This window comes from Oncorhynchus gorbuscha, linkage group LG09 (assembly GCF_021184085.1).
Source record: "Oncorhynchus gorbuscha isolate QuinsamMale2020 ecotype Even-year linkage group LG09, OgorEven_v1.0, whole genome shotgun sequence".
NCBI lineage: Eukaryota > Metazoa > Chordata > Actinopteri > Salmoniformes > Salmonidae > Oncorhynchus > Oncorhynchus gorbuscha.
The window spans coordinates 96870053-96942141 of NC_060181.1; the positions used below are offsets into that span (position 1 = coordinate 96870053).

A 72089-nucleotide genomic window follows, 5' to 3' on the forward strand; every position below is an offset into this window, starting at 1 on the left:
AATATGAATGACAGTAACCTAAACCTGTCACTGTTACATTGAACTGGGTGAATATGAATGACAGTAGCCTAAACCTGTCACTGTTACATTGAACTGGGTGAATATGAATGACAGTAACCTAAACCTATCACTGTTACATTGAACTGGGTGAATATGAATGACAGTAACCTAAACCTGTCACTGTTACATTGAACTGGGTGAATATGAATGACAGTATCCTAAACCTGTCACTGTTACATTGAACTGGTTGAATGACAGTAACCTAAACCTATCACTGTTACATTGATCTGGGTGAATATGAATGACAGTATCCTAAACCTGTCACTGTTACATTGAACTGGGTGAATATGAATGACAGTAGCCTAAACCTATCACTTAAATAGTCTAAGAGAATTAGCTTAAATGGTCTAAGAGAAGTAGCTTAAAACAGTCTAAGAGAAGTAGCTTAAATGGTCTAAGAGAAGTAGCTTAAATGGTCTAAGAGAAGTAGCTTAAATGGTCTAAGAGAAGTAGCTTAAAACAGTCTAAGAGAAGTAGCTTAAATGGTCTAAGAGAAGTAGCTTAAATGGTCTAAGAGAAGTAGCTTAAATGGTCTAAGAGAAGTAGCTTAAATGGTCTAAGAGAAGTACCTTAAATGGTCTAAGAGAAGTAGCTTAAATGGTCTAAGAGAAGTATCTTAAGAAGAAGAAAAAGCATTAAAAAGTTTTAAAATGGGTCATCTGCGATCAAAGGTCACAACTAATAATATGGGTATGTAAAAAGGTGTTCACACTTCGCCTTACTTCGTCCAGGGCTAAGGGAGATTTTAGCCCGGGGCTAAGCGCCATCTTAGTCCTGGGCTAAGGGAGATTTTAGCCCGGGGCTAAGCGCCATCTTAGTCCTGGGCTAAGGGAGATTTTAGCCCGGGGCTAAGCGCCATCTTAGTCCTGGGCTAAGGGATTTTAGCCCGGGGCTAGATCTTAGTCCTGGGCTAAGGGAGATTTTAGCCCGGGGCTAAGCGCCATCTTAGTCCTGGGCTAAGGGAGATTTTAGCCCGGGCTAAGCGCCATCTTAGTCCTGGGCTAAGGGAGATTTTAGCCCGGGGCTAAGCGCCATCTTAGTCCTGGGCTAAGGGAGATTTTAGCCCGGGGCTAAGCGCCATCTTAGTCCTGGGCTAAGGGAGATTTTAGCCCGGGGCTAAGCGCCATCTTAGTCCTGGGCTAAGGGAGATTTTAGCCCGGGGCTAAGCGCCATCTTAGTCCTGGGCTTAGGGAGATTTTAGCCCGGGGCTAAGAGCCGTCTTAATCCAGGGCTAAGGGAGATTTTAGCCCGGGGCTAAGAGCCATCTTAGTCCTTGGCTAAGGGAGATTTTCGCCCGGGGCTAAGAGCCTTCTTAGTCCTGGGCTAAGGGAGATTTTAGATTAGATTATATTTCCATGTGCAATAACTCAATCGCCCTTCTGAAAAAAACACAATGTTTGGAAACTTTGGCAAAGAGTAAAGTCTACAAAACTTAGTCCACTCTTTCATAGAAACAGATTTTAGTTTTGGGAATAGAAAACTTTATTGAGATCAAATGTTGCAGAATGTCGGCCAAATTCCATCTCGTTCCATCTTCTCCTTACCGCCAGCTGCTGGGCTTCCTCTCATCACCATGTTTAGTAGTGAGTGGAAATGCCAAGCAGATGCTTCACATTTACACATCTGGTGAAATATCTGTCTCATTGTTCTATCTGTCCTATCTGTCTTCTCACTTAGCCAACTAAAGCTGCAAACGTTATAGCTGGAAAGGCAGAAAATGGTACATTTTCCTCAGTTTTCATAGCTCTTCTGTTGACATTTTATTTATCTACGATATCGAGGATTTCTCCTGAATCAGAAAAGTTGACGTCTCGTTCGTTCACAGCATTCTCTGTACAGGGGCAAGATTACATTTTAAAAAGTAAAACATTGTTTCTGATGTCGGACAGGCAGACAAGCAAAGTTTATACAAACCATCCCTGTTGGAAATGCTAGAAGCAGGAGGAAATCATGTGTTTCCCTACCTCCCTCCCTCCCTCCCTCCCAAGGAGCTCTCCAGGCCCACTGCGAAGCCTTGAACTTCAGTCTGCTCCGCAAATCCGGACCCCCGTGGCAGCCCGACCTCCTGATTGCCACATGGCTGGGAAGGGGCTGGCCTTAGAGGACTAAGGCTCCTGGCGACGCAGCGGAAGGTCGAGCACTCGGTCTCTCGATACAGGCCTATGCTACGGCCATAGCAGGGGTTTTCCTTTCTAACCCTCCCCACAGAGAGAGACTGTCCTACTTAATGCGAAGCCCTTACGGCGGAGGAGGTGTGTGCAAAGCTTAGGGTTCCCCACCCTATCCTCTATCTACCCCCCCCCACTGCGCTCGGCGGCGGCGGCACGGCGGCGGCGGTGGCGTCGTTAGATTATGACCCTTATTTCTCGGTTCAGAAAACGACTGTTTGTCGCTGCTCACTCGAGAAAATGAAATGGGGGACACCTTCCCAGCCATGTCAGCATGTCAACTCTCCCTCCGGTGTCTTGACCTGGCTTGTGAAGGCAAACTGCCGTTAGCAATTATTCTATGAACCCTCTTTTTCCCCTGGCCCTACGAATGGACAATGGACAATCGCGCACTCTGACACACTGGAGGCGATTTAAAAATGCATCCCATAATTTGTATATTTTTTAACCACAGATCCTCCAGTGTTCCTATGGAAACAGTTTTGTTGTACATCAGTAATCTGTGATGTAAAGTGTCATATTAGAATACATTTACATTTAAGTCATTTAGCAGACGCTCTTATCCAGAGCGACTTACAAATTGGTGCATTCACCTTATGACATCCAGTGGAACAGCCACTTTACAATAGTGCATCTTTATCCTATCCTAGGTATTCCTTAAAGAGGTGGGTTTCAGGTGTCTCCGGAAGGTGGTGATTGACTCCGCTGTCCTGGCGTTGTGAGGGAGTTTGTTCCACCATTGGAGGGCCAGAGCAGCGAACAGTTTTGACTGGGCTGAGCGGGAACTGTACTTCCTCAGTGGTGGGGAGGCGAGCAGGCCAGAGGTGGATGAACGCAGTGCCCTTGTTTGGGTGTAGGGCCTGATCAGAGCCTGGAGGTACTGAGGTGCCGTTCCCCTCACAGCTCCGTAGGCAAGCACCATGGTCTTGTAGCGGAATACATTTCAACTCTATATCTGACATGGTACAAGTGTCTTCTTTTTGTTAGTCCTATAACCATGTGTGTGAGGTGAAGACTTTTGTTTCAAGGTAGATGTGTGACCCTGATTTAGCCCACTGCAGTAAAGTTAATGACCCATTCTGACACTGACTGTAACTAAGTCTCAGTGAGCTCACTGGCTGTAGGTGCTGATGTGTAGACTGTGCAATCATTAGCATACATAGTCATTTTAGTGCCAAATCTTTAATAAAAATAGAGAAGAGTACAGGACCTGTACCTATGTAACGTTAGAACCAGCAGGTAGCCTAGTGGTTAGAGCGTTGGACTAGTAACCAGCAGGTAGCCTAGTGGTTAGAGCGTTGGACTAGTAACCTGCAGGTAGCCTAGTGGTTAGAGCGTTGGACTAGTAACCAGCAGGTAGACTAGTGGTTAGAGGCAGGTAGCCTAATGGTTAGAGCGTTGGACTAGTAACCAGCAGGTAGCCTAGTGGTTAGAGCGTTGGACTAGTAACCAGCAGGTAGCCTAGTGGTTAGAGCGTTGGACTAGTAACCTGCAGGTAGCCTAGTGGTTAGAGCGTTGGACTAGTAACCAGCAGGTAGCCTAGTGGTTAGAGCAGGTGGTTACGTTGGACTAGTAACCAGCAGGTAGCCTAGTGGTTAGAGCGTTGGACTTGGAGTAACCAGCAGGTAGACTAGTGGTTAGAGCGTTGGACTAGTAACCAGCAGGTAGCCTAGTGGTTAGAGCGTTGTGGTTAGAGCGTTGGACTAGTAACCAGCAGGTAGCCTAGTGGTTAGAGCGTTGGACTAGTAACCAGCAGGTAGACTAGTGGTTAGAGCATTGGACTAGTAACCAGCAGGTAGCCTAGTGGTTAGAGCGTTGGACTAGTAACCAGCAGGTAGCCTAGTGGTTAGAGCGTTGGACTAGTAACCAGCAGGTAGCCTAGTGGTTAGAGCGTTGGACTAGTAACCAGCAGGTAGCCTAGTGGTTAGAGCGTTGGACTAGTAACCAGCAGGTAGACTAGTGGTTAGAGGCAGGTAGCCTAATGGTTAGAGCGTTGGACTAGTAACCAGCAGGTAGCCTAGTGGTTAGAGCGTTGGACTAGTAACCAGCAGGTAGCCTAGTGGTTAGAGCGTTGGGTAGACTAGTAACCTGCAGGTAGCCTAGTGGTTAGAGCGTTGGACTAGTAACCAGCAGGTAGCCTAGTGGTTAGAGGCAGGTAGACTAGTGGTTAGAGCGTTGGACTAGTAACCAGCAGGTAGCCTAGTGGTTAGAGGCAGGTAGACTAGTGGTTAGAGCGTTGGACTAGTAACCAGCAGGTAGCCTAGTGGTTAGAGGTAGACAGTGGTTGGACTAGTAACCAGGTTAGAGCGTTGGACTAGTAACCAGCAGGTAGCCTAGTGGTTAGAGGCAGGTAGACTAGTGGTTAGAGCGTTGGACTAGTAACCAGCAGGTAGCCTAGTGGTTAGAGCGTTGGACTAGTAACCAGCAGGTAGACTAGTGGTTAGAGCGTTGGACTAGTAACCAGCAGGTAGCCTAGTGGTTAGAGTTGGACTTGGGTAGCCTACTAGTAACCAGCAGGTAGCCTAGTGGTTAGAGCGTTGGACTAGTAACCAGCAGGTAGACTAGTGGTTAGAGTGTTGGACTAGTAACCAGCAGGTAGCCTAGTGGTTAGAGCGTTGGACTAGTAACCAGCAGGTAGACTAGTGGTTAGAGCGTTGGACTAGTAACCAGCAGGTAGACTAGTGGTTAGAGGCAGGTAGCCTAATGGTTAGAGCGTTGGACTAGTAACCAGCAGGTAGCCTAGTGGTTAGAGCGTTGGACTAGTAACCAGCAGGTAGCCTAGTGGTTAGAGCGTTGGACTAGTAACCAGCAGGTAGACTAGTGGTTAGAGGCAGGTAGCCTAATGGTTAGAGCGTTGGACTAGTAACCAGCAGGTAGCCTAGTGGTTAGAGCGTTGGACTAGTAACCAGCAGGTAGCCTAGTGGTTAGAGCGTTGGACTAGTAACCAGCAGGTAGACTAGTGGTTAGAGGCAGGTAGCCTAATGGTTAGAGCGTTGGACTAGTAACCAGCAGGTAGACTAGTGGTTAGAGCATTGGACTAGTAACCAGCAGGTAGACTAGTGGTTAGAGCATTGGACTAGTAACCAGCAGGTAGCCTAGTGGTTAGTGTTGGACTAGTAACCAGCAGGTAGCCTAGTGGTTAGAGTGTTGGACTAGTAACCAGCAGGTAGCCTAGTGGTTAGAGCATTGGACTAGTAACCAGCAGGTAGCCTAGTGGTTAGAGCATTGGACTAGTAACCAGCAGGTAGACTAGTGGTTAGAGCATTGGACTAGTAACCAGCAGGTAGACTAGTGGTTAGAGCATTGGACTAGTAACCAGCAGGTAGACTAGTGGTTAGAGCATTGGACTAGTAACCAGCAGGTAGACTAGTGGTTAGAGCATTGGACTAGTAACCAGCAGGTAGCCTAGTGGTTAGAGCATTGGACTAGTAACCAGCAGGTAGCCTAGTGGTTAGAGCGTTGGACTAGTAACCAGCAGGTAGCCTAGTGGTTAGAGTGTTGGACTAGTAACCAGCAGGTAGCCTAGTGGTTAGAGCATTGGACTAGTAACCAGCAGGTAGCCTAGTGGTTAGAGCATTGGACTAGTAACCAGCAGGTAGCCTAGTGGTTAGAGTGTTGGACTAGTAACCAGCAGGTAGCCTAGTGGTTAGAGCATTGGACTAGTAACCAGCAGGTAGCCTAGTGGTTAGTGTTGGACTAGTAACCAGCAGGTAGCCTAGTGGTTAGAGTGTTGGACTAGTAACCAGCAGGTAGCCTAGTGGTTAGAGCATTGGACTAGTAACCAGCAGGTAGCCTAGTGGTTAGAGCATTGGACTAGTAACCAGCAGGTAGCCTAGTGGTTAGAGCGTTGGACTAGTAACCAGCAGGTAGCCTAGTGGTTAGAGTGTTGGACTAGTAACCAGCAGGTAGCCTAGTGGTTAGAGCATTGGACTAGTAACCAGCAGGTAGACTAGTGGTTAGAGCATTGGACTAGTAACCAGCAGGTAGACTAGTGGTTAGAGTGTTGGACTAGTAACCAGCAGGTAGCCTAGTGGTTAGAGCATTGGACTAGTAACCAGCAGGTAGCCTAGTGGTTAGAGTGTTGGACTAGTAACCAGCAGGTAGCCTAGTGGTTAGAGTGTTGGACTAGTAACCAGCAGGTAGCCTAGTGGTTAGAGCATTGGACTAGTAACCAGCAGGTAGCTAGTGGTTAGAGCGTTGGACTAGTAACCAGCAGGTAGCCTAGTGGTTAGAGCATTGGACTAGTAACCAGCAGGTAGCCTAGTGGTTAGAGCATTGGACTAGTAACCAGCAGGTAGCCTAGTGGTTAGAGTGTTGGACTAGTAACCAGCAGGTAGCCTAGTGGTTAGAGCATTGGACTAGTAACCAGCAGGTAGCCTAGTGGTTAGAGCGTTGGACTAGTAACCAGCAGGTAGCCTAGTGGTTAGAGTGTTGGACTAGTAACCAGCAGGTAGCCTAGTGGTTAGAGCATTGGACTAGTAACCAGCAGGTAGCCTAGTGGTTAGAGCGTTGGACTAGTAACCAGCAGGTAGCCTAGTGGTTAGAGTGTTGGACTAGTAACCAGCAGGTAGCCTAGTGGTTAGAGCATTGGACTAGTAACCAGCAGGTAGACTAGTGGTTAGAGCATTGGACTAGTAACCAGCAGGTAGCCTAGTGGTTAGAGCGTTGGACTAGTAACCAGCAGGTAGCCTAGTGGTTAGAGCGTTGGACTAGTAACCAGCAGGTAGACTAGTGGTTAGAGCGTTGGACTAGTAACCAGCAGGTAGACTAGTGGTTAGAGCATTGGACTAGTAACCAGCAGGTAGCCTAGTGGTTAGAGCGTTGGACTAGTAACCAGCAGGTAGCCTAGTGGTTAGAGCGTTGGACTAGTAACCAGCAGGTAGCCTAGTGGTTAGAGTGTTGGACTAGTAACCAGCAGGTAGACTAGTGGTTAGAGCGTTGGACTAGTAACCAGCAGGTAGCCTAGTGGTTAGAGCGTTGGACTAGTAACCAGCAGGTAGACTAGTGGTTAGAGCGTTGGACTAGTAACCAGCAGGTAGACTAGTGGTTAGAGCATTGGACTAGTAACCAGCAGGTAGCCTAGTGGTTAGAGCGTTGGACTAGTAACCTGCAGGTAGCCTAGTGGTTAGAGCGTTGGACTAGTAACCAGCAGGTAGACTAGTGGTTAGAGGCAGGTAGCCTAATGGTTAGAGCGTTGGACTAGTAACCAGCAGGTAGCCTAGTGGTTAGAGCGTTGGACTAGTAACCAGCAGGTAGCCTAGTGGTTAGAGCGTTGGACTAGTAACCTGCAGGTAGCCTAGTGGTTAGAGCGTTGGACTAGTAACCAGCAGGTAGCCTAGTGGTTAGAGGCAGGTAGACTAGTGGTTAGAGCGTTGGACTAGTAACCAGCAGGTAGCCTAGTGGTTAGAGGCAGGTAGACTAGTGGTTAGAGCGTTGGACTAGTAACCAGCAGGTAGCCTAGTGGTTAGAGGCAGGTAGACTAGTGGTTAGAGCGTTGGACTAGTAACCAGCAGGTAGCCTAGTGGTTAGAGGCAGGTAGACTAGTGGTTAGAGCGTTGGACTAGTAACCAGCAGGTAGCCTAGTGGTTAGAGCGTTGGACTAGTAACCAGCAGGTAGACTAGTGGTTAGAGCGTTGGACTAGTAAACAGCAGGTAGCCTAGTGGTTAGAGTGTTGGACTAGTAACCAGCAGGTAGCCTAGTGGTTAGAGCGTTGGACTAGTAACCAGCAGGTAGACTAGTGGTTAGAGTGTTGGACTAGTAACCAGCAGGTAGCCTAGTGGTTAGAGCGTTGGACTAGTAACCAGCAGGTAGACTAGTGGTTAGAGCGTTGGACTAGTAACCAGCAGGTAGACTAGTGGTTAGAGGCAGGTAGCCTAATGGTTAGAGCGTTGGACTAGTAACCAGCAGGTAGCCTAGTGGTTAGAGCGTTGGACTAGTAACCAGCAGGTAGCCTAGTGGTTAGAGCGTTGGACTAGTAACCAGCAGTTAGACTAGTGGTTAGAGCATTGGACTAGTAACCAGCAGGTAGACTAGTGGTTAGAGCGTTGGACTAGTAACCAGCAGGTAGCCTAGTGGTTAGAGCGTTGGACTAGTAACCAGCAGGTAGCCTAGTGGTTAGAGTGTTGGACTAGTAACCAGCAGGTAGACTAGTGGTTAGAGCGTTGGACTAGTAACCAGCAGGTAGCCTAGTGGTTAGAGCGTTGGACTAGTAACCAGCAGGTAGACTAGTGGTTAGAGCGTTGGACTAGTAACCAGCAGGTAGACTAGTGGTTAGAGCATTGGACTAGTAACCAGCAGGTAGCCTAGTGGTTAGAGCGTTGGACTAGTAACCTGCAGGTAGCCTAGTGGTTAGAGCGTTGGACTAGTAACCTGCAGGTAGCCTAGTGGTTAGAGCGTTGGACTAGTAACCTGCAGGTAGCCTAGTGGTTAGAGCGTTGGACTAGTAACCAGCAGGTAGACTAGTGGTTAGAGGCAGGTAGCCTAATGGTTAGAGCGTTGGACTAGTAACCAGCAGGTAGCCTAGTGGTTAGAGCGTTGGACTAGTAACCAGCAGGTAGCCTAGTGGTTAGAGCGTTGGACTAGTAACCTGCAGGTAGCCTAGTGGTTAGAGCGTTGGACTAGTAACCAGCAGGTAGCCTAGTGGTTAGAGGCAGGTAGACTAGTGGTTAGAGCGTTGGACTAGTAACCAGCAGGTAGTCTAGTGGTTAGAGGCAGGTAGACTAGTGGTTAGAGCGTTGGACTAGTAACCAGCAGGTAGCCTAGTGGTTAGAGGCAGGTAGACTAGTGGTTAGAGCGTTGGACTAGTAACCAGCAGGTAGCCTAGTGGTTAGAGGCAGGTAGACTAGTGGTTAGAGCGTTGGACTAGTAACCAGCAGGTAGCCTAGTGGTTAGAGCGTTGGACTAGTAACCAGCAGGTAGACTAGTGGTTAGAGCGTTGGACTAGTAAACAGCAGGTAGCCTAGTGGTTAGAGTGTTGGACTAGTAACCAGCAGGTAGCCTAGTGGTTAGAGCGTTGGACTAGTAACCAGCAGGTAGACTAGTGGTTAGAGTAAGTAACCAGCAGGTAGACTAGTGGTTAGAGTGTTGGACTAGTAACCAGCAGGTAGCCTAGTGGTTAGAGCGTTGGACTAGTAACCAGCAGGTAGACTAGTGGTTAGAGCGTTGGACTAGTAACCAGCAGGTAGACTAGTGGTTAGAGAGGCAGGTAGCCTAATGGTTAGAGCGTTGGACTAGTAACCAGCAGGTAGCCTAGTGGTTAGAGCGTTGGACTAGTAACCAGCAGGTAGCTTAGTGGTTAGAGCGTTGGACTAGTAACCAGCAGGTAGACTAGTGGTTAGAGGCAGGTAGCCTAATGGTTAGAGCGTTGGACTAGTAACCAGCAGGTAGCCTAGTGGTTAGAGCGTTGGACTAGTAACCAGCAGGTAGCCTAGTGGTTAGAGCGTTGGACTAGTAACCAGCAGGTAGACTAGTGGTTAGAGGCAGGTAGCCTAATGGTTAGAGCGTTGGACTAGTAACCAGCAGGTAGACTAGTGGTTAGAGCATTGGACTAGTAACCAGCAGGTAGACTAGTGGTTAGAGCATTGGACTAGTAACCAGCAGGTAGCCTAGTGGTTAGTGTTGGACTAGTAACCAGCAGGTAGCCTAGTGGTTAGAGTGTTGGACTAGTAACCAGCAGGTAGCCTAGTGGTTAGAGCATTGGACTAGTAACCAGCAGGTAGCCTAGTGGTTAGAGCATTGGACTAGTAACCAGCAGGTAGACTAGTGGTTAGAGCATTGGACTAGTAACCAGCAGGTAGACTAGTGGTTAGAGCATTGGACTAGTAACCAGCAGGTAGACCAGTGGTTAGAGCATTGGACTAGTAACCAGCAGGTAGACTAGTGGTTAGAGCATTGGACTAGTAACCAGCAGGTAGACTAGTGGTTAGAGCATTGGACTAGTAACCAGCAGGTAGCCTAGTGGTTAGAGCATTGGACTAGTAACCAGCAGGTAGCCTAGTGGTTAGAGCGTTGGACTAGTAACCAGCAGGTAGCCTAGTGGTTAGAGTGTTGGACTAGTAACCAGCAGGTAGCCTAGTGGTTAGAGCATTGGACTAGTAACCAGCAGGTAGCCTAGTGGTTAGTGTTGGACTAGTAACCAGCAGGTAGCCTAGTGGTTAGAGTGTTGGACTAGTAACCAGCAGGTAGCCTAGTGGTTAGAGCATTGGACTAGTAACCAGCAGGTAGCCTAGTGGTTAGTGTTGGACTAGTAACCAGCAGGTAGCCTAGTGGTTAGAGTGTTGGACTAGTAACCAGCAGGTAGCCTAGTGGTTAGAGCGTTGGACTAGTAACCAGCAGGTAGACTAATGGTTAGAGCGTTGGACTAGTAACCAGCAGGTAGACTAGTGGTTAGAGCATTGGACTAGTAACCAGCAGGTAGCCTAGTGGTTAGAGCGTTGGACTAGTAACCAGCAGGTAGCCTAGTGGTTAGAGTGTTGGACTAGTAACCAGCAGGTAGCCTAGTGGTTAGAGCATTGGACTAGTAACCAGCAGGTAGACTAGTGGTTAGAGCGTTGGACTAGTAACCTGCAGGTAGCCTAGTGGTTAGTGTGTTGGACTAGTAACCAGCAGGTAGCCTAGTGGTTAGAGCATTGGACTAGTAACCAGCAGGTAGACTAGTGGTTAGAGCATTGGACTAGTAACCAGCAGGTAGCCTAGTGGTTAGAGCGTTGGACTAGTAACCAGCAGGTAGCTAGTGGTTAGAGCCTAGTAACCAGCAGGTAGACTAGTGGTTAGAGCGTTGGACTAGTAACCAGCAGGTAGCCTAGTGGTTAGAGCGTTGGACTAGTAACCAGCAGGTAGACTAGTGGTTAGAGCGTTGGACTAGTAACCAGCAGGTAGACTAGTGGTTAGAGCATTGGACTAGTAACCAGCAGGTAGCCTAGTGGTTAGAGCGTTGGACTAGTAACCAGCAGGTAGCCTAGTGGTTAGAGCGTTGGACTAGTAACCAGCAGGTAGACTAGTGGTTAGAGCATTGGACTAGTAACCAGCAGGTAGCCTAGTGGTTAGAGCGTTGGACTAGTAACCAGCAGGTAGCCTAGTGGTTAGAGCGTTGGACTAGTAACCAGCAGGTAGCCTAGTGGTTAGAGCGTTGGACTAGTAACCAGCAGGTAGCCTAGTGGTTAGAGCATTGGACTAGTAACCAGCAGGTAGCCTAGTGGTTAGAGCGTTGGACTAGTAACCAGCAGGTAGCCTAGTGGTTAGAGTGTTGGACTAGTAACCAGCAGGTAGCCTAGTGGTTAGAGCGTTGGACTAGTAACCAGCAGGTAGCCTAGTGGTTAGTGTTGGACCAGTAATCTAATGGTTGTCGGGTTGAATCCCCGAGCTGACAAGGTACAAATCTGTCGTTCTGCCCCTGAACAAGGCAGCTAACCCACTGTTCCTAGGCCTTCATCGAAAATAAGAATTTGTTCTTAAACTGACTTGCCTAGTTCAATAAAGGTTAAATTTAAAAAATATGCCTTCCTCTGTGTTCATAAAAACAATTGCCCAGCACTGGGTACAAACTGGTCTGAACTCAGAGCTGGAGCACAATGCTTCGACCACTGCACTGCCACAGTTACAAAAAGAGAAGCTTCCATTGACCAATGGAAGATCGTTGGGTTCTGAGTTCTATTGAATAAGTAACTCTACAACTGTGTGATGTAAGAACCAGAACAAGTGAGTTTCCTCAATAACAATGTATAATCAATAACATCATAGCCTGCACTGAAATCTAAACGTTAACAGCTCCAACTATGTCGATATGGTCCTAAAAAACTATGTTTTATACATTGGATAAAAGTAGAGACTCAAAAGCTAGACCATGTTTTTATCATAGACTGCAGAGGATGAGGAACAATTGGAAAGAAATTCTGCTTTGAAGTTTGATCAACTTGTAACCCCACTTTTTTGCGAAAATGTCCCTTGAATGTTTTGGCCGTGTACTGGAAAGCTCTTCTTTGTCTGTACCCATTCAGTATCTTTCACCTCTTAAGCCTTGAAATCAACAATACAACTATCATCTTATAATCTATTGATTTTAACCAATCATCAGTCATCTGAGTCAGTGCTGAGTGCCTTTCTCTTTATGCATCCTGAAAGTTAGTAGTTCACTTTTTCTCTGAAAGGGCAGCAAACGATTGGGCGGCTGTTAGAGCCCCCTCTGAATTTAGCCTACTGTTCTCACTGTTAGAGCCCCCTCATAATGTAGCCTACTGTTCTCACTGTTAGAGCCCCCTCATAATGTAGCCTACTGTTCTCACTGTTAGAGCCCCCTCTGAATTTAGCCTACTGTTCTCACTGTTAGAGCCCCCTCATAATTTAGCCTACTGTTCTCACTGTTAGAGCCCCCTCATAATGTAGCCTACTGTTCTCACTGTTAGAGCCCCCTCATAATGTAGCCTACTGTTCTCACTGTTAGAGCCCCCTCATAATGTAGCATACTGTTCTCACTGTTAGAGCCCCCTCAGAATTTAGCCTACTGTTCTCACTGTTAGAGCCCCCTCATAATGTAGCCTACTGTTCTCACTGTTAGAGCCCCCTCTGAATTTAGCCTACTGTTCTCACTGTTAGAGCCCCCTCAGAATTTAGCCTACTGTTCTCACTGTTAGAGCCCCCTCATAATGTAGCCTACTGTTCTCACTGTTAGAGCCCCCTCATAAAGTAGCCTACTGTTCTCACTGTTAGAGCCCCCTCTGAATTTAGCCTACTGTTCTCACTGTTAGAGCCCCCTCATAATTTAGCCTACTGTTCTCACTGTTAGAGCCCCCTCATAATGTAGCCTACTGTTCTCACTGTTAGAGCCCCCTCATAATGTAGCCTACTGTTCTCACTGTTAGAGCCCCCTCATAATGTAGCCTACTGTTCTCACTGTTAGAGCCCCCTCATAATTTAGCCTACTGTTCTCACTGTTAGAGCCCCCTCATAATATAGCCTACTGTTCTCACTGTTAGAGCCCCCTCATAATGTAGCCTACTGTTCTCACTGTTAGAGCCCCCTCATAATGTAGCCTACTGTTCTCACTGTTAGAGCCCCCTCATAATGTAGCCTACTGTTCTCACTGTTAGAGCCCCCTCTGAATTTAGCCTACTGTTCTCACTGTTAGAGCCCCCTCAGAATTTAGCCTACTGTTCTCACTGTTAGAGCCCCCTCATAATTTAGCCTACTGTTCTCACTGTTAGAGCCCCCTCATAATGTAGCCTACTGTTCTCACTGTTAGAGCCCCCTCATAATGTAGCCTACTGTTCTCACTTGGTGGTGCACATGTAGCCTACAGCCTGTTTTTAAGAGAAATGTAATCATCAAAAATTGTAAGAGCTTTCATTGTCTGCCTATATGCCCCATTTAAGTTACCCTTCGATTCTGACTTGGTGTACAGGGAGAATACAGTAAGAGTAGCCCATGTTCTGAATCTTGTCACTGCACATTTCAAAAGTGCTGAACGAAAAGTTACATTTGTCCTAGTTCACTCATTATGCCATAGTTTGTACATCTCAATTGTCATTGGAAACCACATTTTGTTTAAGCAAGTCAGCCAAGCCAGCTTTGTTTTTTTTTAAGGCAGTAAATGAGGCTGAATGAACTCTTTTCACTGCCAGACGAGGCTCGGCTGATAGCCAGGTGTAGCGGTGGTAAGGATTCACTGCATGGTGCTGAAAACGAGGCTCCGCTGATAACCAGGTGTAGCGGTGGTAAGGATTCACTCCATGGTGCTGAAAATAAACATTTGTTGTTGGAACAGCTTTCTGTAGGCCCTAACCGTATAATGCTATTAATGTACTGTTTAGTGTTGTCTAGTGGCTTTGCTGGCATCTAAAGAAAAGAAAATGTTGAGTTTGCACCACCAAGATTTACCACTGGGAATATCTAAGGCTGTGTGTGGTACAAATGCCCCCCACTATTCCCTTAGGGGTCAAAAGTAGTCCACTATTTAGGGAATAGGGTGCAATTTGGGACTCATAGTAAGACTGATGTTGGACTGATAAACTCTCAAATGAGTGGCTGGTTTGCTGGTCTGTGAACTCTCAACACTTATCTCTCTGTCTCTCTCTCTCTCTCTCTCTCTCTCTCTCTCTCTCTCTCTCTCTCTCTCTCTCTCTCTCTCTCTCTCTCTCTCTCTCTCTCTCCTCTCTGTCCCCTCTGTCTCTCTCTCTCTCTCTCTCTCTCTCTCTCTCTCTCTCTCTCTCTCTCTCTCTCTCTCTCTCTCTCTCTCTCCCTCTCTCTCTCTCTCTCTCTCTCTCTCTCTCTCTCTCTCTCTCTCTCTCTCTCTCTCTCTCTCTCTCTCTCTCTCTCTCTCTCTCTACCACAACCTCTCTGATCTGACTGTTTGTACTGGTAGGTTTCATGCTTGATTGTTGATTGTTTTCCAATCTGATATTTCTGAGACCCTTATTAAAATGATGCGATGCCTTCTTACCGGGGCCAGTGAACCGTTAAATGAGATTGTTTCCTTCACTGCCCACTGATGGTTGTAATGATGTTTCTGGAGACTTTAGACTGAAGGATCAGGGCGGCATAGATATCCAATAACTTAGTGATTAAGTTGTGTTTGCTGAAAGCACAACCTTTCAGAAACTGTTCATACTTATTCTCTTTACGCTGCCAAAACTGTAAAAGCTAATCGCCACCAAAACAACTTGAACACATCCCGACTGCCACTGGTCATTCTGCTTGAAAAAGCATTTTGATACTACTTATACTTCTCATAGTACAACCATAGCTCTACACCTACCAGCCTATATGAGTGACAGAACACTGAGCCAATCACAGAGCGACAAGAGAAGATTACCATCCCTTACGCTCTGTATCATCCGCTGGCTGCCCCTCCACCACAGAAAGCACTGAGCTAGACTAAAACACCTGTATCATCTGGCTGCCCCTCCACCACAGAAAGCACTGAGCTAGACTAAAACACCTGTATCATCTGGCTGCCCCTCCACCACAGAAAGCACTGAGCTAGACTAAAACACCTGTATCATCTGTCTGCCCCTCCACCACAGAAAGCACTGAGCTAGACTAAAACACCTGTATCATCTGGCTGCCCCTCCACCACAGAAAGCATTGAGCTAGACTAAAACACCTGTATCATCTGGCTGCCCCTCCACCACAGAAAGCATTGAGCTAGACTAAAACACCTGTATCATCTGGCTGCCCCTCCACCACAGAAAGCATTGAGCTAGACTAAAACACCTGTATCATCTGGCTGCCCCTCCACCACAGAAAGCATTGAGCTAGACTAAAACACCTGTATCATCTGGCTGCCCTCCACCAGGCAAAAGCATTGAGCTAGACTTGTACACCTGTATCATCTGGCTGCCCTCCACCACATTTGATTATTTTTATTTAAAACACCTGTATCATCTGGCTGCCCCTCCACCACAGAAAGCATTGAGCTAGACTAAAATACCTGCATTTTGGAGCTACCTTACTCAGGCAAAAGAGAGACCATATTTGTATACATCTTAATGAACTCAATACATTTGATTATTTTAATTTAAAAAAAATGTACATTGTTTTCAAACTATGTGACACGTATTAATGCCAACATAACATGCAAAATATATATTTTTAATATAATATACACATATATTTATATAAATATATTTTTTAATATATATATACATATATTTATATATATAAATATATTTTTTAATATATATATACATATATTTATATATATAAATATTTAAATATATATATACATATATTTATATATATAAATATATGTTTTAATATATATATACATATATTTATATATATAAATATTTTTTTAAATATATATATATATACACATATATTTATATATATATATTTTTTTTAGCCAGAAATAGCAGGTTGGATATCCCACTGCTTCATCATACTAGTATACTACGTAGAGTGACTCAGACAAGGGATTTCCAGATTAAAATTCCCATGTAAAGAACTTACATCTGTTCTGCGTAAAATGGTTCTTATCATTTACAAATTAAATCACCGTACATCCTAGGTCTACAGATTATGTAATTCCACAGTTCGACTTGGGGAGGGGGGGGGGAAGGAGCAAGGAAAATAGCCATAATTGAAAATAGAATAATTCCTTTATTACAGGAACCATTCTCCTCCTGTTGAGTTCCACTGACAAGACACTTACATGAAGATCGGACCATTATCAATTTCTCCCCTCTTAAAATGGTGGCTAATGTAATGAAGCGTTTAACTTAAAGGGATTCAGATGTAGCTGGTGTAGATCTTACCGTGACCGGGAGCAGTCCATCAGTCAGAGAGCTGAACCGGGAGCAGTCCTTCAGTTAGAGAGCTGAACCGGGAGCAGTCCTTCAGTCAGAGAGCTGAACCGGGAGCAGTCCTTCAGTCAGAGAGCTGAACCGGGAGCAGTCCTCCAGTCAGAGAGCTGACCCGGGAGCAGTCCATCAGTCAGAGAGCTGACCCGGGAGCAGTCCATCAGTCAGAGAGCTAACCCGGGAGCAGTCCATCAGAGAGCTGACCCGGGGGCAGTCCTTCAGTCAGAGAGCTGACCCGGGAGCAGTCCTTCAGTCAGAGAGCTGAAACGGGAGCAGTCCATCAGTCAGAGAGCTTACCCGGGAGCAGTCCTTCAGTCAGAGAGCTGACCCGGGAGCAGTCCTTCAGTCAGAGAGCTGACCCGGGAGCAGTCCATCAGAGAGCTGACCCGGGAGCAGTCCTTCAGTCAGAGAGCTGACCCGGGAGCAGTCCTTCAGAGAGCTGAACCGGGAGCAGTCCTTCAGTCAGAGAGCTGAACCGGGAGCAGTCCTCCAGTCAGAGAGCTGACCCGGGAGCAGTCCATCAGTCAGAGAGCTGACCCGGGAGCAGTCCATCAGAGAGCTGACCCGGGAGCAGTCCATCAGTCAGAGAGCTGACCCGGGAGCAGTCCTTCAGTTAGAGAGCTGAACCGGGAGCAGTCCTTCAGTCAGAGAGCTGAACCGGGAGCAGTCCTTCAGTCAGAGAGCTGAACCGGGAGCAGTCCTTCAGTCAGAGAGCTGAACCGGGAGCAGTCCTTCAGTCAGAGAGCTGAACCGGGAGCAGTCCTCCAGTCAGAGAGCTGACCCGGGAGCAGTCCTTCAGTCAGAGAGCTGAACCGGGAGCAGTCCATCAGTCAGAGAGCTTACCCGGGAGCAGTCCTTCAGTCAGAGAGCGGACCCGGGAGCAGTCCTTCAGTCAGAGAGCTGACCCGGGAGCAGTCCATCAGAGAGCTGACCCGGGAGCAGTCCTTCAGTCAGAGAGCTGACCTGGGAGCAGTCCTTCAGAGAGCTGAACCGGGAGCAGTCCTTCAGTCAGAGAGCTGAACCGGGAGCAGTCCTCCAGTCAGAGAGCTGACCCGGGAGCAGTCCATCAGAGAGCTGACCCAGGGGCAGTCCTTCAGTCAGAGAGCTGACCCGGGAGCAGTCCTTCAGTCAGAGAGCTGAACCGGGAGCAGTCCATCAGTCAGAGAGCTGACCCGGGAGCAGTCCTTCAGTCAAAGAGCTGAACCGGGAGCAGTCCTTCAGTTAGAGAGCTGAACCGGGAGCAGTCCTTCAGTCAGAGAGCTGAACCGGGAGCAGTCCTTCAGTCAGAGAGCTGAACCGGGAGCAGTCCTTCAGTCAGAGAGCTGAACCGGGAGCAGTCCTTCAGTCAGAGAGCTGAACCGGGAGCAGTCCTTCAGTCAGAGAGCTGAACCGGGAGCAGTCCTCCAGTCAGAGAGCTGACCCGGGAGCAGTCCTTCAGTCAGAGAGCTGAACCGGGAGCAGTCCATCAGTCAGAGAGCTTACCCGGGAGCAGTCCTTCAGTCAGAGAGCGGACCCGGGAGCAGTCCTTCAGTCAGAGAGCTGACCCGGGAGCAGTCCATCAGAGAGCTGACCCGGGAGCAGTCCTTCAGTCAGAGAGCTGACCTGGGAGCAGTCCTTCAGAGAGCTGAACCGGGAGCAGTCCTACAGTCAGAGAGCTGAACCGGGAGCAGTCCTCCAGTCAGAGAGCTGACCCGGGAGCAGTCCATCAGAGAGCTGACCCAGGGGCAGTCCTTCAGTCAGAGAGCTGACCCGGGAGCAGTCCTTCAGTCAGAGAGCTGAACCGGGAGCAGTCCATCAGTCAGAGAGCTGACCCGGGAGCAGTCCTTCAGTCAAAGAGCTGAACCGGGAGCAGTCCTTCAGTCAGAGAGCTGACCCGGGAGCAGTCCTTCAGTCAGAGAGCTGACCCGGGGGGAGTCCTTCAGTCAGAGAGCTGACCCGGGAGCAGTCCATCAGTCAGAGAGCTGACCCGGGAGCAGTCCATCAGTCAGAGAGCTGACCCGGGAGCAGTCCATCAGAGAGCTGACCCAGGGGCAGTCCTTCAGTCAGAGAGCTGACCCGGGAGCAGTCCTTCAGTCAGAGAGCTGAACCGGGAGCAGTCCATCAGTCAGAGAGCTGAACCGGGAGCAGTCCTTCAGTCAGAGAGCTGAACCGGGGGCAGTCCTTCAGTCAGAGAGCTGACCCGGGAGCAGTCCTTCAGAGAGCTGAACCGGGAGCAGTCCACCAGTCAGAGAGCTGACCCGGGAGCAGTCCATCAGTCAGAGAGCTGACCCGGGAGCAGTCCATCAGTCAGAGAGCTGACCCGGGAGCAGTCCTTCAGTCAGAGAGCTGAACCGGGAGCAGTCCATCAGTCAGAGAGCTTACCCGGGAGCAGTCCTTCAGTCAGAGAGCTGACCCGGGAGCAGTCCTTCAGTCAGAGAGCTGACCCGGGAGCAGTACATCAGAGAGCTGACCCGGGAGCAGTCCTTCAGTCAGAGAGCTGACCCGGGAGCAGTCCTTCAGAGAGCTGAACCGGGAGCAGTCCTTCAGTCAGAGAGCTGAACCGGGAGCAGTCCTCCAGTCAGAGAGCTGACCCGGGAGCAGTCCATCAGAGAGCTGACCCGGGGGCAGTCCTTCAGTCAGAGAGCTGACCCAGGAGCAGTCCTTCAGTCAGAGAGCTGAACCGGGAGCAGTCCATCAGTCAGAGAGCTGACCCGGGAGCAGTCCTTCAGTCAGAGAGCTGACCCGGGGGGAGTCCTTCAGTCAGAGAGCTGACCCGGGAGCAGTCCATCAGTCAGAGAGCTGACCCGGGAGCAGTCCATCAGTCAGAGAGCTGACCCGGGAGCAGTCCATCAGAGAGCTGACCCGGGGGCAGTCCTTCAGTCAGAGAGCTGACCCGGGAGCAGTCCTTCAGTCAGAGAGCTGAACCGGGAGCAGTCCATCAGTCAGAGAGCTGAACCGGGAGCAGTCCTTCAGTCAGAGAGCTGAACCGGGAGCAGTCCTTCAGTCAGAGAGCTGAACCGGGGGCAGTCCTTCAGTCAGAGAGCTGACCCGGGAGCAGTCCTTCAGAGAGCTGAACCGGGAGCAGTCCACCAGTCAGAGAGCTGACCCGGGAGCAGTCCATCAGTCAGACAGCTGACCCGGGAGCAGTCCATCAGTCAGAGAGCTGAACCGGGAGCAGTCCTTCAGTCAGAGAGCTGAACCGGGAGCAGTCCTTCAGTCAGAGAGCAGAACCGGGAGCAGTCTGTCAAAGAGCTGAACCGGGAGCAGTCTGTCAGAGAGCTGAGCCGTAACTGGGAGCGTGTGTGTGTATGTGTGTGTGGGCGCCACAGGACTGAACACACATTTTAGCAGCAGTACAAGAGATAAGTCACATCAGACATCCAGCGCCTGGCTGACTGGTCTCTGACTGACTGGTCTCTGACTGACTGGTCTCTGACTGACTGGTCTCTGACTGACTGGTCTCTGACTGACTGGTCTCTGAATGACTGGTCTCTGACTGACTCGTCTCTGAATGACTGGTCTCTGAATGACTGGTCTCTGAATGACTGGTCTCTGACTGACTGGTCTCTGACTGACTGGTCTCTGAATGACTGGTCTCTGAATGACTTCCAACCAACTGAGTTTGTCACAAAGGAGAAGAAAAACCATAAACAAAACAAATGCTCTTTTACTTTGTTATGGAACATTAAAAACACAGAAATATAACCTAACAGCAGAGACAGATCATGTTACCTGCAACACAAATAAACCAGTGTTAGTTTGATGAAAGTGTAGGATCTCTGGTGTGCTGTGTGGAGCAACACTGCCCCCTAGCTGCTAAACTCAGTGAAGCCACTGTCTCAATGAGGATCTCTGGTGTGCTGTGTGGAGCAACACTGCTCCCTAGCTGCTAAACTCAGTGAAGCCACTGTCTCAATGAGGGTCTCTGGTGTGCTGTATGGAGCAACACTGCCCCCTAGCTGCTAAACTCAGTGAAGCCACTGTCTCAATGAGGATCTCTGGTGTGCTAAGCCACTGTCTCAATGAGGATCTCTGGTGTGCTGTGTGGAGCAACACTGCCCCCTAGCGGCTAAACTCAGTAAGGCCACTGTCTAAATGAGGATCTCTGGTGTGCTGTGTGGAGCAACACTGCCCCCTGGCAGCTAAACTCAGATACTGTACATTATTTAGACGTTACACTTTCATTCTGCCATGACACCACAGGTGAGCCAGGACACTAGCACTGTGCCATAATGCCATGACACCACAGGTGAGCCAGGACACTAGCACTGTGCCCCAGAGTGCCATAATGCCATGACACTACAGGTGAGCCAGGACACTAGCACTGTGCCCCAGAGTGCCATAATGCCATGACACCACAGGTGAACCAGGACACTAGCACTGTGCCCCAGAGTGCCATAATGCCATGACACCACAGGTGAGCCAGGACACTAGCACTGTGCCATAATGCCATGACACCACAGGTGAGCCAGGACACTAGCACTGTTCCCCAGAGTGCCATAATGCCATGACCTCACAGGTAAGCCAGGACACTAGCACTGTGCCACAGAGTGCCATAATGCCATGACACCACAGGTGAGCCAGGACACTAGCACTGTGCCATAATGCCATGACACCACAGGTGAGCCAGGACACTAGCACTGTTCCCCAGAGTGCCATAATGCCATGACACTACAGGTGAGCCAGGACACTAGCACTGTGCCATAATGCCATGACACCACAGGTGAGCCAGGACACTAGCACTGTGCCATAATGCCATGACACCACAGGTGAACCAGGACACTAGCACTGTGCCCCAGAGTGCCATAATGCCATGACACCACAGGTGAGCCAGGACACTAGCACTGTGCCATAATGCCATGACACCACAGGTGAGCCAGGACACTAGCACTGTTCCCCAGAGTGCCATAATGCCATGACCTCACAGGTAAGCCAGGACACTAGCACTGTGCCCCAGAGTGCCATAATGCCATGACACCATTTACAAGCCCTTAACCAACAATGCAGTTAAAGAAATAGAGTAAAGAAAATATTTACTAAATAAACAAGTCATTTCTAAAATAAAAGTAAAATAACAATAACGAGGCTATATACAGGGGTACCGGTACCTGAGTCAATGTGGAGGCTATATACAGGGGGTACCGGTACCTGAGTCAATGTGCTGGGATACAGGTTAGTCGAGGTAGTTTGTACATGTAGGTAGGAGTAAAGTGACTATGCATAGATAATAAACAGAGAGTAGCAGCAGTGTAAAAACAAAGGGTTGGGGGTCAATGTAAATAGTCTGGGTAGCCATTTGATTAGATGTTCAGGAGTCTTATGGCTTGGGGATAAAAGCTGTTTAGAAGCCTCTTGGTCATAGACTTGGTGCTCCGGTACCGCTTGCCATGCGGTAGCAGAGAGAACAGTCTATGACTGGGGTGGCTGGAGTCTTTAACATTTTTTAGGACCTTCCTCTGACACCGCCTGGTATAGAGATCCTGGATGGCAGGAAGCTTGGCCCTGGTCTCACTACCCTCTGTAGTGCCTTGCGGTCGGAGGCCCAAGCAGTTGCCATACCAGGCAGTGATGCTACCAGTCAGGATGCTTTCAATGGTGCAGCTGTAAAACCTTTTGAGGATCTGAGGACCCATGCCAAATCTTTTCCGTCTACTGAGGGGAAATATATTTTGTCGTGCTGGCTTCATGACTGTCTTGGTGTGTTTGGACCATGTTAGTTTGTTGGTGATGTGGACACCAAGGAACTTGAAGCTCTCAACCCGCTCCACTACAGCCCCGTCGATGAGAATGGAGGCGTTCTCGTCCACTTTTTCCTGTAGTCCACAATCATCTCCTTTGTCTGTCTTGATCACGTTGAGGGAGAGGTTGTTGTCCTGGCACCACACGGCCAGGCCAAATGGAGGGCGAGGGAGAGCTTTGTATGCATCTCTGTGTGTGGAATACAGGTGGTCCAGAGTTATTTTCCCTCTGGTAGCACATTTAACATGCTGATAGAAATTTGGTAACCGGATTTAAGTTTCCCTGCATTAAAGTCCCCAGCTACTAGGATTGCTGCCTCTGGGTGAGCGTTTTCAAGTTAACTTATGGTGGAATACAGCTCATTCAATGCTGTATTAGTGCCAGCCTCTGACTGAGGTGGTATGTAAACAGCTATGAAAAATACAGTTGAAAACTAGGTAGGTAGTGTGGTCTACAGCTTTTCATGAGATACTCTACTTCAGGCGAGCAATAGCTTGAGACTTCCTTAGATATCGTGCACCAGCTGTTATTTACCTAAATACATAGCCCGCCGCCGCTTGTCTTACCAGACGCTGCTGTTCTATCCTGCCGGTACATCGTATAACCAGCCAGCTGTATGTTCATAGTGTCGTCATTCAGCCACGACTCCGTGAAGCATAAGATGTTACAGTTTTTAATGTCACATTGGTAGTTTAATCTTCCGCGTAGGTCATGTATTTTGCTTGCTAGCAGAATGGTAGGAAATGGGGGTTTATTCGATCGCCTACGAATTCTCAGAAGGCAGCCCGCCCTTTGGCCAATTTTTTTCTGCTTCCTCTTCACGCAAATCACGGGGATCTGGGCCTGTTCCCGAGAAAGCAGTATATCATTCTGTAAAATCACAGGGATCTGGGCCTGTTCCCGAGAACGCAGTATATCATTCTGTAAAATCACGGGGATCTGGGCCTGTTCCCGAGAAAGCAGTATATCATTCTGTAAAATCACGGGGATCTGGGCCTGTTCCCGAGAAAGCAGTATATCAGTCTGTAAAATCACGGGGATCTGGGCCTGTTCCCGAGAAAGCAGTATATCATTCTGTAAAATCACGGGGATCTGGGCCTGTTCCCGAGAAAGCAGTATATCATTCTGTAAAATCACGGGGATCTGGGCCTGTTCCCGAGAAAGCAGTATATCAGTCTGTAAAATCACGGGGATCTGGGCCTGTTCCCGAGAAAGCTGTATATCATTCTGTAAAATCACGGGGATCTGGGCCTGTTCCCGAGAAAGCAGTATATCATTCTGTAAAATCACGGGGATCTGGGCCTGTTCCCGAGAAAGCAGTATATCATTCTGTAAAATCACGGGGATCTGGGCCTGTTCCCGAGAAAGCAGTATATCAGTCTGTAAAATCACGGGGATCTGGGCCTGTTCCCGAGAAAGCTGTATATCATTCTGTAAAATCACGGGGATCTGGGCCTGTTCCCGAGAAAGCAGTATATCAGTCTGTAAAATCACGGGGATCTGGGCCTGTTCCCGAGAAAGCAGTATATCATTCTGTAAAATCACGGGGATCTGGGCCTGTTCCCGAGAAAGCAGTATATCATTCAAGTCGGCCTCGTCAGACTCGTTTAAGGGAAAAAAAGGATTCTGTGGTGAGTCACAGTCCTGATGTCCAGAAGATATTTACGGTCATAAGAGACGTTAGCGGCAACATTATGTCAAAATAAGTTTAAAAAATAAGTTACAAACAACGCAAATAAACACGCAAAAAACACAATCGGTTGGTGACAGGTAAAACGTCTGCCTTCTTCTCCGGCGCCATCTTGTATATCTGTATGTGTCTGCCTTCTTCTCCGGCGCCATCTTGTATATCTGTGTGTGTCTGCCTTCTTCTCCGGCGCCATCTTGTATATCTGTGTGTGTCTGCCTTCTTCTCCGGCGCCATCTTGTATATCTGTATGTGTCTGCCTTCTTCTCCGGCGCCATCTTGTATATCTGTGTGTGTCTGCCTTCTTCTCCGGCGCCATCTTGTATATCTGTGTGTGTCTGCCTTCTTCTCCGGCGCCATCTTGTATATCTGTGTGTGTCTGCCTTCTTCTCCGGCGCCATCTTGTATATCTGTGTGTGTCTGCCTTCTTCTCCGGCGCCATCTTGTATATCTGTGTGTGTCTGCCTTCTTCTCCAGCCCTCGTAGGTCAGTCTATAGACTGAGGAGGACACCAGTCCAGGTTTTTGTTCCAGCCCTCATAGGTCAGTCTATAGACTGAGGAGGACACCAGTCCAGGTTTTTGTTCCAGCCCTCATAGGTCAGTCCATAGACTGAGGACACCAGTCCAGGTTTTTGTTCCAGCCCTCGTAGGTCAGTCCATAGACTGAGGAGGACACCAGTCCAGGTTTTTGTTCCAGCTCTCATAGGTCAGTCTATAGACTGAGGACACCAGTCGAGGTTTTTGTTCCAGCCCTCGTAGGACAGTCTGTAGACTGAGGAGGACACCAGTCCAGGTTTTTGTTCCAGCCCTCGTAGGTCAGTTTATAGACTGAGGAGGACACCAGTCCAGGTTTTTGTTCCAGCACTCGTAGGTCAGTCCATAGACTGAGGATACCAGTCCAGGTTTTTGTTCCAGCACTCGTAGGTCAGTTTATAGACTGAGGAGGACACCAGTCCAGGTTTTTGTTCCAGCCCTCGTAGGTCAGTCTATAGACTGAGGACACCAGTCCAGATTAGTTGAATAATCCATGGCTGTGTTTTGTATTAGCTAACCGGTAATGGAATCATAGTTATCACATATCTAGTGTACAAACTTTAAAAGGAGGAGGTCAAAAGGGGGGTGAGTGTGACGGATGTGAAACGGCTAGTTTAGTTAGCGGTGGTTCGCGCTAAATAGCGTTTCAATCGGTGACGTCACTGACGTCACTTGCTCTGAGACCTTGAAGTAGTGGTTCCCCTTGCTCTGCAAGGGCCGTGGCTTTTGTGGAGCGATGGGTAACGATGCTTCGAGGGGTGACTGTTGTTGATGTGTGCAGAGGGTCCCTGGTTTGAGCCCGGGTATGGGCGAGGGGACGGTTTAAATACTGTTTCATCTACATAGATGCTCTCAGAGCACAGATACACAAGAGTAAACACATGGGAGAGAGGACTCAACAGAGCTCATAGCATTGTCCATCAGTGGCTGAATAAATGTTCCATTCCTGGTTTCCAGATACACCGTCACGCTAGGTTAGTCACGCTTCTTGAATGGACTCACGTGCTCAGCGCTCCGCCCCCCCAATGGACCATGAAAAACAAGACGCGTGAAGTTTTCAGAGTTGTGTCTGAGATCCGGCTCGCAATGTTGGGAACGTTACATCTTAAAATATTTATTTCATGCTAAAAACCTTGAGGAAAATTGTAAAGATATTCTTCGGATTATCAGATGTGCTGGATGACAGTTCTTGGGTCTGATGGGGGCATTGTATAGTTGTTGTTGGCGGAGTTACTGCAATCTTGATGAGAACCTAGATGAGAAGAACGCTATTTTACGGTAAGAATAGTATTGTTTTATGATACTATTCACATTTGGTCCGTGCATGTTGTTGTTTTTTAAATAAATAAATCTTTATTAAAACAGCATGATAATCCATTCTAGTATATTTCATTCAGATCTACAGATTCTTCTGAATGGGAATATATATATATATAGCATAGTCTATTTTTTTTTATCTTGGCACACAGCCCGAAGATATAGACAAGTAGCGTCTGTGAAGCCTCTGTAATCTGGTATGTAGGCTATGTTTAGGAGAATCTCTCAGTCAGCATGTGTTCAGGCTATTTCTTTCCTGAATCACAGCATTGGCATGCCAAGGCAGAGTCAAATGAGTGATATTGGAACTATAAGGGCACCCAGAACCAAATCTGTGACGAGAGAGAGACTTCAGCATGAACTTGAATGCACCTCTCTGGTCCTCCAGATATGAGACTTCCAAAATGCAGAGCATCAGGCCTCAGACCTCCTCCAGGACTCAGACCTCCAGAGCCTGCATGTCCAGCCACAGTGACCCAAGCCCGGGTCAGGAGGGCCTGTCTTGGAGAACAGAGGAGCAGGAGTGGATCCCCTGGAGCAGCCCCAGGACCTCCGTGGGAGATGCAGAGTCGGACGGAGAGCTCCAAGCCTTTATCACGATGAGGAACGAGGCGGATACGTACACAGAGGTGAGAGAGACCTGCACCTGAGCTGGGTAAAAGATACTACCCGATACAGAGCTTGGTTAGGGCACAACCTGTCCACTCAGGTACACTGAAGGTGTAGTAGATTAATTCAAACCTGTTACTGGACAACAAGCAGTAGTGTGAAGTACTGAAGTAAAAAATACTTTAAAGTACTACTTAAGTAGTTTTCTGGGGGTATCTGTACTTTACTATTTATATTTTGGACGGCTTTTACTTTAACTTCACCTCATTCCTAAAGAAAATAATGTACTTTTTACTCCATACATTTTCCATGACACCCAAAACTACGCAACTCGTGACAAGGCACAGGAACATGGTCCATTTCACACACTTATCAACAGAACATGCCTGGTCATCCCTACTGCCTCTGGTCTGGAGGACTCACTAAACAGAGAACATCCCTGGTCATCCCTACTGCCTCTGATCTGGAGGACTCACTAAACAGAGAACATCCCTGGTCATCCCTACTGCCTCTGATCTGGAGGACTCACTAAACAGAGAACATCCCTGGTCATCCCTACTGCCTCTGATCTGGAGGACTCACTAAACAGAGAACATCCCTGGTCATCCCTACTGCCTCTGATCTGGAGGACTCACTAAACAGAGAACATCCCTGGTCATCCCTACTGCCTCTGTTCTGGAGGACTCACTAAACAGAGAACATCCCTGGTCATCCCTAATGCCTCTGATCTGGAGGACTCACTAAACAGTGAACATCCCTGGTCATCCCTACTGCCTCTGATCTGGAGGACTCATTAAACAGCAGAGAACATCCCTGGTCATCCCAGTCCATATCCTTCCACCCCTTCTCTGTCCTCTGATAGTCAGTCCATATCCTTCCGCCCCCTCTCTGTCCTCTGAGTTAGAGATATGCGCATGAGCGCACACTCAGTTGGGTCTTCTCTGTACATTTCTCACTCTCGGGGCAGCATCATGTTTATACTGACTCACCTCAATTAAATCATTCAATCAGGGATGTCGAACACAGAGTTCTTTCATATGGGGTATTTATGACACTCATGGAGGCTACATGTAGGGCACAATATTGGAGTTTACCAAGGCCTAGAAAGGGGACAATTTTACCAAGGCCTAGAAAGGGGACAATTTTACCAAGGCCTAGAAAGGGGACCATTTTACCAAGGCCTAGAAAGGGGACAATTTTACCAAGGCCTAGAAAGGGGACCATTTTACCAAGGCCTAGAAAGGCGACCATTTTACCAAGGCCTAGAAAGGGGACCATTTTACCAAGGCCTAGAAAGGGGACCATTTTACCAAGGCCTAGAAAGGGGACAATTTTACCAAGGCCTAGAAAGGGGACAATTTTACCAAGGCCTAGAAAGGGGACCATTTTACCAAGGCCTAGAAAGGGCACAATTTTACCAAGGCCTAGAAAGGGACCATCTTCCCAAGGCCTAGAAGGGGGACCATCTCACCACGGCCTAGAAGGTGTCCATCTTACCAAGGCCTAGAAGGGCCTAGAAGGGGTCCATCTTACCAAGGCCTAGAAGGGGTCCATCTTACCAAGGCCTAGAAGGGGTCCATCTTACCAAGGCCTAGAAGGGCCTAGAAGGGGTCCATCTTACCAAGGCCTAGAAGGGGTCCATCTTACCAAGGCCTAGAAGGTGTCCATCTTACCAAGGCCTAGAAGGGCCTAGAAGGGCCTAGAAGGGGACATCTTACCAAGGCCTAGAAGGGCCTAGAAGGGGTCCATCTTACCACGGCCTAGAAGGGCCTAGAAGGGGTCCATCTTACCAAGGCCTAGAAGGGCCTAGAAGGGGACCATCTTAAAGATTTAGTGTCCCTGCCTTTGACGAAGTGGGCACTGCATACAGCGCTCACATAAAAAAAGCCCTCATGCCATTGGTTGAGAGAAGTCATTAGTCTGGTTGAGAGAAGTGTCATTAGTCTGGTTGAGAGAAGTCATTAGTCTGGTTGAGAGAAGTGTCATTAGTCTGGTTGAGAGAAGTGTCATTAGTCTGGTTGAGAGAAGTGTCATTAGTCTGGTTGAGAGAAGTGTCATTAGTCTGGTTGAGAGAAGTGTCATTAGTCTGGTTGAGGGAAGTCATTAGTCTGGTTGAGAGAAGTGTCATTAGTCTGGTTGAGAGAAGTCATTAGTCTGGTTGAGAGAAGTGTCATTAGTCTGGTTGAGAGAAGTGTCATTAGTCTGGTTGAGAGAAGTGTCATTAGTCTGGTTGAGAGAAGTGTCATTAGTCTGGTTGAGAGAAGTGTCATTAGTCTGGTTGAGAGAAGTGTCATTAGTCTGGTTGAGAGAGTCTGGTTGAGAGAAGTGTCATTAGTCTGGTTGATGTCATTAGTCTGGTTGAGAGAAGTGTCATTAGTCTGGTTGAGAGAAGTGTCATTAGTCTGGTTGAAAAGTGTCATTAGTCTGGTTGAGAGAAGTTTTAGTCTGGTTGAGAGAAGTGTCATTAGTCTGGTTGAGAGAAGTGTCATTTCTGGTTGAGAGAAGTGTCATTAGTCTGGTTTGTCATTAGTCTGGTTGAAGAAGTTCATAGTCTGGTTCATCCATTAGTCTGGTTGAATTCATTTTTTGGGGGGTTTTTTTTATTTTTTTCGCTTTTTTTTTTACCCCTTTTTCTCCCCAATTTCGTGGTTTCCAATTGTTTTAGTAACTACTATCTTGTCTCATCGCTACAACTCCCGTACGGGCTGGGGAGAGACGAAGGTTGAAATGCGTCCTCCGATACACAACCCAACCAAGCCGCACTGCTTCTTAACACAGCGCGCATCCAACCTGGAAGCCAGCCGCACCAATGTGTCGGAGGAAACACCGTGCACCTGGCAAACTTGGTTAGCGTACACTGCGCCCGGCCCACCACAGGAGTCGCTGGTGCGCGATGAGACAAGGATATCCCTACCGGCCAAACCCTCCCTAACCCGGACGACGCTAGGCCAATTGTGCGTCGCCCCATGGACCTCCCGGTCGTGGCCGGCTGCGACAGAGCCTGGGCGCAAACCCAGAGTCTCTGGTGGGACAGCTAGCGCTGCAGTACAGCGCCCTTGACCACTGCACCAACCGGGAGGCCCATTATTATTATGAGGTTTAATGTGTTGTTGGAGACTTGGTCAGTTTAGCTCAGAAAATGCTGTCCTCGTCAGTCTGCCTAATGAGCGGCCCTGAGTCTGAGGCTTGTTGTGGGTCTACGAGCTGTATACTGATTCAGGGTCTCGTCAGTCTGCCTAATGAGCGGCCCTGAGTCTGAGGCTTGTTGTGGGTCTATGAGCTGTATACTGATTCAGGATATTTTTATTGGTTGTTTTGTCTGTTTGTTTGTTTGACGTCTTTATGTATCTGTTTGTCTATTTTTTTGTAAATTATTATTCCCGTCTGTTGTTTTTAACTCTTTTCTTGTGTATAAATATATATTGATATATTTGTGTATTTTTCTTACTGTGTAAAAGCCACACAAATAAGGCCTATGAACAATCTCCTGTGACATGTGATCTCTAGAAACTATCAGTGCACAGATTCCTGAAGTGAAAGGATAATCGACATATTAAATAGCGTGGTCAGGTCAGCATTGTTGCTGCGGTGGACACAACAGGCACTATGTTGAGAATAACAGCACAGGAACGTGACTCATTGTGTTAGTGTTGCCTTGGGACTGAGATATATATATCAGCCAGCAGTTGAACTATTACCAACAGCTTTACCCCAGATAGCACACCGACACCTCGTCGACGTCGGCCCGACATCATACTTGTAGCACAGAGAGCATTTACACATTGGCAAGACGTCGCATTCGCCCTTCAGCCGTTGTTTGGGACGGTGCCAAATGTCACCCATGTCGAAGCTGCTCGACAGACGACATTCACAAAAATACCTTTATTTCAGGTCGGATCCAACAGCAAATACTGTTTCACTTATTATGTCAAATGATGTTTACACTCATTTGGTAAAGGGTAATTCCAATCGTGTAGTGATAAGATTTCACCCTTTACCAAATGAGTGTAAACATCGAATATGAATGGAAAATATCAGATCATTAAAAGCTAAATTATACTGGCAATAATCAAATGTTTTATGTTTATGGACCTAAAAATGTATTTAAATAATAATAAATTGGTGGTAAACATTTATTTAAGCCTATAAGCCTTCTACATATCTCTGATAAAAATGACGACCATGACATCGAACATGTTTGAGAGAAGGCAGATATTCAAGCATTGTGACACACAATTTGAGAAGTCTACACGATCTACGGTCGATTATGTGCTGCCGAGAGACCACGTGACGGCGATGCTGAGAGACCGCGTGACGGCGATGCTGAGCGACCGCGTGACGGCGATGCTGAGAGACCGCGTGACCGCGATGCTGAGAGACCACGTGACCGCGATGCTGAGAGACCCGTGACGGCGATGCTGAGAGACCGCGTGACGGCGATGCTGAGCGACCACGTGACGGCGATGCTGAGAGACCGCGTGACGGCGATGCTGAGAGACCGCGTGACGTGCAGCGTGCCTGCATTTTGTCCTCCCACACCCTCTCGACGTCGGCGAGATGCATGTGTGCTATCTGGGCTGTTTCTGTGTTTAATGTGTGTGTGTGTGTGTGTGTGTGTGTGTGTGTGTGTGTGTGTGTGTGTGTGTGTGTGTGTGTGTGTGTGTGTGTGTGTGTGTGTGTGTGTGTGTGTGTGTGTGTGTGTGTGTGTGTGTGTGTGTGTGTGTGTGTGTGTGTTTATCAGGAGTGGGAGAAGCTCAACTATGACATCCATAGTCTGAGATACACCAAACGAGAAATCAGCAGCCGATGGAAGAAGATTCTAACACAGCTAGGTCAGATAAAGTTTGTAGAGATAATCTCCTCTCTTCAAATCTCAATTCCTTAACCTTTTCCTTTCTGCTGCTCTCTATGTACATGGCCTTCAGAAAGTATTCACACATCTTGATTTTTTCCACATTTTGTTGGGTTAAAATTAATTAAGGATTGGACTCTTTTTTTTTCCGCCTAAAATGACATACCCAAATCTAACTGCCTGTAGCTCAGGCCCTGAAGCAAGGATATGCATATTTCTGATACCATTTGAAAGGAAACACTTTGAAGTTTGTGGAAATGTGAAATTAATGTAGGAGAATATAACAATATAGATCTGGTAAAAGATAATACAAAGAAAAAACAACTGATATTTGTTTTTTTTTCTACCATCATCTTTGAAATGGAAGAGAAAGGCCATAATGTATTATTCCAGCCCAGGTACAATTTAGATTTTGTCCACTAGATGGCAGCAGTGTATGTGCAAAGTTTTAGACTGATCCAATGAACCATTGGATTTCTGTTCAAAATATTGTATCAAGACTGCCCAAATGTGCCTAATTTGTTTATTAATAAATTTTCAAGTTCATAACTGTGCTCTATCTCCTCAAACAATAGCATGAGATTCCCTCACTGTACTGGCTACTGTAAAATGGACAGCGCAGTTAGATAAACAAGAATTTAAGCTTTCTTCCAACATCAGATATGTCCTGGGAAATATTCTTGTTACTTACAACCTCATGCTAATCACATTAGCACACGTTAGCTCAACCGTCCCGCGGGGAACCCACCAATCCTGTAAAGGTTCCTGAATATAAAATGAATGAAATTGAGATTGTTGGTCACTGGCCTACACACAATACCCCATAATGTCAAAGGGGAATTGTATTTTTAGAATTTGGGAGATATTTCCACCATAATTTGCAAATTCATTAAAAATCCTACAATGTGATTTTCTGGATTTTTTTTTCTCATTTTGTTTGTCATAGTTGAAGTGTACCTATCATGAAAATTACAGGCCTCTCTCATCTTTTTAAGTGGGAGAACTTGCACAATTGGTGGCTGACTAAATACATTTTTGCCCCACTGTATGTAAGAATGCTGTTCATTGACTACAGCTCAGCATTTAACACCACGTATGTCAACACTTTTTTGCCCCACTGTATATATATATATTTATATATATAGTTTTTCAAATGTTATAATTTTCTTCCGCTTTGACATTACAGAGTATTTTGTGTAGATTGTTGACATAATAAAGTACAATTTAAACCCACGTGAATCCGACAAAGATGTTTGAAAAAAAGAGTAAAGCATCGTTCTTGCCGTGTTCCTTTCAGCCGTCTCAACAAAACACAACAACAGAGCACTGTGCAAAATCAGTCTCCATTTGACAGAGATGTGTATTAACATTCTGAGGAGCCCAATGCTTGTGTTGTGCACTGGGTCGATGCCTTTTTCCAACCCCTGAACACAATGTTTCAGTTGCAGTATTATTGAGTTGAACATTCTAATTGTTGATTCTATGTGGCGTCTCCGGCCTGGTTGTTTGTACTGGTGCTTGTGTCCCCTATAGGCTACCAGCGTGAGGTTGACTCTCTCCTGACGGTGAACAGACAGCTGTTACAGACAACACTGAGTGGATCGGATAACCTGAACAGAGCCAGACAACTGTTACAGACCACTCTGGACCACTCTAGTTTGTTCCCACGAGGAGTGGCTAGCACAGACAGATACCTCTTTGTTATGGTACTGCTGTCCTACTGCTACGCACACGCACGCACACACACACACACACACACACACACACACACACACACACACACACACACACACACACACACACACACACACACACACACACACACACACACACACACACACACACACACACACACACACACACACACACACACACACACACACACACACACACACACACACACCTATTTACCAGGAGGGGGAGTAATCTAATGGACAATAATGAAGGGGAAAAATATTCAAGCTAATAATGTCTACTTGTTGTTTTCTCTCTTCTTTCCTGTCTTCTCCTCCTCCCTCCTCCTTTCCTCTCTTCTCCACCTCTCCTCTGTTCTCCCCCTCTCCCCTCTTCTTATTCTCTCTTCTCCTCTCCTCCATCCTCTCTTCTCCTCCTTTTTTCTCTTCTCCACCTCTCCTCCCTCCTCTCCTCTCTTCATTCTCTCTTCTCCGCCTCTCCTCTCTTCTCCTCATTTCCTCTCTTCTCCTCCATCCTCTCTTCTCCTCCTCTCCGCTCTTCTCCACCTCTCCTCCCTCCTCCTCTCCTCTCCTCTCTTCTCCTTACTTCTCCTCCCTCCCTCCTCCTCTCCTCTCCTCTCTTCTCCTTACTTCTCCTCCCACTTCTCCTCTCCTCTCCTTACTTCTCCTGCCTTCTCTCCTCTCTTCTCCTCCCTTCTCTCCTCTCCTTACTTCTCCTGCCTTCTCTCCTCTCTTCTCCTCTCCCAGGATCGCTTGGTGTCTCTGGATAGTGCAGAGGATTTCATCAGACTGGCGAAGGAGAAATACCCAAAGAGAGAGAGTTGTGAATGAGAGACAGAATGGAGAGACAGAATGGAGAGACAGAATGGAGAGACAGAATGGAGAGACAGAATGGAGAGACAGAATGGAGAGACCGAATGGGGAGACAGAATGGAGAGACCGAATGGAGAGACAGAATGGAGAGACCGAATGGAGAGACAGAATGACAGAATGGAGAGAATGGAGAGACGAATGGAGAGACAGAATGGAGAGACAGAATGGAGAGACAGAATGGAGAGACAGAATGGAGAGACAGAATGGAGAGACAGAATGGAGAGACCGAATGGAGAGACAGAATGGAGAGACAGAATGGAGAGACAGAATGGAGAGACCGAATGGAGAGACAGAATGGAGAGACAGAATGGAGAGACAGAATGGAGAGACAGAATGGAGAGACAGAATGGAGAGACCGAATGGAGAGACAGAATGGAGAGACCGAATGGAGACAGAATGGAGAGACCAGAATGGAGAGACCGAATGGAGAGACAGAATGGAGAGAATGGAGAGACAGAATGGAGAGACCGAGAGACAGAATGGAGAGACAGAATGGAGAGACCGAATGGGGAGACAGAATGGAGAGACCGAATGGAGAGACAGAATGGAGAGACAGAATGGAGAGACAGAATGGAGAGACAGAATGGAGAGACCGAATGGGGAGACAGAATGGAGAGACCGAATGGAGAGACAGAATGGAGAGACAGAATGGAGAGACAGAATGGAGAGACAGAATGGAGAGAGTTGTGAATGAGAGACAGAATGGAGAGACAGAATGGAGAGACAGAATGGAGAGACTGAATGAAGAGACAGAATGGAGAGACTGAATGAAGAGACAGAATGGAGAGACTGAATGGAGAGAGTTGTGAATGAGAGACAGAATGGAGAGACAGAATGGAGAGACAGAATGGAGAGAGTTGTGAATGAGAGACAGAATGGAGAGACAGAATGGAGAGACAGAAAAGAGAGACAGAATGGAGAGAGTTGTGAATGAGAGACAGAATGGAGAGACAGAATGGAGAGACAGAATGGAGAGACAGAATGGAGAGAGTTGTGAATGAGAGACAGAATGGAGAGACAGAATGGAGAGACAGAATGGAGAGACAGAATGGAGAGACAGAATGGAGAGACAGAATGGAGAGAGTTGTGAATGAGAGACAGAATGGAGAGACAGAATGGAGAGAGTTGTGAATGAGAGACAGAATGGAGAGACAGAATGGAGAGACAGAATGGAGAGACAGAATGGAGAGACAGAATGGAGAGACAGAATGGAGAGAGTTGTGAATGAGAGACAGAATGGAGAGACAGAATGGAGAGAGTTGTGAATGAGAGACAGAATGGAGAGACAGAATGGAGAGACAGAATGGAGAGACAGAATGGAGAGACAGAATGGAGAGACAGAATGGAGAGACAGAATGGAGAGACAGAATGGAGAGACAGAATGGAGAGACAGAATGGAGAGACAGAATGGAGAGACAGAATGGAGAGAGTTGTGAATGAGAGACAGAATGGAGAGACAGAATGGAGAGACAGAATGGAGAGACAGAATGGAGAGACAGAATGGAGAGACAGAATGGAGAGACAGAATGGAGAGAGTTGTGAATGAGAGACAGAATGGAGAGACAGAATGGAGAGACAGAATGGAGAGACAGAATGGAGAGACAGAATGGAGAGTTGTGAATGAGAGACAGAATGGAGAGAGAGAGACAGAATGGAGAGACAGAATGGAGAGACAGAATGGAGAGACAGAATGGAGAGACAGAATGGAGAGACAGAATGGAGAGAGTTGTGAATGAGAGACAGAATGGAGAGACAGAATGGAGAGACAGAATGGAGAGACAGAATGGAGAGACAGAATGGAGAGACAGAATGGAGAGACAGAATGGAGAGAGTTGTGAATGAGAGACAGAATGGAGAGACAGAATGGAGAGAGTTGTGAATGAGAGACAGAATGGAGAGACAGAATGGAGAGACAGAAAAGAGAGACAGAATGGAGAGACAGAATGGAGAGACAGAATGGAGAGACAGAATGGAGAGACAGAATGGAGACAGAATGGAGAGACAGAATGGAGAGACAGAATGGAGAGACAGAATGGAGAGACTGAATGAAGAGACAGAATGGAGAGACTGAATGAAGAGACAGAATGGAGAGACTGAATGGAGAGACTGAATGAAGAGACAGAATGGAGAGACTGAATGGAGAGACAGAATGGAGAGACAGAATGGAGAGACAGAATGGAGAGAGTTGTGAATGAGAGACAGAATGGAGAGACAGAATGGAGAGACAGAATGGAGAGACAGAATGGAGAGAGTTGTGAATGAGAGACAGAATGGAGAGACAGAATGGAGAGACAGAATGGAGAGACAGAATGGAGAGACAGAATGAGTTGACAGAATGGAGAGACAGAATGGAGAGACAGAATGGAGAGACAGAATGGAGAGACAGAATGGAGAGACAGAATGGAGAGACAGAATGAGAGACAGAATGGAGAGACAGAATGGAGAGACAGAATGGAGAGACAGAATGGAGAGACAGAATGGAGAGAGTTGTGAATGAGAGACAGAATGGAGAGACAGAATGGAGAGACAGAATGGAGAGAGTTGTGAATGAGAGACAGAATGGAGAGACAGAATGGAGAGAGTTGTGAATGAGAGACAGAATGGAGAGACAGAATGGAGAGAGTTGTGAATGAGAGACAGAATGGAGAGACAGAATGGAGAGACAGAATGGAGAGACAGAATGGAGAGACAGAATGGAGAGACAGAATGGAGAGACAGAATGGAGAGACAGAATGGAGAGACAGAATGGAGAGACAGAATGGAGAGACAGAATGGAGAGACAGAATGGAGAGAGTTGTGAATGAGAGACAGAATGGAGAGACAGAATGGAGAGACAGAATGGAGAGAGTTGTGAATGAGAGACAGAATGGAGAGACAGAATGGAGAGACAGAATGGAGAGAGTTGTGAATGGAGAGACAGAATGGAGAGACAGAATGGAGAGACAGAATGGAGAGACAGAATGGAGAGAGTTGTGAATGGAGAGAGTTGTGAATGAGAGACAGAATGGAGAGAGTTGTGAATGAGAGACAGAATGGAGAGACAGAATGGAGAGACAGAATGGAGAGACAGAATGGAGAGACAGAATGGAGAGACAGAATGGAGAGACAGAATGGAGAGAGTTGTGAATGGAGAGAGTTGTGAATGAGAGACAGAATGGAGAGACAGAATGGAGAGACAGAATGGAGAGAGTTGTGAATGAGAGACAGAATGGAGAGACAGAATGGAGAGACCGAATGGAGAGAGTTGTGAATGAGAGACAGAATGGAGAGAGTTGTGAATGAGAGACAGAATGGAGAGACAGAATGGAGAGACAGAATGGAGAGACAGAATGGAGAGACAGAATGGAGAGACCGAATGGAGAGACAGAATGGAGAGACAGAATGGAGAGACAGAATGGAGAGACAGAATGGAGAGACAGAATGGAGAGACAGAATGGGAGACAGAATGGAGAGACAGAATGGAGAGACAGAATGGAGAGAGTTGTGAATGAGAGACAGAATGGAGAGAATGAGAGACAGAATGGGGAGACAGAATGGGGAGACAGAATGGAGAGACAGAATGGAGAGACCGAATGGGGAGACAGAATGGAGAGACCGAATGGAGAGAGTTGTGAATGAGAGACAGAATGGGGAGACAGAATGGGGAGACAGAATGGAGAGACAGAATGGAGAGACCGAATGGAGAGACAGAATGGGGAGACAGAATGGAGAGACAGAATGGAGAGACAGAATGGGGAGACAGAATGGAGAGACAGAATGGAGAGACAGAATGGAGAGACAGAATGGAGAGACAGAATGGAGAGACAGAATGGAGAGACAGAATGGAGAGACAGAATGGGGAGACAGAATGGGGAGACAGAATGGAGAGACAGAATGGAGAGACAGAATGGAGAGACAGAATGGAGAGACAGAATGGAGAGACAGAATGGGGAGACAGAATGGAGAGACAGAATGGAGAGACAGAATGGAGAGACAGAATGGAGAGACAGAATGGAGAGGGATGTGTTGTGCTCCTCCTGCCGGCACTAGAAGGAATGTGAAGATCACGGACGTCTCTTTATGTAGACACTTCAACTGATTCTAACTGACCTCCTCACATTTTATATTAGAACGTCTAATGTGCCTACGAAAGTCATTTTCTATACAAGTTGTTGTATGTGTTTCATAGTTTCAGTATTGTTATGGCAACAACAACAAACATTGTAAAATTGTCTGTAATATTTAACCGTTGTATCAGTCTGAAAGGATAATTCTGATACAGCGTTTTTTTTAACAGGAACTAAACATTTAATTGATTAACTAAATTGATTCTCTCGATGTCTATTAATGTCAGTTCGTGTCACAGCCCTTTGTCACAGCCCTTTTTACATCAGCCGATGTCACAAAGTTCTGTATTGAAACCCAGCCTAAAACCCCCAAAACAACAAGCAATGCAGATGGAGAAGCATATCATGTACCGGCATTATCTGACCAGTAGAGGGCGCCATTTGTCCTCATCCACGAGTAGACAACCCAGGCAGTAGGCCAGCAAGACCTCAGGATCACAAAACCATCATGCCCCGGTCACAAAACCTTCACATCAGGGTCACAAAACCTTCACGTCAGGGTCACAAAACCTTCACATCAGGGTCACAAAACCTTCACCCCGGTCACAAAACCTTCACGCCCGGGTCACAAAACCTTCACGTCAGGGTCACAAAACCTTCACGTCAGGGTCACAAAACCTTCACGCCCGGGTCACAAAACCTTCACGCCAGGGTCACAAAACCTTCACGTCAGGGTCACAAAACCTTCACGTCAGGGTCACAAAATAAGTATTCCCCCCCCCCCCCCTTTAAGATTTAGATGCACTATTGCAAAGTGACTGTTCCACTGGATGTCATAAGGTGAATGCACCAATTTGTAAGTCGCTCTGGATAAGAGCGTCTGCTAAATGACTTAAATGTAATGGAAATGTAAAACCTTCACGTCAGGGTCACAAAACCTTCACGTCAGGATCACAAAACTTTCATGCCAGGGTCACAAAACCTTCACGTCAGGGTCACAAAACCTTCACGTCAGGGTCACAAAAGTTGTGAATGAGAGACAGAATGGGGAGACCTTCATGCCAGGGTCACAAAACCTTCACGCTCTGGTCACAAAACCTTCACGTCAGGGTCACAAAACCTTCATGCCAGGGTCACAAAACCTTCATGTCAGGGTCACAAAACCTTCACGTCAGGGTCACAAAACCTTCATGCCAGGGTCACAAAACCTTCACGCTCTGGTCACAAAACCTTCACGTCAGGGTCACAAAACCTTCATGCCAGGGTCACAAAACCTTCACGCTCGGGTCACAAAACCGTCATGCCAGGGTCACAAAACCTTCACGTCAGGGTCACAAAACCTTCACGTCAGGATCACAAAACTTTCATGCCAGGGTCACAAAACCTTCACGTCAGGGTCACAAAACCTTCACGTCAGGGTCACAAAACCTTCATGCCAGGGTCACAAAACCTTCACGCTCTGGTCACAAAACCTTCACGTCAGAGTCACAAAACCTTCATGCCAGGGTCACAAAACCTTCACGTCAGGGTCACAAAACCTTCACGTCAGGGTCACAAATCCTTCACGGTGTTGGAAATCCTATTCATTATTGATTATGATTAAAGGACCTGTGCACAATGGAAAGGATTTCACCACGGGAGCCTTGCTTAGTACTCAATCAACAGTTGCAATGTGTTTTCTCTCATAAACTTCAGCCCGATTTGAGTATGTCTGGTGCAGTGGAACCAATAGAGACTGGAAATGGGAGGCTGATCTCCAGCACCTCAGTAGACAGGAAATAGGAGGCTGCTCTCCAGCACCTCAGTAGACAGGAAATAGGAGGCTGCTCTCCAGCACCTCAGTAGACAGGAGACAGGAAATAGGAGACTGTTGTCCAGCACATTACAGAGCTATGATGAACTATGAGCTGACCTGTAGGTCCCAGGCAATGGCTGGATGGCAGATGGCTGGGTGGCTGGATGACAGATGGCTGGGTGGCTGGATGACAGATGGCTGGGTGGCTGGATGACAGATGGCTGGGTGGCTGGATGACAGATGGCTGGGTGGCTGGATGACAGATGGCTGGGTGGCTGGATGACAGATGGCTGGGTGGCTGGATGACAGATGGCTGAGTGGCTGGATGACAGATGGCTGGGTGGCTGGATGACAGATGGCTGGGTGGCTGGATGACAGATGGCTGGGTGGCTGGATGACAGATGGCTGGCTGGCTGGATGACAGATGGCTGGGTGGCTGGATGACAGATGGCTGGGGGTGGCTGGATGACAGATGGCTGGGTGGATGACAGATGGCTGGGTGGATGGGTGGATGACAGATGGCTGGGTGGCTGGATGACAGATGGCTGGGTGGCTGGATGACAGATGGCTGGGTGGATGGGTGGCTGGATGACAGATGGCTGGGTGGCTGGATGACAGATGGCTGGGTGGCTGGATGACAGATAGCTGGGTGGCTGGATGACAGATGGCTGGGTGGCTGGATGACAGATGGCTGGGTGGCTGGATGACAGATGGCTGGTTGGATGGGTGGCTGGATGACAGATGGCTGGGTGGATGGGTGGCTGGATGACAGATGGCTGGGTGGCTGGATGACAGATGGCTGGGTGGCTGGATGACAGATGGCTGGGTGGCTGGATGACAGATGGCTGGGCTGGATGACAGATGGCTGGATGACAGATGGCTGGGTGGCTGGATGACAGATGGCTGGGTGGCTGGATGACAGATGGCTGGGTGGCTGGATGACAGATGGCTGGGTGGCTGGATGACAGATGGCTGGGTAGCTGGATGACAGATGGCTGGGTGGCTGGATGACAGATGGCTGGGTGGCTGGATGACAGATGGCTGGGTGGCTGGATGACAGATGGCTGGGTGGCTGGGTGACAGATGGCTGGGTGGCTGGATGACAGATGGCTGGCTGGCTGGCTGGATGATAGATGGCTGGGTGGCTGGATGACAGATGGCTGGCTGGCTGGATGCATGACAGATGGCTGGATGACAGATGGCTGGGTGGCTGGATGACAGATGGCTGGGTGGCTGGATGACAGATGGCTGGGTGGCTGGATGACAGATGGCTGGCTGGCTGGATGACAGATGGCTGGCTGGCTGGATGACAGATGAATAGATGGATGACAGGTGGCTGGGTGGCTGGATGACAGATGGCTGGATGGTTGACAGATGGCTGGCTGGCTGGATGACAGATGGCTGGGTCGCTGGGTGGCTGGATGACAGATGGCTGGGTGGCTGGATGACAGATGGCTGGATGGTTGACAGATGGCTGGCTGGCTGGATGATAGATGGCTGGGTGGCTGGGTGGCTGGATGACAGATGGCTGGGTGGCTGGATGACAGATGGCTGGCTGGATGATAGATGGCTGGCTGGCTGGATGACAGATGGCTGGGTGGCTGGATGACAGATGGCTGGCTGGCTGGCTGGATGCATGACAGATGGCTGGATGACAGATGGCTGGGTGGCTGGATGACAGATGGCTGGATGACAGATGGCTGGATGGTTGACAGATGGCTGGATGGTTGACAGATGGCTGGGTGGCTGGATGACAGATGGCTGGATGGTTGACAGATGGCTGGCTGGCTGGATGACAGATGGCTGGCTGGCTGGATGACAGATGGCTGGCTGGATGACAGATGGCTGGATGGATGACAGATGGGCTGATGACAGATGGCTGGCTGGATGGCTGGATGACAGATGGCTGGCTGGCTGGATGACAGATGGCTGGCTGGATGACAGATGGCTGGATGGATGACAGATGTCTGGCTGGATGACAGATGGCTGGCTGGATGGCAGAATGGATGACAGATGACTGGATGGATGACAGATGATGGATGGATGGATGACAGATGACTGGATGGATGACAGATGAATGGATAGGACTGGATGGATGAGATGGCTGGATGGATGGCAGATGGCTGGATGGATGGATGACAGATGTCTGGCTGGATGACAGATGGCTGGCTGGCAGATGGCTGGATGACAGATGAATGGATAGATGACAGATGGCTGGATGGATGACAGATGGCTGGCTGGATGGCAGATGGCTGGATGGATGACAGATGGCTGGATGGATGACAGATGGCTGGATGGATGACAGATGTCTGGATGGATGACAGATGGCTGGATGGATGACAGATGACTGGATGGATGACAGATGGCTGGATGGATGACAGATGTCTGGCTGGATGACAGATGGCTGGATGGATGACAGATGGCTGGATGGATGACAGATGGCTGGATGGATGACAGGTGGCTGGCTGGCAGATGGCTGGATGGATGACAGATGGCTGGATGGATGACAGATGGCTGGATGGATGACAGATGGCTGGCTGGATGGCAGAATGGATGACAGATGACTGGATGGATGACAGATGGCTGGATGGATGACAGATGGCTGGATGGATGACAGATGACTGGATGGATGGCAGATGGCTGGATGGATGACAGATGGCTGGATGGATGACAGATGGCTGGATGGATGACAGATGACTGGATGGATGACAGATGGCTGGATATCTGGCAGTTACAGTATATTTATTACACTGGATGTACAGTGTACTTGATTACTGATAAATAATTATATACATTTATAATTAGTAGATTTTGTCATCTGTTTTTGTACTTATTGATAGTATATAGTGTTTTGTGGTGAGGTTTTCATAAAAGCCCTTGGGCTTCCAACCACACCTGCACACCGTTTTCAAACATGTGTTTTGAATCTGTATTGTTGTCTATCACTTGTTTAATTTGGTTCAAATAAATAAGATATATATATATTTAAATACCCCCAAGATATGCTAAGCTCAGGGGAGGTTAGCATTGTTTCCATTACAATAACAGGGGAGGTTAGCATTGTACCTCTCACCATTACAATAACAGGGGTTAGGTTAGCATTGGGGAGGTACCTCTCACCATTACAATAACAGGGGAGGTTAGCATTGTACCTTACTCACCATTACAATAACAGGGAGGTTAGCATTGTACCTCTCACCATTACAATAACAGGGGAGGTTAGCATTGTACCTCTCACCATTACAATAACAGGGGAGGTTAGCATTGTTAGCATTGTACCTCTCACCATTACAATAACAGGGGTTAGGTTAGCATTGTACCTCTCACCATTACAATAACAGGGGAGGTTAGCATTGTACCTCTCACCATTACAATAACAGGGGAGGCAGGGGGAGGTTAGCATTGTACCTCTCAATAACAGGGGAGGTTAGCATTACAATAACAGGGGAGGTTAGCATTGTTTGGGGGTATGATCTCTGTGCATTGTCTTGTAACTTTCTCTTTCTCACTCATCATTATTCACGATTCATTCAGGATTATCTGTAGCATCCACATTTAGTTAGTGCGTTCATAACCTGTTACCGAGAGACAACAGGCTGGGGTTGAGATTAGCCCATTCATTATGGACACGGGATGAGATTAGCCCATTCATTATGGACACGGGATGAGATTAGCCCATTCATTATGGACACGGGATGAGATTAGCCCATTCATTATGGACACGGGATGAGATTAGCCCATTCATTATGGACACGGGATGAAATGGATTATTATTATTATTATTATTATTATGGACCCATTCATTATGGACACGGGATGAGATTAGCCCATTCATTATGGACACGGGATGAGATTAGCCCATTCATTATGGACACGGGATGAGATTAGCCCATTCATTATGGACTTTTTCCTTGTTGAGCATGGATCTGGTTTATCCGTATAGCCTAGAGTTGATACAGAAAGCAGATTGGGACATAGAGACGCTGCATTTAAAACTCAATTGGTCTCCCTGCCCCTGTCTGGGTCTTAATCCCAGTATTCAGGACCTCTCGTCTCATCCTTACCTCACCCTAAACTTTCTCATCCTCACCTCACTCTTCTTACCCTAACCTTTCTCATCCTCACCTCATCCACAGACAGTCTATGTTCTGGTTGACACTCAGAGACAGTCAGTCTATGTTCTGGTTGATACTCAGAGACAGACAGTCTATGACCTGGTTGATACTCAGAGACAGACAGTCTATGTTCTGGTTGATACTCAGAGACAGACAGTCTATGTTCTGGTTGATACTCAGAGACAGACAGTCTATGACCTGGTTGATACTCAGAGACAGACAGTCTATGTTCTGGTTGATACTCAGAGACAGACAGTCTATGACCTGGTTGATACTCAGAGACAGACAGTCTATGACCTGGTTGATACTCAGAGACAGACAGTCTATGTTCTGGTTGATACTCAGAGACAGTCAGTCTATGACCTGGTTGATACTCAGAGACAGTCAGTCTATGTTCTGGTTGATACTCAGAGACAGTCAGTCTATGACCTGGTTGATACTCAGAGACAGTCAGTCTATGACCTGGTTGATACTCAGAGACAGTCAGTCTATGTTCTGGTTGATACTCAGAGACAGTCAGGGAGGTGGGGGGACCTCCCTGTCCCCGGGTTAGGGTGTGGCAGCGCCATCAGAATGTAGTAGAGATGGGGACGGGGTATGGGTGTAAGGAGCGTGTCAGCTGAGTGAAGTAGGGCATGGCTTCAGCCATACTGTTCACCAGAGAGTGGTTGACGTGAGGTTCATCCAGGAGGCTCCTATAGGGAACAACGACAGAAGATACAGCTATACACCAACTCCATGGTGAATAGTGGAGAGGCTGGTGAGAACATGGGAGATGTGTGTGTCCGGCTAGAAGGATCACTCTCTGGGTTAGGGTTAGGGTTAACCCTACAAGGTGTCAGGATATGGACTACAAGGTGTCAGGATATGGACTACAAGGTGTCAGGATATGGACTACAAGGTGTCAGGGTATGGACTACAAGGTGTCAGGGTATGGACTACAAGGTGTCAGGTTATGGACTACAAGGTGTCAGGTTATGGACTACAAGGTGTCAGGATATGGACTACAAGGTGTCAGGATATGGACTACAAGGTGTCAGGTTATGGACTACAAGGTGTCAGGTTATGGACTACAAGGTGTCAGGATATGGACTACAAGGTGTCAGGTTATGGACTACAAGGTGTCAGGTTATGGACTACAAGGTGTCAGGGTATGGACTACAAGGTGTCAGGATACTGGTGTCAGGATATGGACTACAAGGTGTCAGGGTATGGACTACAAGGTGTCAGGATATGGACTACAAGGGGTCAGGGTATGGACTACAAGGTGTCAGGATATGGACTACAAGGTGTCAGGATATGGACTACAAGGTGTCAGGATATGGACTACAAGGTGTCAGGGAATGGACTACAAGGTGTCAGGATATGGACTACAAGGTGGACTACAAGGTGTCAGGATATGGACTACAAGGTGTCGAAAGCGTATTATAATGTTGACTTCATTGCTCCCCACAGTTGTGTCAAGTTGGCTGGATGACCTTTGGGTGGTGGACCATTCTTGATACACACAGGAAACTGTATGAAAAACCCAGTAATGTTGCTGTTCTTGACACACTCAAACCGGTGCGCCAAGCACCTACTACCGTACCCCGTTCAAAGACACTTCAATATTTTGTCTTGCCCATTCACCCTCTGAACGGCAGACATATACAATTCATGTCTCAATTGTCTCAAGGCTTTAAAAAATCCCTTCTTTAAAACGTCTCCTCCTTTTCATCCACACTGATTTTAAGTGGATTGAACAAAAAATGACATCAACAAGGGATCATAGCTTTCACCTGGTCCATCAATGTCACGGAAAGAGCAGGTGTTCTTAATGTTTTTTGTACAATCAGTGTATATGTGTTCACTGTAAATTCCCCCTACCCAATTCAGATGTGATGTCATCTGCCATGTCAGCCTATTTGAAACCACTGTACAAAAAAAAAAAAGACATCTTTCCCCTTAAACAGGTCTGTGGATTTATGACGACTTCCTGTTCCTATTAACTTAAGTGAAATGAACTAGGCAAGTAGGCACGAGGGGGAATAAGCAGTAGGAAGTGATTACTAATGAAACCCGTCCATATTTACGTCAAGACCACAACTTGCTGATTGGTCAAACCACAAGGTGTATTTTACTGGGTAACGGCTGCTGAGATTACAAAACCAACCCATTGAAAAGGGCGTGTTGTAAAACCTATCGTTTTGTTTGCAAACACTCAAGTCAATACTATTGGTATATTTTCCTACGAGTTTGTCAGACGAATAGCAGCAAATAAAATCTAGACTGGCTTTGAGGTTAGATGTGCTATAGCTAGCTAGCAAGCAAAAGTTGCACCACTGACTATATTTTGGACAAGAATTTACAGCCATTTAGTTTTTGTATAATCTTAAATATAACATAGCCATACCTAATTTAAATATAATACGATACAATAAACATTTAATTCACTATTTATGCCGGGGTAAGGATACTCCGGACAGCAACGACGGCACCTGAGAGGGACATTTGTCATTCGTTTGCGAAATGCGTTATTCATATTTATTTTTGCAGCCTTTCTGTTGGGGATCATACACCATTTACCGGTAAGTCTTCATACAGACACAGACTATATTTACAATTGAAAAATATGTGCCTGTGAAATTTCCCTTATGAATGAGGGGAAAAAAACTAACATTTTACAATTAATTTCCTCAATATGTGACGAAAGAAGGGGGGGGGGGGGAGCATTCAATCACAAGATGAACATGTTATTGGAGAGTGTGGACCATAGACATTTAAGGTGTAACTACGCTGAGAGTCGGGAAGCAAGTACAGGAAGGGAATAATTTAACGACAAAAACCAAGAAACACGAAACAAAGGAACAGGAACAATAACAATAACGCCTGGAGAAGAAGCCAAAGGGAGTGACAGATATAGGGAAGGTAATCAACAAGGTGATGGAGTCCAGGTGGGTCTGATGAGGCGCTGGTGTGCGTAACGGTGGTGACCGGTGAGCGGTATAATGAGCAGCCTGGTGACCCAGAGCGCCGGTAGATGGAGGATACGGGACAATAAATAGAATCTCATTCTACTTCTGTGATGGAGACCTTGTGGTTATATACAACAGCCCTTTTCTTTAATCATATTTAATCACTTCCTCTTACACTGCTCCTAATAAAGTCCCATTTACTCTGAGATAATCATAATTTGCTTTTCCACGAATTAAATGGGCTTGCTGACATCACCATCAGGAGATTTCCGTTTTAGATTTTTTTAACTTCCCGTTCATTAATTTAATTATTTGACTTATCAGTAAACCTGCGTCTGTAATTCATATTTGAAAGCCATGGTCATAAATTGTCCCTCTCTCCAAGCACAGTGTTTACTATGCAGTGTAGATTCCTCTTGTGTGTTAAAATACTTTTCGGTGTCATCTGGAGGTTAAACAAGACATGCGAGTGGTGGACTGGCGCTGATGGTGATGAAGAGAGTGGACGTGCATTTCAATGTGTAACACCGGGACCCTTCTTAGATTAGCCTGTTGCCTTACGTCACTGCAGAATACACAAGGAAATGCTAATATTTTGCAATAGGTCTACTTAAAATAGGAGCTTGAGCAGTCATTTCAGATAATACACAGAATATTTCATGTTTATAATTTCTTCCTATAAAGATGTTAAATGACATACAGTAAGTTAATAAATACTATATCAAATCAAATGTATTTGTATAGCCCTTTTCACATCAGCTGATATCTCAAAGTGCTGTACAGAAACCCAGCCTAAAACCCCAAACAGCAAGCAATGCAGGTGTAGAAGCACGGTGGCTAGGAAAAACTTCCTAGAAAGGACAAACCTAGGAAGAAACCTAGAGAGGAACCAGGCTATGAGGAAAAACTCCCTAGGAAGGCCAAAACCTAGGACGAAACCTAGAGAGGAACCAGGCTATGAGGGGTGGCCAGTCCTCTTCTGGCTGTGCCGGGTGGAGATTATAAACCTAGAGAGAAACCAGGCTATGTGGTGTGGCCAGTCCTCCTCTGGCTGTGCCGGATGGAGATTATAACAGAACATGGCCAAGATGTTCAAATGTTCATAAATGACCAGCAGGGTCAGATAATAATAATCATAGATTCTGACTGAAGTAGAATAGGAAGAAAGGTTAGGAGTCACTCCTGTTTGAGGTTTTGCAATTAAAACATTGCATTCATGAGTACTCTTTTTATTTTCTTATTATTTTTCTTCACATCGACAACACTGAAAAAGCAACATAAGAGCACCTAGTGTAACATTAAATATATGACTTAGAAATCAAAAGTGTTTAAATAACATCAATAACAATACATCATAACATGACAGAATATAATTTGCGATTTACCTAGATAATGCAAGGTTCAAGGATGATGGAGAAGTGTATACAGTCATTCACACCTTAGTGTTAAAGTAACAGTTCATATCTTGTTCAGAGTTGGGTCGGCTTCCTTAAGTTGCATTAAAATGATCGTGTTTGGTCACTAGATGACCAAATTGCCCTCTTGCCCTCTAGTGGCCTCTAGTGCCCTCTAGTGGCCTCATGGGTGGAATGTAATTACCATACATTTGAATTTGAATTTTAAATACGCTTGAAAATCCGATGTTTCTATGTCCAAAAGGTTATATTTCAGTCTTTTGTGATGTATATAAAGTGTAATATTGGGATGCAAACTCCAAATGGAATACATTTCAACTCTATATCTGACATGGTGCAGACGCCATCTTTTGTTAAACCCACAACTATGTGTGTGAGATGTATACTTTTGTTTCAAACGTAGATTTGTTTCAGACTACCCAGAATCCCTCTGGCCCCGATTTAGACCACTGCAGTAAATGTCATCCAAAAATTCCAACATGTGGCAACTCATTGTAACAACTCATTGCTGAATGTCTTAGGGCCACAGATGAGGTGTTATAACCACTCATTGCTGAATGTCTTAGGGCCACAGATGAGGTGTTATAACCACTCATTGCTGAATGTCTTAGGGCCACAGATGAGGTGTTATAACCACTCATTGCTGAATGTCTTAGGGCCACAGATGAGGTGTTATAACCACTCATTGCTGAATGTCTTAGGGCCACAGATGAGGTGTTATAACCACTCATTGCTGAATGTCTTAGGGCCACAGATGAGGTGTTATAACCACTCATTGCTGAATGTCTTAGGGCCACAGATGAGGTGTTATAACCACTCATTGCTGAATGTCTTAGGGCCACAGATGAGGTGTTATAACCACTCATTACTGAATGTCTTAGGGCCACAGATGAGGTGAGTAGTTAGTAGTAGCCTACGTTGGATAACATTCTCAGTCTTCATCACTAGTCATGACTGTTGATGATAATACCTGCTGGTGAGTGTGGAGAAAATGTTGTTTACATCCTGAATGGCACCCTATTCCCCTTATAGTGGCCTACTGTCCTCATAACCCCACCCCAACCCTTCTCTCCAGTCCAGGGCCACTGTCCTCATAACCCCACCCCAACCCTTCTCTCCAGTCCAGGCCCACTGTCCTCATAACCCCACCCCAACCCTTCTCTCCAGTCCAGGCCCACTGTCCTCATAACCCCACCCCAACCCTTCTCTCCAGTCCAGGCCCACTGTCCTCATAACCCCACCCCAACCTTCTCTCCAGTCCAGGCCCACTGTCCTCATAACCCCACCCCAACCTTTCTCTCCAGTCCAGGGCCACTCTCCTCATAACCCCACCCCAACCCTTCTCTCCAGTCCAGGCCCACTGTCCTCATAACCCCACCCCAACCTTCTCTCCAGTCCAGGCCCACTCTCCTCATAACCCCACCCCAACCCTTCTCTCCAGTCCAGGCCCACTGTCCTCATAACCCCACCCCAACCCTTCTCTCCAGTCCAGGCCCACTCTCCTCATAACCCCACCCCAACCCTTCTCTCCAGTCCAGGCCCACTCTCCTCATAACCCCACCCCAACCCTTCTCTCCAGTCCAGGCCCACTGTCCTCATAACCCCACCCCAACCCTTCTCTCCAGTCAAGGCCCACTGTCCTCTAGTTCATTGTCTGAGTAGGAACCATGAGAACTATAGCTGAGCTCTGTCGCAGTGTGCCTCAGAAAATGTGTAGGGCGAGACAGTAAACCCACTACAGCTCCTACGGTATCAGCACTTAACACATCATCTTCTTCTTCCCCTGCTTCCAGATCCTCCTCATCTTCATCGTCCCGGGTACCAGAGTTACGGGTGTCTCCAGACCCGGTATTGCTGCCCTGCTTCCCCCCGTGGGGACAGTCGGAGTCACCTTGGCCCTTGATTGCCTGCTCCTTGGCCTTGCGGCTCCGTTTCCACTTCATCCGCCTGTTCTGGAACCAGATCTTCACCTGAACGGAACCGGGAGCACAACGTCAGAACTGAAACACGACAGTTACACGAGGATAAACATGTCAGTCAAAACAACCTGCGGCTCATTTCAGTGGGTCTAAAGTTTTACGGCACGAGTAGACATTTATCCAACTGTCATCTCTATGGGACTGCAGATGGATATGAGCTATGCAGCTAAATCTGGAGCAATATTTATTGTGCATGGTCCCTGACACATAAGTTTATAAAAAAATAATTCACACAATTGCACAAAAAAAGAAAAAAGGATTGAAAATCACTTCAGGGAGCATCATACCTGTGTCTCTGTGAGCACGAGAGAGGTGGCCACCTCAAAGCGTTTAGGTCTGGACAGGTATTTGTTGAGTTTGAACTGGTTTTCCAGGTGTAGTAGCTGTTGACTGGTGAAGGCTGTTCTGGGCCTACGACACTTCCCCATCAGACTGGCCTGAGAGGAGACTGGAGTGGAGACCATGAGAGAGGTTATTATCACATGTTAAACTATTACGACTACTACTAATAATAGTTATTATAAAATAGTTATAATGATAATAATCTATGGTTTATTTATGTCACATTTATTTCAGGGTCTTGCTCTTGTGTACGGGAGGATGATGGGGCTGAGATATAAACATGTTCATCTTTAAAAGCCGTCCTTTCTGATGTCAGTTGTATTGGACTTTGGTTTACAGTTGGCCTGAAGACACGGGGATATGGCTTTAGCAGGGCTATAAAACTCAACAACAAAGTCCCGCTATTGAATGACCATTAAATTAATGAAGATTTCAATAGCGGGACTTTGTTGATGAAGTGGACGTATTGTATCAGGTGTTTGTTTATTGTATACTGTAATAATAATAATCTCACACTTTGGCTATCGCCTATGAATTAAAATGTTATTTATGACTAAAGGTAAATCATTACAGACAAAGAGATATGATTATGGTTCAGGAGTAAATGAAAGATGCAATGACAACTTGTTTTGTGTGTGCTTATTCTAGATAATATCTGCATTTAAAACGAATAATTTACAAATCCATTATTTTTGTATTAATTCGGAAAAAGAAGAGCAAGATATTATGAAAATAATATTTTATTTATTTATTTAATGAGCCCTCCTACAATGTAGTAAATTCGACATATTGTTCAATGAAATTATAACGGCTAAATAATTCAACTAAAATATACGGAAATTATGCAGCACCAATACAGTAATTAGGTTTAATAAGCAAAAGACAACATTCTGTTTCAATAATTTATTTACAACTACTTCATTTTCACACAATATATTTTATAGCTATTATGAACAGTGGTAAAGAGAGACACTTCATTTATATTCAAAGAATTACAAATGAGACGCCTGAAAGCTACTTGCCACCATAGTCTCCGAGTCTTGGCATCATCATTCCAGCTCTAATCCAGTGTTCTAGAGGAAACCCAGCCATAACTGCTGCCCTTAGGTGCTCTGGGTACGGCTGGGCGAAACTGGGATAGGCGAAGGCTGTGTGCTGGCCACTCAGAGCCGCGACGGGGTACATGTGGGTGGGATACATTCCAGGGATGGTCCCCTGAGACAGCTGGGTCAGTCCCTGGTGAGAGAAATTCAATAGACCCGGTTTGGGGATAATCCCGGTCTGAATGTGGATACCGCTGGTGGTCCTCCGCTGGGATGGGGTCTCCGACCGGCGGCACGAGAATGGGTTGTCCTCAGAACACAGTCCCGGGGAGCTGTCTCGGTACACCCGGTGCGCCAACAGCGCGTCGATTCCAAAGTTCTTAGATTTCGCCATTGTGTACTTTTCCTGAGACTTTTACCAACTCAAATTATTCTTCTGGGTTATGATTGCTGGATTAGAGTTGTTTTAGGCGAAACGAAACAGCATCTCATCGAGATAGTTTTAAAACACTACTGTTTGTCTAATGTTTCAGTTTTTCTAAATAAATAATTATAAAACGTCACTTTCTTGACAATATACTTTTCCCCTCTTTTGTTCTAATTTGTCCGTCCGTGCCGTGCGGTGCCAGTCGCTCCTCTGCTTCCTTTGCGATTCGTCCCCACCTGAAACTGGCAACTTTTCTCACAACGCTCTGCAATTTAACCTCGGAAATGTATAAACGGGATCCTTGGGACGTCCCAACTCCGTCGAACCTCCCCAAACCCGCCCCCCCCTCCCAAACCTGCCTCTGATTGGCTCATCTTCTTCCACTAATTGGTCTTTTGACCAATCAGATCAGAATTGGGCTGCGTGTATAACACAGCATGGGCAGGACTTTACAGCAGGTGTCAAACTCATTCCACGGAGGGCAGAGTATCTGCAGGTTTTAGTTTTTTCTTTGAAGTAAGACCTAGAAAACCAGGTGAGGGGAGTTCCTTACGAATTAGTGACCTTAATTCATCCATCTAGTATAAGGGTGGAGCTCGATAGGTGAAAAAGTATTTTTGTAGGCTTATATAGGAGATAAAACAAATAGTTAAAGTAAAAAAAAACCAGTCTTCCATCCGTGACATCACAGTGATTTCTTTCCATACATATCACAATGCACGTAACACAATTACAAATAACCCAATGGAGAAAGATGAAGCTCAATTTTATCCTATCGTTTATGTAAATGTCTTTGTCACCTTTCTAGGAAGCAGCAGCCTAGGAATACTACGAGCCCGTGCAGTGAGTGAAAGGCCTGTATCATTTAGATTCTGGACATTTCGCATTCCTGCTGTCCATTGTCATTCATATTTTTTTGATAGATTCTAGACCTTTCCATTTAAAGACAACAAAAAAATACAGCATTTTTGATTGACATGTCCACAAATTCTGTCGTCGAGGAAGAAGTGGCCTAATATCCAGTGATATAAATTATCTTTATACCACAAATAATAATTAACGTTAAATCTTTTGTTGATTCAATTTTTTTACTTTGTTGGGTGCACTTTGTTGGGAAAAAGTTCCCAATTTTCATACTTGAGTAAAAGTAAAGATATTTTATTAGAAAATTACTGAAATAAAAGAGAAAGTCAGCCAGTAAACTGCTACTTGCTAAAAGTAAAAAAGTATTTGGTTTTAAATATACGTATGTACCAAAAGTACATGTAAATGCTAAAATATACTTAAGTATCCAAAGTCAAATGAAAAGTATAAATGATTTCAAAGTCCTTATATTAAGCAAATCAGACCGCACAATTGTCTTGTTTTTGTTATTTACGGATGGCCAGGGGCACGCTCCAACACTCCGACATTTACTAACAAAGCATTTGTGTTCAGTGAGTCTTAAGTACTTAAGTACTTTACTCCACTGCATAAGACCAAGTTTGCAGTTTCAGTCACCCATCCACACGTTTTAAAATCAAAGTGAAAATGGAATTAGGTCTTTTTTTCACCAAACATAAATGTGGTTGGCATTAAAATGGTTGAATCTTTGTATGGAATTTAATATGAATATGACATAATTATACGGAGAGTAGTATCAGAAATGTAAACGACTTGTTTCTTTAAGAAATGCTATATAAGCTATATTTATATATATTTTTTCATATTATGAATTATAATATAGCCTACCTTGTATTCTATTTTTATTACGACAAGAGTACCAACCACAAAATATGAATCGAAAATCTCACCTTAATTTCACCTTAATATTAATTCTTATTTTAACATTCACTCAAACCTTTATTTTTCTCACAAATGTCAGGCTACATTTTCTCGGGCAAATATTTTGCCTACAGGACACCAATGACTATTTTCAGTCAAAATATATCCAGAATAGTCAAGTATATGTAGAATGTCCGTTTTGTCTTCATTTAAAGTAGGCCTATGATCGAGGGTTTCCACAATTTCAAATTCACCGTTAAGAATGCCAGCGTTGCATAGTAACAACAAGGTTTTCAATGGTCTGATGTAATTAATCAGACTATCTGCTAAACTAATAAAAGGCACTGTGTCTTTATCTTTGTGAAAGTAAAACCCATATGGGACCGTAAAGATATATTACCGGATCAAAGTCTGATTGACTGAGAAATGGGGAGGGACAGGGGTTAGTTGACACGGCTGTGATTGGACAGGGCTACAGTTGACTAGGCTGTGATTGGTTTCCAGTGTCATGTGGGATTGAAACGGGATTATAGGGCGTGCAACGTGAAAGGAAAGTGTTAGCGCCTAATTCAGACTCAAAAGATATACACCTTTTCGATGTACTTCTTAGTAGTTGGTTTTCAGATTTACTGTATGGAGGTGTGAACGGCTTTTGCAGGCCTGGTTAGCTGAATACATTTAATTCAACCATTGAAAACCCTCCCACTTGCTGGGCAACACATTTTCTGGTGGAGTTTTAATTCAAAAGGGGTTTCAGTACATTTATTAAATTACATTTTGTGTTCCTTCAATTGGAGAGAACAGTTTAGAATATTATGTATCAATGACAGAAAGCCATGCAAATACACACATATTCATATCCTTTTCAGCACCAATTGGTACGTAAATAAAAGTCAAAGAAAACAATATTGTATATTTTTTTAGAGTTAGGAATCTATGTATGAATAATAATAAAAACAGGGTTGAGCCTTTACACACAAAATATATTGGTAAATAAAAAATAGTGGTTTGATTGATCCTGAAAGTTGACATTTTCAATTGTTCAATCCATGAATTATTGGAAGGTGAGGTAAAGTGTGAAATAGGAGTTAATCAGTAGTCCCATAAATCTACCCTGATAATCACTAATCATGGAAGTGTAATAGGAGTTGATCAGTAGTCCCATAAATCTACCCTGATATTCACTAATCATGGAAGTGTAATAAATCTACCCTGATAATCACTAATCATGGAGTTGATCAGTAGTCCCATAAATCTACCCTGATAATCACTAATCATGGAAGTGTAATAGGAGTTGATCAGTAGTCCCATAAATCTACCCTGATATTCACTAATCATGGAAGTGTAATAGGAGTTGATCAGTAGTCCCATAAATCTACCCTGATAATCACTAATCATGGAAGTGTAATAGGAGTTGATCAGTAGTCCCATAAATCTACCCTGATAATCACTAATCATGGAAGTGTAATAGGAGTTGATCAGTAGTCCCATAAATCTACCCTGATAATCACTAATCATGGAAGTGTAATAGGAGTTGATCAGTAGTCCCATAAATCTACCCTGATAATCACTAATCATGGAAGTGTAATAGAAGTAGTCCCAAAATCTACCCTGATATTCACTAATCATGGAAGTTGATCAGTAGTCCCATAAATCTACCCTGATAATCACTAATCATGGAAGTGTAATAGGAGAGTTGATCAGTAGTCCCATAAATCTACCCTGATAATCACTAATCATGGAAGTGTAATAGGAGTTGATCAGTAGTCCCATAAATCTACCCTGATAATCACTAATCATGGAAGTGTAATAGGAGTTGATCAGTAGTCCCATAAATCTACCCTGATAATCACTAATCATGGAAGTGTAATAGGAGTTGATCAGTAGTCCCATAAATCTACCCTGATAATCACTAATCATGGAAGTGTAATAGGAGTTGATCAGTAGTCCCATAAATCTACCCTGATAATCACTAATCATGGAAGTGTAATAGGAGTTGATCAGTAGTCCCATAAATCTACCCTGATAATCACTAATCATGGAAGTGTAATAGGAGTTGATCAGTAGTCCCATAAATCTACCCTGATAATCACTAATCATGGAAGTGTAATAGGAGTTGATCAGTAGTCCCATAAATCTAATCATGGAAGTGTAATAGGAGTTGATCTGATAATCAATCACTAATCATGGAAGTGTAATAGGAGTTGATCAGTAGTCCCATAAATCTACCCTGATAATCACTAATCATGGAAGTGTAATAGGAGTTGATCAGTAGTCCCATAAATCTACCCTGATAATCACTAATCATGGAAGTGTAATAGTCCCATAAATCTACCCTGAGTTGATCAGTAGTCCCATAAATCTACCCTGATAATCACTAATCATGGAAGTGTAATAGGAGTTGATCAGTAGTCCCATAAATCTACCCTGATAATCACTAATCATGGAAGTGTAATAGGAGTTGATCAGTAGTCCCATAAATCTACCCTGATAATCACTAATCATGGAAGTGTAATAGGAGTTGATCAGTAGTCCCATAAATCTACCCTGATAATCACTAATCATGGAAGTGTAATAGGAGTTGATCAGTAGTCCCATAAATCTACCCTGATAATCACTAATCATGGAAGTGTAATAGGAGTTGATCAGTAGTCCCATAAATCTACCCTGATAATCACTAATCATGGAAGTGTAATAGGAGTTGATCAGTAGTCACTAATCATGGAAGTGTAATAGGAGTTGATCAGTAAATCTACCCTGATAATCACTAATCATGGAAGTGTAATAGGAGTTGATCAGTAGTCCCATAAATCTACCCTGATAATCACTAATCATGGAAGTGTAATAGGAGTTGATCAGTAGTCCCATCATGATAATCACTAATCATGGAAGTGTAATAGGAGTTGATCAGTAGTCCCATAAATCTACCCTGATAATCACTAATCATGGAAGTGTAATAGTAATAGTCCCATAAATCTACCCTGAGTAATCACTAATCATGAAGTGTAATAGGAGTTGATCAGTAGTCCCATAAATCTACCCTGATAATCACTAATCATGGAAGTGTAATAGGAGTTGATCAGTAGTCCCATAAATCTACCCTGATAATCACTAATCATGGAAGTGTAATAGGAGTTGATCAGTAGTCCCATAAATCTACCCTGATAATCACTAATCATGGAAGTGTAATAGGAGTTGATCAGTAGTCCCATAAATCTACCCTGATAATCACTAATCATGGAAGTGTAATAGGAGTTGATCAGTAGTCCCATAAATCTACCCTGATAATCACTAATCATGGAAGTGTAATAGGAGTTGATCAGTAGTCCCATAAATCTACCCTGATAATCACTAATCATGGAAGTGTAATAGGAGTTAAATCTACCCTGATCAGATCAGTAGTCCCATAAATCTACCCTGATAATCACTAATCATGGAAGTGTAATAGGAGTTGATCAGTAGTCCCATAAATCTACCCTGATAATCACTAATCATGGAAGTGTAATAGGAGTTGATCAGTAGTCCCATAAATCTACCCTGATAATCACTAATCATGGAAGTGTAATAGGAGTTGATCAGTAGTCCCATAAATCTACCCTGATATTCACTAATCATGGAAGTGTAATAGGAGTTGATCAGTAGTCCCATAAATCTACCCTGATAATCACTAATCATGGAAGTGTAATAGGAGTTGATCAGTAGTCCCATAAATCTACCCTGATAATCACTAATCATGGAAGTGTAATAGGAGTTGATAATCACTAATCATGGAAGTAGTCCCATAAATCTACCCTGATAATCACTAATCATGGAAGTGTAATAGGAGTAGTCCCATAAATCTACCCCTGATCAGTAGTCCCATAAATCTACCCTGATATTCCCATAAATTGATCAGTAGTCCCTGATAATCACTAATCATGGAAGTGTAATAGGAGTTGATCAGTAGTCCCATAAATCTACCCTGATAATCACTAATCATGGAAGTGTAATAGGAGTTGATCAGTAGTCCCATAAATCTACCCTGATAATCACTAATCATGGAAGTGTAATAGGAGTTGATCAGTAGTCCCATAAATCTACCCTGATAATCACTAATCATGGAAGTGTAATAGGAGTTGATCAGTAGTCCCATAAATCTACCCTGATAATCACTAATCATGGAAGTGTAATAGGAGTTGATCAGTAGTCCCATAAATCTACCCTGATAATCACTAATCATGGAAGTGTAATAGGAGTTGATCAGTAGTCCCATAAATCTACCCTGATATTCACTAATCATGGAAGTGTAATAGGAGTTGATCAGTAGTCCCATAAATCTACCCTGATATTCACTAATCATGGAAGTGTAATAGGAGTTGATCAGTAGTCCCATAAATCTACCCTGATAATCACTAATCATGGAAGTGTAATAGGAGTTGATCAGTAGTCCCATAAATCTACCCTGATAATCACTAATCATGGAAGTGTAATAGGAGTTGATCAGTAGTCCCATAAATCTACCCTGATATTCACTAATCATGGAAGTGTAATAGGAGTTGATCAGTAGTCCCATAAATCTACCCTGATATTCACTAATCATGGAAGTGTAATAGGAGTTGATCAGTAGTCCCATAAATCTACCCTGATAATCACTAATCATGGAAGTGTAATAGGAGTTGATCAGTAGTCCCATAAATCTACCCTGATAATCACTAATCATGGAAGTGTAATAGGAGTTGATCAGTAGTCCCATAAATCTACCCTGATAATCACTAATCATGGAAGTGATTTGATCAGTAGTCCAGTCATCCTAATCATGAAGTGTAATAGGAGTTGATCAGTAGTCCCATAAATCTACCCTGTCACAATTTGTAATAGGAGTTGATCAGTAGTCAGTGATAATCACTAATCATGGTAAAAGTAGATCCCATAAATCTACCCTGAAACAATTTGTTATTTCCCACTATGAACAAATTCCCCATAAATCTACCCTGATCCAATCATGGAAGTGTAATAGGAGTTGATCATAGTCCCATAAATCTACCCTGATATTCACTAATCATGGAAGTGTACAGTAGTCCCATAAATCTACCCTATAATCACTAATATGGAAGTGTAATAGGAGTTGATCAGTCCCATTCTACCCTCAATAATCATGGAAGTGTAATTATCAATAGCTCTTATCAATCATGGAAGTCAGTAGTCCCATAAATCTACCCTGATAATCACTAATCATGGAAGTGTAATAGGAGTTGATCAGTAGTCCCATAAATCTACCCTGATATTCACTAATCATGGAAGTCTAATATCAATCTAGATAATCAGCTCTTATCAATAGTTCTTATCAATAGCTCTTATCAAATCAGGAAGTTAATTATCAGTAGTCTAAATTATCAATAGATCTTAATCAATAGCTCTTATCAAATCAGCTCTTATCAATAGCTCTTATCAATAGCTCTTATCAATAGCTCTTATGAATAGATCTTATCAATAAATCTCTTATCAATATAGCTCTTATCAATAGCTCTTATCAATAGATCTTATCAATCCCATAGCTCTTATCAATAGCTCTTATGAATAGCTCTTATCAATAGCTCTTATCAATATAGCTCTTATCAATAGATCTTATCAATAGATCTTATCAATTTGTAAATTACAGGTGTGTTATTTCTATTGTAAAAAAAGAACATATATTTTTTTTTTCACTTGGAACCTGAAAGATCGTTTCATCATCATTCATAAAGGTGGTGGAATTATGAGGGAATTACGTCAAGGTCAGAATACAGTTTGTCTGTAGACACACCTTCATTTATTTGACCCCTCCCCCTCCAATGAATAGCAGGTGAATAGCATGTTGTTCTCATGCTTAAGTTCAACCTCAGAATACACGTAGAGACAAAATGCATTAAAAAGGTGCACACTCTTAACTCTGGTCGAAATCGGGCCCCTCACACGGAAAAAGATAGTAACAAATAATGAAATAACCAACAGGCTAGTCCTGCTGCCATAGGCCTACTGCTGTGTCTGTCAGTTAGCTGGTGGTCAGACACAGCACCAGGCAAAGCAGCAGGCTTGGACCTGCATGTGTTTGGTCAGGGTTAGAGAGTCAGTGGAAGACGAGAGGACTGAAACACAGCTTTATCTGACCTTGACACGTTTCTACCACTCAGTTTCACCAGCTGACATAGGGACAGTTTTCTCACAGTCAGACACGCACGCACACACACACACGCACGCACGCACACACACACACACACACACACACACACACACACACACACACACACACACACACACACACACACACACACACACACAGCAGAGAGACATGTAGTCCTCTAACCAGGGTAGCCTAGTGGTTAGAGCGTTGGACTAATAACCGGAAGGTTGCGAGTTCAAACACCTCAGCTGACAAGGTACAAATCTGTCGTTCTGCCCCTGAACAGGCAGTTAACCCACTGTTCCCAGGCCGTTCTTAACTGACTTGCCTATTTAAGTAAAGGTAAAATTAACAATAAAATACTAAATATCCAGAAGGAAATGTTTCTGAATGTTCAGGGGCCTCCCCCCACTAATCATCAACACATATTAATCATAGACAAAATCAGCCCTTTTTGAGGGTCTTGTGAGTGGAAATGTGAATGTTTTGTGCAACTTCTGGTGTGTGTTTACAGTGAACACTGAGGCTGTACCCTTACAATATGAGACAGTAGCCTATTGACTATTGTGGCTATATGAGCAGAGTATAGAGAAAGGGAAAGAGGGAGACCTAGTCAGTTGTACAACTGAATGCATTCAACTGAAATGTGTCCTTCCTGCATTTAACCCAACCCCTCTGAATCAGAGAGGTTCCTTAATCGGGGGGGCTGCCTTTAACTGCCGACATCGACGTCATCGGCGCCCGGGGAACAGTGGGTTAACTGCCTTGGTCAGGGGAACAGTGGGTTAACTGCCTTGGTCAGGGGAACAGTGGGTTAACTGCCTTGGTCAGGGGAACAGTGGGTTAACTGCCTTGGTCAGGGGAACAGTGGGTTAACTGCCTTGGTCAGGGGAACAGTGGGTTAACTGCCTTGGTCAGGGGAACAGTGGGTTAACTGCCTTGTTCAGGGGAACAGTGGGTTAACTGCCTTGGTCAGGGGAACAGTGGGTTAACTGCCTTGGTCAGGGGAACAGTGGGTTAACTGCCTTGGTCAGGGGAACAGTGGGTTAACTGCCTTGGTCAGGGGAACAGTGGGTTAACTGCCTTGTTCAGGGGAACAGTGGGTTAACTGCCTTGGTCAGGGGAACAGTGGGTTAACTGCCTTGGTCAGGGGAACAGTGGGTTAACTGCCTTGGTCAAACAGTGGGTTAACTGCCTTGGTCAGGGGAACAGTGGGTTAACTGGGTTAACTGCCTTGGTCAGGGGAACAGTGGGTTAACTGCCTTGGTCAGGGGAACAGTGGGTTAACTGCCTTGGTCAGGGGAACAGTGGGTTAACTGCCTTGGTCAGGGGAACAGTGGGTTAATTGCCTTGCTCAGGGGAACAGTGGGTTAACTGCCTTGGTCAGGGGAACAGTGGGTTAACTGCCTTGGTCAGGGGAACAGTGGGTTAACTGCCTTGGTCAGGGGAACAGTGGGTTAACTGCCTTGGTCAGGGGAACAGTGGGTTAACTGCCTTGTTCAGGGAACAGTGGGTTAACTGCCTTGGTCAGGGGAACAGTGGGTTAACTGCCTTGGTCAGGGGAACAGTGGGTTAACTGCCTTGTTCAGGGGAACAGTGGGTTAAACTGGGTCCATGGTCAGGGGAACAGTGGGTTAACTGCCTTGGTCAGGGGAACAGTGGGTTAACTGCCTTGGTCAGGGGAACAGTGGGTTAACTGCCTTGGTCAGGGGAACAGTGGGTTAACTGTCTTGGTCAGGGGAACAGTGGGTTAACTTCCTTGGTCAGGGGAACAGTGGGTTAACAGTGTCTTGGTCAGGGGAACAGTGGGTTAACTAGCCTTGGTCAGGGGAACAGTGGGTTAAGGCCTACAGTAGTCTGCAGGCTTGGTCAGGGGAACAGTGGGTTAACTGCCTTGGTCAGGGTAGTCTAACAGTGGGTTAACTGCCTTGGTCAGGGTGTTCAACAGTGGGTTAACAGTAGTCTTGGTGTTCAGGGTAGTCTAACAGTGGGTTAACTGCCTTGGTCAGGGTGTTCAACAGTGGGTTAACTAGTCTATATGTGGTGTCTTGGTCATATGGGTGTTCAACAGTGGGTTAACTGCAGGCCTTAGTCTATATGTCAGGCCTACAGTAGTCTACAGTGGGTTAACTGCCTTGCTCAGGGGAACAGTGGGTTAACTGCCTTGTAGTCTAGGGGAACAGTGGGTTAACTGCCTTGGTCAGGGGAACAGTGGGTTAACTGTCTATATGTGGTGTTCCTTGGTCAGGGGAACAGTGGGTTAACTGCCTTGGTCAGGGGAACAGTGGGTTAACTGCCTTGGTCAGGGGTCTAACAGTGGGTTACAGAGCTATGAGCTGTAGGCAACTGCCTTGGTCAGGGGAACAGTGGGTTAACTTCCTTGGTCAGGGGGCAGAACGAGGTCTAGATTTTTCAGGCCTACCTTGTCAGCTCGGGGTTCAGGCCTTAGTCTATATGATGTCAGCAAATGTTCAGTTACTGGCCTACAGTATTCGCCTACAGTCAACAAAACCAATGGAGCAAATCCCATAACATTTTCACATGGAAACAGCTTCTATGTGTGGGATTTCTATTATATAGGTGTTCCTACAGTAGTCTATGTGTGGTGTTCAGGTCTATAATATGAGGTGTTCAGGCCTATATGAGGTGTTCAGGCAGGCCTACAGTAGTCTATATGAGGTGTTCAGGCCTACAGTAGTCTATATGTGGTGTTCAGGCCTACAGTAGTCTATATGGCCTACAGTAGTCTATGTTCAGGCCTACAGTAGTCTATATGTGGTGTTCAGGCCTACAGTAGTCTATGTGTGGTGTTCTATAGTCTATGTGGTGTTCAGGCCTACAGTAGTCTATGTGTCTAGTCTATGTGGTGTTCAGGCCTAGTCTATATGTGGTGTTCAGGCCTACAGTAGTCTATATGTTCAGGCCTACAGGTGTTCAGGCCTACAGTAGTCTATATGTGGTGTTCAGGCCTACAGTAGTCTATATGTGGTGTTCAGGCCTACAGTCTATATGTGGTGTTCAGGCCTAGTCTATATGTGGTGTTCAGGCCTACAGTAGTCTATATGAGGTGTTCAGGCCTACAGTAGTCTATAGGCCTACAGTAGTCTATATGGTGTTCAGGCCTACAGTAGTCTATATGTGGTGTTCAGGCCTACAGTAGTCTATACGTGGTGTTCAGGCCTACAGTAGTCTATATGAGGTGTTCAGGCCTACAGTAGTCTATATGTGTCTATATCAGGCCTACAGTAGTCTATGTGGTGTTCAGGCCTACAGTAGTCTATATGTGGTGTTCAGGCCTACAGTAGTCTAGGCCTACAGTAGTCTATATGTGGTGTTCAGGTCTACAGTAGTCTATATGTGGTGTTCAGGCCTACAGTAGTCTATATGTAGTCTATATGTGGTGTTCAGGTCTACAGTAGTCTATATGAGGTCTACAGTAGTCTATATGGTGTTCAGGGTGTTCAGGCCTACAGTAGTCTATATGTGGTGTTCAGGTCTATATGAGGTGTTCAGGCCTACAGTAGTCTATATGAGGTGTTCAGGCCTACAGTAGTCTATATGAGGTGTTCAGGCCTACAGTAGTCTATATGAGGTGTTCAGGCCTACAGTAGTCTATATGAGGTGTTCACTGAGGCCTACAGTAGTCTATATGTGGGGTAAAAAAAGTATTTACTCAGCCACAAATTGTGCAAGTTCTCCCACTTATAAAGATGAGAGAGGCCTGTAATTTTAATCATAGGTACACTTCAACTATGACAGACAAAATGAGAAAAAAAATCCAGAAAATCACATTGTAGGATTTTTAATGAATTTATTTGCAAATTATGGTGGAAAATATGTAATTGGTATTATTATTTCAATAACAAAAGTTTATCTCAAAACTTTGTTATATACCCTTTGTTGGCAATGACAGAGGTCAAACGTTTTCTGTAAGTCTTCACAAGGTTTTCACCCACTGTTGCTGGTATTTTTGCCCATTCCTCCATGCAGATCTCCTCTAGAGCAGTGATGTTTTGGGGCTGTTGTTGGGCAACACGGACTTTCAACTCCCTCCAAAGATTTTCTATGGGGTTGAGATCTGGAGACTGGCTAGGCCACTCCAGGACCTTGAAATGCTTCTTACGAAGCTACTCGTTCGTTGCCCGGGCGGTGTGTTTGGGATCATTGTCATGCAGAAAGACTCAGCCACGTTTCATCTTCAATGCCCTTGCTGATGGAAGGAGGTTTTCACTCAAAATCTCACAATACATGGCCCCATTCATTCTTTCCTTAACACGGATCAGTCGTCCTGGTCCCTTTGCAGAAAAATAGCCCCAAAGCATGATGTTTCCACCCCCATGCTTCACAGTAGGTATGGTGTTCTTTGGATGTAACATATATATTATTATTATAGAGATCACTCAGTATAGATCACTCCTCTGTAGAGATCACTCCTCAGTAGAGATCACTCAGTAGAGATCACTCCTCTGTAGAGATTACTCCTCAGTAGAGATCACTCAGTAGAGATCACTCCTCAGTAGAGATCACTCCTCTGTAGAGATCACTCCTCAGTAGAGATCACTCAGTAGAGATCACTCCTCTGTAGAGATCACTCCTCAGTAGAGATCACTCAGTAGAGATCACTCCTCAGTAGAGATCACTCAGTAGAGATCACTCCTCTGTAGAGATCACTCCTCAGTAGAGATCACTCAGTAGAGATCACTCCTCAGTATAGATCACTCCTCTGTAGAGATCACTCAGTATAGATCACTCCTCAGTAGAGATCACTCCTCTGTAGAGATCACTCAGTATAGATCACTCCTCAGTAGAGGAGATCACACTCAGTAGAGATCCTGTCTCAGCCTCCAGTATTTATGCTGCAGTAGTTTATGTGTCGGGGGGCTAGGGTCAGTTTGTTTATCTGGAGTACTTCTCCTGTCCTATTCGGTGTCCTGTGTAAATCTAAGTGTGCAGTAGAATTCTCTCCTTCTCTCCTTCTTTCTCTCTCTCGGAGGACCTGAGCCCTAGAACCATGCCCCAGGACTACCTGACATGATGACTCCTTGCTGTCCCCAGTCCACCTGGCCATGCTGCTGCTCCAGTTTCAACTGGCCTGGGCCCTAGGACCATGTCCCAGGACTACCTGACATGAGGACTCCTTGCTGTCCCCAGTCCACCTGGCCATGCTCCTGCTCCAGTTTCAACTGTTCTGCCTTACTATTATTCAACCATGCTGGTCATTTAGAACATTTGAACATCTTGGCCACGTTCTGTTATAATCACCCGGCACAGCCAGAAGAGGACTGGCCACCCCACATATGCTCTCTCTAATCACTCTTTCTTTCTCTCTCTCGGAGGACCTGAGCCCTAGGACCGTGCCCCAGGACTACCTGACATGATGGCTCCTTGCTGTCCCCAGTCCACCTGACTGTGCTGCTGCTCCAGTTTCAACTGTTCTGCCTTATTATTATTTGACCATGCTGGTCATTTATGAACATTTGAACATCTTGGTCATTTTCTGTTATAATCTCTACCCGGCACAGCCAGAAGAGGACTGGCCAGCCCACATAGCCCGGTTCCTCTCTAGGTTTCTTCCTAGGTTTTGGCCTTTCTAGGGAGTTTTTCCTAGCCACCGTGCTTTTACACCTGCATTGTTTGCTGTTTGGGGTTTTAGGCTGGGTTTCTGTACAGCACTTTGAGATATCAGCTGATGTACGAAGGGCTATATAAATAAATTTGATTTGATTTGATTTGATATAGATCCCTCCTCAGTATAGATCCCTCCTCAGTAGAGATCACTCCTCTGTAGAGATCACTCAGTATAGATCACTCCTCAGTAGAGATCACTCCTCTGTAGAGATCATTCCTCAGTAAAGATCACTCCTCAGTAAAGATCACTCAGTATAGATCACTCCTCAGTAGAGATCACTCCTCTGTAGAGATCACTCAGTATAGATCACTCCTCAGTAGAGATCACTCCTCTGTAGAGATCATTCCTCAGTAAAGATCACTCCTCAGTAGAGATCACTCAGTATAGATCACTCCTCAGTAGAGATCACTCAGTATAGATCACTCCTCAGTAGAGATCACTCCTCAGTATAGATCACTCCTCAGTAGAGATCACTCCTCTGTAGAGATCACTCAGTATAGATCACTCCTCAGTAGAGATCACTCCTCTGTAGAGATCACTCAGTATAGATCACTCCTCAGTAGAGATCCCGCAGTATAGATCACTCCTCTGTAGTGATCACTCCTCAGTAGAGATCACTCAGTATAGATCACTCCTCAGTAGAGATCACTCAGTATAGATCACTCCTCAGTAGAGATCACTCCTCAGTAGAGATCACTCCTCAGTATAGATCACTCCTCAGTAGAGATCACTCCCCTGTAGAGATCACTCAGTATAGATCACTCCTCAGTATAGATCACTCCTCTGTAGAGATCACTCAGTATAGATCACTCCTCAGTAGAGATCACTCCTCTGTAGAGATCACTCAGTATAGATCACTCCTCAGTAGAGATCACTCCTCAGTATAGATCACTCCTCAGTAGAGATCACTCAGTATAGATCATTCCTCAGTAGAGATCACTCCTCTGTAGAGATCACTCCTCAGTAGAGATCACTCAGTATAGATCACTCCTCAGTAGAGATCACTCAGTATAGATCACTCCTCAGTAGAGATCACTCAGTATAGATCACTCCTCTGTAGAGATCACTCCTCTGTAGAGATCACTCCTCAGTAGAGATCACTCAGTATAGATCACTCCTCAGTATAGATCACTCCTCTGTAGAGATCACTCAGTATAGATCACTCCTCAGTAGAGATCACTCAGTATAGATCACTCCTCAGTAGAGATCACTCAGTATAGATCACTCCTCAGTAGAGATCACTCCTCTGTAGAGATCACTCCTCAGTAGAGATCACTCAGTATAGATCACTCCTCTGTAGAGATCACTCAGTATAGATCATTCCTCAGTAGAGATCACTCCTCTGTAGAGATCACTCCTCAGTAGAGATCACTCAGTATAGATCACTCCTCAGTAGAGATCACTCAGTATAGATCACTCCTCAGTAGAGATCACTCAGTATAGATCACTCCTCAGTAGAGATCACTCAGTATAGATCACTCCTCAGTAGAGATCACTCAGTATAGATCACTCCTCTGTAGAGATCACTCCTCTGTAGAGATCACTCCTCAGTAGAGATCACTCAGTATAGATCACTCCTCAGTAGAGATCACTCCTCTGTAGAGATCACTCAGTATAGATCACTCCTCAGTAGAGATCACTCAGTATAGATCACTCCTCAGTAGAGATCACTCAGTATAGATCACTCCTCAGTAGAGATCACTCCTCTGTAGAGATCACTCCTCAGTAGAGATCACTCAGTATAGATCACTCCTCTGTAGAGATCACTCAGTATAGATCACTCCTCAGTAGAGATCACTCCCCTGTAGAGATCACTCAGTATAGATCAGTCCTCTGTAGAGATCACTCAGTATAGATCACTCCTCAGTATAGATCACTCCTCTGTAGAGATCACTCAGTATAGATCACTCCTCAGTAGAGATCACTCAGTATAGATCCCTCCTCAGTAGAGATCACTCCTCAGTAGAGATCACTCAGTATAGATCACTCCTCAGTAGAGATCACTCCTCAGTAGAGATCACTCCTCAGTAGAGATCACTCAGTATAGATCACTCCTCTGTAGAGATCACTCCTCAGTAGAGATCACTCAGTACAGATCACTCCTCAATAGAGATCACTCGGTATAGATCACTCCTCAGTAGAGATCACTCCTCAGTAGAGATCACTCAGTATAGATCACTCCTCAGTAGAGATCACTCCTCAGTAGAGAACACTCAGTATAGATCACTCCTCAGTAGAGATCACTCCTCAGTAGAGATCACTCAGTATAGATCACTCCTCAGTAGAGATCACTCCTCAGTAGAGATCACTCAGTATAGATCACTCCTCAGTAGAGATCACTCAGTATAGATCACTCCTCAGTAGAGATCACTCCTCAGTAGAGATCACTCAGTAGAGATCACTCAGTATAGATCACTCCTCAGTAGAGATCACTCAGTATAGATCCCTCCTCAGTAGAGATCACTCCTCAGTAGAGATCACTCCTCAGTAGAGATCACTCAGTATAGATCACTCCTCAGTAGAGATCACTCCTCAGTAGAGATCACTCAGTATAGATCACTCCTCAGTAGAGATCACTCCTCAGTAGAGATCACTACTCAGTAGAGATCCCGCAGTATAGATCACTCCTCTGTAGAGATCACTCCTCAGTAGAGATCACTCAGTATAGATCACTCCTCAGTAGAGATCACTCAGTATAGATCACTCCTCAGTAGATATCACTCCTCAGTAGAGATCACTCCTCAGTAGAGATCACTCCTCTGTAGAGATCACTCCTCGGTAGAGATCACTCAGTATAGATCACTCCTCAGTAGAGATCACTCCTCAGTAGAGATCACTCAGTATAGATCACTCCTCAGTAGAGATCACTCCTCAGTAGAGATCACTCCTCAGTAGAGATCACTCAGTATAGATCACTCCTCAGTAGAGATCATTCCTCAGTAGAGATCACTCCTCAGTATAGATCACTCCTCAGTAGAGATCACTCAGTATAGATCACTCCTCAGTAGAGATCACTCCTCAGTAGAGATCACTCCTCAGTAGAGATCACTCCTCTGTAGAGATCACTCCTCAGTATAGATCACTCCTCAGTAGAGATCACTCCTCAGTAGAGATCACTCCTCAGTAGAGATCACTCCTCAGTAGAGATCACTCCTCTGTGGAGATCATTCCTCAGTAGAGATCACTCCTCTGTAGAGATCACTCCTCAGTAGAGATCACTCCTCTGTAGAGATCACTCCTCAGTATAGATCACTCCTCAGTAGAGATCACTCCTCAGTAGAGATCCCTCCTCTGTAGAGATCAATCCTCTGTAGAGATCACTCAGTATAGATCACTCCTCAGTAGAGATCACTCCTCAGTAGAGATCACTCAGTATAGATCACTCAGTATAGATCACTCCTCAGTAGAGATCACTCCTCAGTAGAGATCACTCAGTATAGATCACTCCTCAGTAGAGATCACTCCTCTGTAGAGATCACTCCTCAGTAGAGATCCCGCAGTATAGATCACTCCTCTGTAGAGATCACTCCTCAGTAGAGATCACTCCTCAGTAGAGATCACTCAGTATAGATCACTCCTCAGTAGAGATCACTCCTCTGTAGAGATCACTCAGTATAGATCACTCCTCAGTAGAGATCACTCAGTATAGATCACTCCTCAGTAGAGATCACTCAGTAGAGATCACTCCTTAGCAGAGATCACTCAGTATAGATCACTCCTCAGTAGAGATCACTCAGTATAGATCACTCCTCAGTAGAGATCACTCCTCTGTAGAGATCACTCCTCTGTAGAGATCTCCCCATATAGATCTCCCTGTAGAGATCGCGCTGTAGAGATCACTCCTCAGTAGAGATCACTCAGTATAGATCATTCCTCAGTAGAGATCACTCCTCTGTAGAGATCACTCCTCAGTAGAGATCACTCAGTATAGATCACTCCTCAGTAGAGATCACTCAGTATAGATCACTCCTCAGTAGAGATCACTCAGTATAGATCACTCCTCAGTAGAGATCACTCCTCAGTAGAGATCACTCCTCAGTAGAGATCACTCCTCTGTAGAGATCACTCCTCAGTAGAGATCACTCCTCAGTAGAGATCACTCCTCAGTAGAGATCACTCCTCTGTAGAGATCACTCCTCTGTAGAGATCACTCCTCTGTAGAGATCACTCCTCAGTAGAGATCACTCCTCAGTATAGATCACTCCTCTGTAGAGATCACTCCTCAGTATAGATCACTCCTCAGTAGAGATCACTCCTCAGTATAGATCACTCCTCAGTAGAGATCACTCCTCAGTATAGATCACTCCTCAGTAGAGATCACTCCTCAGTATAGATCACTCCTCAGTATAGATCACTCCTCAGTAGAGATCACTCCTCAGTAGAGATCACCTAAAGGAGTAGTGAACAGATGCTCAACAAGTCCTAACGAGAGAGGACTCGCTGCGGACACTGTCCTGGATGAGGGGAGCAGCCGTGGTAGAGGCTTTACTCCGGGCCGTAGGACTCGCTGCGGACACTGTCCTGGATGAGGGGAGCAGCCGTGGTAGAGGCTTTACCCCTGGGCCGTAGGACTCGCTGCGGACACTTGTCCTGGATGAGGGGAGCAGCCGTGGTAGAGGCTTTACCCCCGGGCCGTAGGACTCGCTGCGGACACTTGTCCTGGATGAGGGGAGCAGCCGTGGTAGAGGCTTTACCCCCGGGCCGTAGGACTCGTTGCGGACACTTGTCCTGGATGAGGGGAGCAGCCGTGGTCGAGGCTTTACCCCGTAAGAGAGCCGTTCAGCACTCAGCTATTCACACGTAAATGTGACACAGAGGTTGAGGGGATGTCTGTGTCGCTACGGTTACACCGCGGGAGGGGGTGGGGGGCTGAACACAAACACCTAGATCGATTACGCTGCTAAAGGAGAAACCATCCCTTATTTACCATACTGAGTTTCATGAATCTATATTAAATTAAGTAAGATAAGCCTATAGCTAATTACATTGTAATGCTGGATGGGGTCTATAGATAATTACATTGTAATGCTGGATGGGGTCTATAGATAATTACATTGTAATGCTGGATGGGGTCTATAGATAATTACATTGTAATGCTGGATGGGGTCTATAGATAATTACATTGTAATGCTGGATGGGGTCTATAGATAATTACATTGTAATGCTGGATGGGGTCTATACATAATTACATTGTAATGCTGGATGGGGTCTATAGATAATTACATTGTAATGCTGGATGGGGTCTATAGATAATTACATTGTAATGCTGGATGGGGTCTATAGATAATTACATTGTAATGCTGGATGGGGTCTATAGATAATTACATTGTAATGCTGGATGGGGTCTATAGATAATTACATTGTAATGCTGGATGGGGTCTATAGATAATTACATTGTAATGCTGGATGGGGTCTATAGATAATTACATTGTAATGCTGGATGGGGTCTATAGATAATTACATTGTAATGCTGGATGGGGTCTATAGATAATTACATTGTAATGCTGGATGGGGTCTATAGATAATTACATTGTAATGCTGGATGGGGTCTATAGATAATTACATTGTAATGCTGGATGGGGTCTATAGATAATTACATTGTAATGCTGGATGGGGTCTATAGATAATTACATTGTAATGCTGGATGGGGTCTATAGATAATTACATTGTAATGCTGGATGGGGTCTATAGATAATTACATTGTAATGCTGGATGGGGTCTATAGATAATTACATTGTAATGCTGGATGGGGTCTATAGATAATTACATTGTAATGCTGGATGGGGTCTATAGATAATTACATTGTAATGCTGGATGGGGTCTATAGATAATTACATTGTAATGCTGGATGGGGTCTATAGATAATTACATTGTAATGCTGGATGGGGTCTATAGATAACTACATTGTAATGCTGGATGGGGTCTAGGTCTATAGATAATTACATTGTAATGCTGGATGGGGTCTAGGTCTATAGATAATTACATTGTAATGCTGGATGGGGTCTAGGTCTATAGATAATTACATTGTAATGCTGGATGGGGTCTAGGTCTATAGATAATTACATTGTAATGCTGGATGGGGTCTAGGTCTATAGATAATTACATTGTAATGCTGGATGGGGTCTATAGATAATTACATTGTAATGCTGGATGGGGTCTATAGATAACTACATTGTAATGCTGGATGGGGTCTATAGATAATTACATTGTAATGCTGGATGGGGTCTATAGATAACTACATTGTAATGCTGGATGGGGTCTATAGATAATTACATTGTAATGCTGGATGGGGTCTATAGATAACTACATTGTAATGCTGGATGGGGTCTATAGATAATTACATTGTAATGCTGGATGGGGTCTATAGATAATTACATTGTAATGCTGGATGGGGTCTATAGATAATTACATTGTAATGCTGGATGGGGTCTATAGATAACTACATTGTAATGCTGGATGGGGTCTATAGATAACTACATTGTAATACTGGATGGGGTCTATAGATAATTACATTGTAATGCTGGATGGGGTCTATAGATAATTACATTGTAATGCTGGATGGGGTCTATAGATAATTACATTGTAATGCTGGATGGGGTCTATAGATAATTACATTGTAATGCTGGATGGGGT

General features: G+C 45.5%; 2 protein-coding genes and 1 long non-coding RNA gene across 3 annotated transcripts; 2 read left to right on the plus strand and 1 right to left on the minus strand.

Moving 5' to 3' along the window:
• The first annotated feature begins 25538 nt into the window (after positions 1-25538).
• On the plus strand, positions 25539-33810 carry LOC124043040 (melanoregulin-like). The gene is made up of 5 exons (XM_046361223.1): positions 25539-25741; positions 26169-26409; positions 31131-31221; positions 32775-32947; positions 33683-33810. The coding sequence occupies exons 1-5, from the start codon at positions 25662-25664 to the stop codon at positions 33764-33766; spliced, it is 669 nt and encodes a 222-aa protein (XP_046217179.1). The 5' UTR covers positions 25539-25661; the 3' UTR covers positions 33767-33810.
• A 12422-nt stretch (positions 33811-46232) lies between these two features.
• LOC124043042 lies at positions 46233-51071 on the plus strand. Its single transcript, XR_006840251.1, has 3 exons — positions 46233-46331; positions 49927-50583; positions 50689-51071. It is a non-coding gene; the product is annotated as an uncharacterized LOC124043042 (long non-coding RNA).
• On the minus strand, positions 49718-52157 carry mnx2a (motor neuron and pancreas homeobox 2a). Its single transcript, XM_046361225.1, has 3 exons — positions 51477-52157; positions 50400-50560; positions 49718-50103 (listed from the first exon to the last, which is right to left on the minus strand). Exons 1-3 carry the CDS (start codon positions 51889-51891, stop codon positions 49759-49761), a joined length of 921 nt encoding a protein of 306 aa, XP_046217181.1. The 5' UTR covers positions 51892-52157; the 3' UTR covers positions 49718-49758.
• Positions 52158-72089: the final 19932 nt, after the last annotated feature.

What these genes read in the sequence shown, in the direction of transcription:
- LOC124043040 (XM_046361223.1), top strand. Translation starts at nt 25,662, where the DNA reads ATGGGGGCATTGTATAGTTGTTGTTGGCGGAGTTACTGCAATCTTGAT. An exon ending in GAGAAGAACGCTATTTTACG is followed by an intron (nt 25,742 to 26,168) that starts GTAAGAATAGTA and finishes CTGGTCCTCCAG; the next exon opens with ATATGAGACTTCCAAAATGC. An exon ending in GAAGATTCTAACACAGCTAG is followed by an intron (nt 31,222 to 32,774) that starts GTCAGATAAAGT and finishes TGTCCCCTATAG; the next exon opens with GCTACCAGCGTGAGGTTGAC.
- mnx2a (XM_046361225.1), bottom strand. Translation starts at nt 51,891, where the DNA reads ATGGCGAAATCTAAGAACTTTGGAATCGACGCGCTGTTGGCGCACCGG. An exon ending in AAGACTCGGAGACTATGGTG is followed by an intron (nt 50,561 to 51,476) that starts GCAAGTAGCTTT and finishes TCTCCACTCCAG; the next exon opens with TCTCCTCTCAGGCCAGTCTG. An exon ending in TCGTGCTCACAGAGACACAG is followed by an intron (nt 50,104 to 50,399) that starts GTATGATGCTCC and finishes GGTTCCGTTCAG; the next exon opens with GTGAAGATCTGGTTCCAGAA.